This window comes from Phyllobates terribilis, unplaced genomic scaffold (genome assembly GCF_046119375.1).
Source record: "Phyllobates terribilis strain yellow unplaced genomic scaffold, ASM4611937v1 Scaffold_3__8_contigs__length_932513732, whole genome shotgun sequence".
NCBI lineage: Eukaryota > Metazoa > Chordata > Amphibia > Anura > Dendrobatidae > Phyllobates > Phyllobates terribilis.
In genome coordinates this window covers 517,924,987-517,997,075 of record NW_027362763.1, presented here as the reverse complement: position 1 = coordinate 517,997,075, position 72,089 = coordinate 517,924,987, and positions in this window count along the sequence as shown.

Genomic DNA, 72,089 nt, shown 5'->3' with positions numbered 1-72,089 from the left:
CAACGTGCGGCCTCATGCTGTATCTGGGGAGCAACGTGTGGCCTCATGCTGTATCTTGGGAGCACCGTGCTGCCTCATGCTGGACATTGGGAGCTACATGCGGCTTCATGCTCGACATGGGGAGCCACGTGCGGCCTCATGCTGGACATGGGGATTGCCGTGTGGCCTCATGCTGTATCTTGGGAGCGCCGTGCGGCCTCATGCTGTATCTGGGGAGCGCCGTGCGGCCCTATGCTGTATCTTGGGAGCGCCGTGCAGCTTCATGCTGGTCATGGGGAGCTCCGTGCGGCCTCATGCTGAACATGGGGAGCGCCGTGTAGCCTCATGATGGACATGGGGAGCGCCGTGGGTTCTCATGTTGGACATGGGGAGCTACATGCAGCCTCATGCTGGATATGTGGAGCTACGTGCGGCCTCATGCTGGATATGGGGATTGCCGTTCGGCCTCATGCTAGATATGGGGATTGCCGTGCTGCCTCTTGCTGGACATGGGGAGCTGCGTGCAGCCTCATGCTGGACATGGGAAGCTATGTACGGCCTCATGCTGGAAATGGGGAGCTATGTGCAGCCTCATGCTGGACATGGGGAGCTACGTGCGGCCTCATGCTGTATATAGATGGCTACGTGCGGCCTCATGCTGTATATAGATCGCTATGTGCTTCCTCATGCTATATATAGATGGCTACGTGCGGCCTCATACTGTATATAGGTAGCTCTGTGGGGCTTATACTGTATGTAGGGGGATATCAGCATACTTAATTGTGCTCAATATTAAGTCATACAATTAATGTGAAAAAATAATTATAATTAATATTAATATTGAGCAGAATTAATTTCAGCCTATTAGTTCGGCCTTCACAACAGACATGGTCTCTCATGTGGCCCCTTAGGAAATTTAATCCCCGCTTCCACAATATTAACCCAGTGATGCGTCATTGAGATGTTCCATCCCTAGCCACATTTACTTGTCCACGTGTCTGTGGTTAGGCGGTCCTACCCACTAACTGCGCTCGTGAGGATACAGGTAATGTTCTGGGAACCATGCTTGTATAAGGCAAGGACGACACCGGGAGAAATAGAGGTGGCTGGAGACCGAGGGCCAGCCGCCGCCATGAGGTTGTGGAAAGCTTCCGCCTCCACGAGCCTAAAAGGCAAAATTTCTAGTGCAAGAAGTCGAGAAATGTGGCAGTTTAGTAGTGTGGCCTGTGGGTGGTTGGCTGCATATTTGTGCTTGCATTCAAAGGACTGGGGTAGGAACAATTGAACAATGCGCTGGGACAAGGATGTGGACGTGATTGATGATGGTGATGGTTGCAAGTGTGCATCGACAAGTGCAGTGTGGGAGACATTTTCGCTTGCATCATGGAAGGAGGCTTGGCATGCATGTACAACAGGGGAAGACACAGTGGTGTCACCGGCAGACACTGTCTCTGGACCCTGGCGCTCGGCCCATCGACTTCATCGTCCACCACCTTGTCTTACATTTGCACACCCTGGTCCTCCTCCTGACTTTCTGTCCATTGTGTCTCATCATCATCCATCTCTTGCGACAGTAATTGCACTTTCCCATCATCACCTTTGGGTGACCATGGCTGCTGAATTATTTGGACATCGCTACATGCGGTCTTCTGTTTCCCTACTTGAAACAGTCCAGGCGAGAGGCCCGAATATATTGATTGAAAAGTGAACAGCTCTTGGGGTAACCCTGGACTCTAATCTCTCCTTCAAACCACATATCCAAGCTCTTTCCAATTCCGAGTGGACTGAGTGAGAGGCCAGAATCTATAAATGGAAAGATGAACAAAACAGCTCTTTGTAGTGTCCAAGCGTGGGATCACTTGTCGCAGGGCACTCAAAATGATGGGAGAAAGGAGGATCAGGGTGAGCAATATGCAGACTCCAAGTAAAAAATATCTCACAGATCCCACAAATCAGAAAAAACACTAGTGCATGCCTTCATCATCTCCAACCTCAACAACTGCAACCTCGTGCCCTGTGGCCTCCCAACACTCTCGCACCTTCCAACACTCTCGAACCCCTCTAATCTATCCTAAACTCTGCAGCCCGACTAATCCACCTGCCCCCCCCCCCCACACACACACACACTATTCCCCGGCCTCTCTTCTCTATCAGTCCCTTCACTGGCTTCCCAATGCCCAGAGACTCCATTTCAAAACCCTAACCATGGCATACAAAGCCATCCACAACCTGTCTGCTCCATATATCTGTGACCTAATCTCCCGGTACATACCTGCACGCAACCTCCGATCATCCCGTGCAACCCCACTACTCTGGAACTCTCTACCCCAACATTTCTAACTCTCGCCTACTGTTCAAACCTTCAAAAGGCACCTGAAGACCTACCTCTTCAGACTAGCATACAACCTGCAGTAATTCTCACTCCACCATACTGCTGCACGACCAGCTCTATCCTCAGCTACTTTATCCTCATCCATCGTTTGTCGACTGCAAGCCCTTGCAGGCAGGGTCCTCTCCTCTCCTGTACCAGTCACTGTCAAATTTTTGTTCAAGATTATTGTAATTGTTTTTGCAATGTATACCTCTTTTTCACATGTGAAGCGCCATGGAATAAATGGCGCTAATGTAATAATAATAATGTTGTCCAGACTCACGGCTACCTTATCTTGCCATGTGGTGTGTGAGACATGATCAGACACATTCTGTTTCATTTATGAAAGAGGGACTGTGAAAGTCACAAAGACTATTTTTATAGTGCCATCAGGCGCCCCTTACTATTCTAAAACGGCCAGAAGTTGGCTATGCTTTGTTGTTCCCATTATTAAAGAGTAGGTTTCCTATACTGTTATTTCGTATGCAGTGACTGCAAGGGCTGCCAAAAATTTGGATGCACTCCAATACCCTTTTGAAGAGACACAGAGGAGGGCCTCACTAAAAAAGATGTTCCCATTATAAAGGAGTGGGTCTCCTATACTGGTAATGCCCATGAAGTGACTGCAAGGGCTGCCAAAATTTGGAAAAAAAAACAATAACAATTTAAAGACACATAGAGGTGGGCCACAGTAACTACATGTTCCCATTAGAAAGGAGCTGGTCTACTATATAGTTATAGGGTATGCAGTGAGTCCAACGGCTGCCAAAATTTAGGAAAAAAAACAATAACAATTTAAAGACACAAAGAGAAGGGCCACAGTAATGACATGTTCCCATTAGAAAAGAGCGGGTCTGCTATACAGTTATAGGGTATGCATTGAGTCCAACGGCTGCCAAAATTTAGGAAAAAACACAATAACAATTTACAGACACATAGAGGTGGGCCACAGTAATGACATGTTCCCATTAGAAAGGAGCCGGTCTGCTATACAGTTAACAAAAGGAAGGAGTGCAAAGCACCAAACAACGATAATAGCCCAATGATTAGAAAAATAGAAAAAACTTTATTGAATATCAGACAACAGAAAGTTTGGGGAGAGAATAGATACATATACAAACACATATAGCAACAAAAATCGATACACAGTAGCGTAAAAAGATATTAAAAAACAAGCTAAACATAACACGGAGTGTGACTAAAACATGGAGAGTGTCCGTGGTTTAAAAACTAAAGTAAAGTGGACAAGATGCTGCGCTATATAAATCAGGTGTGCATATGAACAATGTTTGATCACAAGAAGGGCAGCATGATCACCATGGGCAAATAGTCACATGTCCTCTCCCTACAATGTATCCATAAAAATGTAAGTCAAAGATCATTTTTACCTCTATAAGGGGGAGAGAAAAGAGCAAGACACACTCCGTATGTGTATCCCCGACGCGCGTTTCGGCGCTGCGTGCCTTCCTCAAGGGGACTGCTCAGGTATCACAACTGGTCATTTAAATAGTATATTATGTGAATCACAGGGGGCGGGTACTGCCAGTCACATGACTGGTCACCATGCGAACCAAGGCGCTACCCAGAATACCTCACAGTTTAAGTCACGTGACCGGTCACCATATGAACCACATCGCTACCCAGAGATGCCTCGCGACGGACCGGAAGTGACGCGGAGAGCGTCGCCGTTACCCAGACACCGGACTCCGACGGCATCACGGCTGATAGCCCATGGATGCTGAGGGGGATGCAGCGTGTGAGGACAACGACGCCCCCGCGTACATGGTCCAGGTACATATAATGCAAAAAGTGCACATCGTCACCCATCAAAGGAAAAAGCAAGACCATCCATATGTGACCCGGGACTAAAACAATACATATAGATACACACTGCCTGTAGTTATAAACATCAATACACTCATAATACAAGACATCAAAATGATGGAGAACAAGGGGAATATGAAATAAAGACAATGCATGTACATATATCAAGACTACAACAATGCATGTATATAAATCACAGACGACATTGTCACATATATTCGCTAGACTGCATGTGTATCCATCAACATTGTCCATCAAGCATACATTAACACACCATGGCTCAAACACGAAATGTCCAAATATACATCTTCCTGAACTCAATGTGTGTATATATGTAGCACCCTGAGGATTCGGCTGCTACAGTTGTATTACACCTCAAGCCAGAGGTGTGATATTCCACTCCCGGGTAAGGATGGAGTGTGGAACTGAGCTCAGAAAGCTGCATGCACTACACACATCCCATTTCCGAGGAGCAGACCAACGGTACTCCCACTTAGAAATGTGCAGGTACGACCGAGTCTGTTCCTGGCTGGAGTGGGAGGGGGGTGGTACATCCCAGTAGTGTAGGGGCAGATAGGGGGAGCAGCCTGGGTAAAGATAGGAGCTCATTGGGTGCTGGTCACCTGAGCTCACACATAGAGGGAGTATTTAAGGTGGGCACCATCTAAGATCAGGGTCAGTCTGTGAGAGGTCAGTCAGTCTGTGAGAAGTCAGTGAGACATCAGACTTTGCAGAGGAGAGGAAGAGAGCAGAGGAGCAGAGCAGCCCCAGCCCAAGAGTGAGAGAGGAGAGAGAGAAAGACCCAGAGGGGGAGAAGAAGGAACTCTGAGAACCCAAGTACAACCCTAGGGTGAAGAGTTGGCAACAGGGTACCGGATCCCAAACTGGTGGGGGCTAAAGCATACCTCAGCCAGAGACCGGAGGCCGTGGGCAGGATCTGCCACGGCCACCCACCACATCCACCCTGAAGGCAAACCACGTGTAGGGTCAGGGAACCCAAGGCCAAGGGTCTCCCAACAGAAGGCCCGAGGGAGCTGGACCTAGGTGGATCCCTGGTGGGGACGGCCAGAAGAAAGGACAAGAAGGAGGGCTCAGGGACACGCTCTGGACTTGCTTGGGGGTTGGCTGAATCCAGGACCTGGTGGACACAGCACGGCTCGGGTGGTCACTCAAGGCCGGAGTGACCGGAATATCTGCAGTAAGTAAACACCCTGAACTGCACAACCCGACTCTGTCTTTAATTAACATCTACGCTGCACCACCACAACCCCCATCCTCTGCACCTGACCCCCTGAGGCCATACCCCTCCCGTTGGGGGTTATACTATCTAAAGCTGCACCAACACCATCAGCCTCAGCGGACCCTGCTGCAGCGGCGGCCGTAGTGACCGCAATCCAACGGGTGGCGTAGTCGACATAAAGAACTTTGTAACATCTGTAGGACTGCCACATACTCTGAGCTTGACACCCTGGGCACGGACCGGGTCACAGCCACTCGGAGACTACAATCCCCATCTGATCCGGCTCCGGGTATTCCCCTAAAGAATATGGCCCAGGGGGCGCGTCAACTTTGGCGTAGTCGGCAGGATTACGTGCCCGCAACACCCGGGTACTGCGTGCCTGAAGAAAAGAACAAGTTTACCTCACAAAGAAGTCTCCTGCCGGTTCCGGAGGGTCCCCGCCATCGGACTCCATCACAGGTCGATTCCCGCCGGTTGTCCGCCATTAACAGCTTTTTCCCGCCATCTGCAGAGTTTCCCGCCACTGGGAGACGATTCCCGCCATTTCCAAAGGTTTCCCGCCTTGTCAGAGCGGACGCCATAATGGGCGTGCCAGAGGATGGCAAGAGGCCGCCTCCCATCGTGGGCCAGGACCGAAAATGGCGCCAAAAGTGGAAACCGCCCCCACCAACAGAGACTGTGATGCTAGAGGTGTCTGTCAGCGTGAAAGAACTGCCCCTGGAGCTGACAATCACCAAGTGGCCCCGGGACCGCCCTCGAAGTGGGAGGACTGAGAAGAAGAGAGCAAAGATGGGTGTCGCCTGGAGCAGTCTGGAGAGAGCGCACCCGGAGACAAGAAGCCTAGAGCTGAGTCCAGAAGAAGCTTACCCGGAGATGGAAGAAGAGCAGAGCAGCACCGGCCCGCTGGCCAGGAGCCTGCTGGAGACAACGGAAGGAGAGCAGAGCAGCACCGACCCGTTGGTCAGGAGCCTGCTAGAAGCAACGACCCCACTAGGCTTAGTGGAGGTCCTGGCACAGCTCCCCCGAGATCGGGAGTGTGCACAGACTGCGCTGGAGGGCCTCGCACGGAGGATGGCCCGGGTGCAGCGAGAGACGTTGGCGGAGTGGAGCCGTGAGATGGCCCAGCAGACAAGAACTCGTCAGCGGAGCACGCCACCCGAGACGAGGAGACAGACCGCCTCTGAGGATGGCGCAGGAGGACGGAAGGCAGGAGACGGCGCCGAGAAGGGAGCCGAACGAAAGGAGGCAGGTAAAGGGGACGTCTCTACCCCAAACAGGGAAACCGCGTACCTGCCCCAGCTCCCCGTCGCAGAGCCCGAAGTACCCCCTGCCGTGCCCGTAACCGCAACGTCACCGCCACAGACTAGGCCTCAACCGGAAGCCGCAGCCGCGACCCCTGTGACGTCACACGCCTCGACCCCGAGCGTGACCAAGCAGGAAGTACCACCAGCCTGGTCGCAAGGCCTAGTACCCCCGGGCGCCGCAATACCAACAGCGCCCCCTACCTCCGCGGAGCCACCGGCCTGGTCGCAGGGCCAAGTAGCCCAGGGCGCCGCCGTCCTTACGGTGCCCTTCACTTTCCAGGTGCCTCAGGCCTGGCCGCAAGGCCTGGGCAACCCGGGCGCCACCACCACCGCGCCCATAAAACCAAGAGTGCCGCATCTGGGAGAAGATCTGTTCGCCCAACATACGTGCCCGGATGGGCAGCCCTTTATATGGCCACCGGAGTTTCACCATCCCCGACTCCGGAAAGAGAGACCCCTAGACGAGCCCCTGATTCCGGTTCCAAAGCCCGTAAAAAGGACCTCGCCCCCGCTAGAGGAGGCACAGTTTGAGTGGGACCCCACCGGAGAAGACCTAATGGGGTTCACTCAGGAGACTCGGGCAGCCGCAGCGGAGCGTGCAGAGTGCTGCCGCCAGCAGCTCGAGGTCTTTGAGAGGGAGCGGAGAGAGAGGCGGGTCCGGGAACAACAAGCCCAAATAAAGAGCGCGGAGCAGAAGAGCCGGGCCAGGAGGAGTCCCCGTGCAGCTCATGGTCCCCCTTCCACCGGGACTGTGATCAAGTTTAATATGCAGCACGGGTGGGGCTTCATCCGAGATCACCGCACCCCAGGCGACGTCTTCGTGACCAGGAGAGACGTTGAGTCCCACCTACCGGAGGGACACAGAGGACGTGACCTGTATATAGGGGACGAGGTCACCTTCACCCGGCACAAGTGTGCCAAAGGACCCTACGCCCTCCATGTGCATCGCCTGACGGAGGAGGAGCTGCGGTGTGAGGAGGAGCAAGAGGACCCGGACGGGTCTGAAGCTAAAGTGAATCACAAAGAAAGAGCAGGAGGACGTCGTCGTTGAGCACAGCAGAGTAGAAGCTGTATATAGTTGCCCGTCGGGGCACAGTGAACTGTTGCTAATATAGTCCCCGTTGGGACCAGAGAATTGAACTGTTACCCGTATTTCCCCTAATCCCTCTGACCGAGGACTGAGAGCGGTCATCCCTTTCCTAAATACCTGGCCGAGGACTGAGAGCGGCCATATCCCCTTGTATATAGTTGCGCTTCCTAAAGCGCCCCCTACCGGTTTTCTAGAGAAACTGTTGCACTTTTCCCGGGCACACGTTGCACAGTGTCCGGAGGAGGAACCAGAAACAAGAATGTTAATATGAAAAGTTTTATGATGCTGCTAATATATGTTTTATATGTTTTTATTATGTTGTTTATGAAAAAAATTGTATGTTTGGATGTTTTATATCTTACAGCCCGAGGACGTGCTGTGATTTACCAGGGGGGAATGTAGCACCCTGAGGATTCGGCTGCTACAGGGGTATTACACCTCAAGCCAGAGGTGTGATATTCCACTCCCGGGTAAGGATGGAGTGTGGAACTGAGCTCAGAAAGCTGCATGCACTACACACATCCCATTTCCGAGGAGCAGACCAACGGTACTCCCACTTAGAAATGTGCAGGTACGACCGAGTCTGTTCCTGGCTGGAGTGGGAGGGGGGTGGTACATCCCAGTAGTGTAGGGGCAGATAGGGGGAGCAGCCTGGGTAAAGATAGGAGCTCATTGGGTGCTGGTCACCTGAGCTCACACATAGAGGGAGTATTTAAGGTGGGCACCATCTAAGATCAGGGTCAGTCTGTGAGAGGTCAGTCAGTCTGTGAGAAGTCAGTGAGACATCAGACTTTGCAGAGGAGAGGAAGAGAGCAGAGGAGCAGAGCAGCCCCAGCCCAAGAGTGAGAGAGGAGAGAGAGAAAGACCCAGAGGGGGAGAAGAAGGAACTCTGAGAACCCAAGTACAACCCTAGGGTGAAGAGTTGGCAACAGGGTACCGGATCCCAAACTGGTGGGGGCTAAAGCATACCTCAGCCAGAGACCGGAGGCCGTGGGCAGGATCTGCCACGGCCACCCACCACATCCACCCTGAAGGCAAACCACGTGTAGGGTCAGGGAACCCAAGGCCAAGGGTCTCCCAACAGAAGGCCCGAGGGAGCTGGACCTAGGTGGATCCCTGGTGGGGACGGCCAGAAGAAAGGACAAGAAGGAGGGCTCAGGGACACGCTCCGGACTTGCTTGGGGGTTGGCTGAATCCAGGACCTGGTGGACGCAGCACGGCTCGGGTGGTCACTCAAGGCCGGAGTGACCGGAATATCTGCAGTAAGTAAACACCCTGAACTGCACAACCCGACTCTGTCTTTAATTAACATCTACGCTGCACCACCACAACCCCCATCCTCTGCACCTGACCCCCTGAGGCCATACCCCTCCCGTTGGGGGTTATACTATCTAAAGCTGCACCAACACCATCAGCCTCAGCGGACCCTGCTGCAGCGGCGGCCGTAGTGACCGCAATCCAACGGGTGGCGTAGTCGACATAAAGAACTTTGTAACATCTGTAGGACTGCCACATACTCTGAGCTTGACACCCTGGGCACGGACCGGGTCACAGCCACTCGGAGACTACAATCCCCATCTGATCCGGCTCCGGGTATTCCCCTAAAGAATATGGCCCAGGGGGCGCGTCATATACATGTATGTATGTTATGCAGAAAGGTACACATACATACGATCATATAATAGAGAAGGAAAAAAGGGGTATACATGGAACTACAGGACAACACCATCAATAATGTCACATCATAGGTGATTACGTAAGAAAATACATTTATGAAAAACGGAAGATGACGCAATGCCGTCGGAGTCCGGTGTCTGGGTAACGGCGACGCTCTCCGCGTCACTTCCGGTCCGTCGCAAAACATCTCTGGGTAGCGATGTGGTTCATATGGTGACCGGTCACGTGACTTAAACTGTGAGGTATTCTGGGTAGCGTCTTGGTTCGCATGGTGACCGGTCATGTGACTGGCAGTACCCGCCCCCTGTGATTCACATAATATACTATTTAAATGACCAGTTGTGATACCTGAGCAGTCCCCTTGAGGAAGGCACGCAGCGCCGAATCGCGCGTTGGGGATACACACACGGAGTGTGTCTTGCTCTTTTCTCAACCCCCTTATAGAGGTAAAAATGATCTTTGACTTACATTTTTATGGATACATTGTAGGGAGAGGACATGTGATTATTTGCCCATGGTGATCATGCTGCCCTTCTTGTGATCAAACATTGTTCATATGCACACCTGATTTATATAGCGCAGCATCTTGTCCACTTTACTTTAGTTTTTAAACCACGGACACTCTCCATGTTTTAGTCACACTCCGTGTTATGTTTTGCTTGTTTTTTAATATCTTTTTACGCTACTGTGTATCGATTTTTGTTGCTATATGTGTTTGTATATGTATCTATTGTCTCCCCAAACTTTCTGTTGTCTGATATTCAATAAAGTTTTTTCTATTTTTCTAATCATTGGGCTATTATCGTTGTTTGGTGCTTTGCACTCCTTCCTTTTGTTATATGTTAACGATGGCCCCTATATAATCCGACTAGTAGAATGCGATAACATTGTTATACTATATACTACTTAAGTGGCATTCCTAAGTCTCATTCTAATTTCTCTTCTTTCTACTATACAGTTATAGGGTATGCAGTGAGTTCAACGGCTGCCAAAATTTAGGAAAAACTCCACTAACAATTTAAAGACACATAGAGGTGGGCCACAGTAATGACATGTTCCCATTAGAAAGGAGAGGGTCTGCTATACAGTTATAGGGTATGGAGTGAGTCAAAAGGCTGCCAAAATTTAGGAAAAAACCCAATAACAATTTAAAGACACATAGAGGTGGGCCATAGTAATGACACGTTCCCATTAGAAAGGAGCGGGTCTGCTATACAGTTATAGGGTATGCTATGAGTCCAAAGGCTGCCAAAATTTAGGAAAAAACCCAATAACAATTTAAAGATACATAGAGGTGGGCCACAGTAACTACACGTTCCCGATAGAAATGAGCGGGTCTGCTATACAGTTATATTGTATGCAGTGAATCCAAAGACTGCCAAAATTTAGGAAAAACCCCATTAACAATTTAAAGGCACATAGAGGTGGGCCACAGTAATGACATGTTCCCATTAGAAAGGAGCGGGTCTGCTATACAGTTATAGGGTATGGAGTGAGTCCAAAGGCTGCCAAAATTTAGGAAAAAACCCAATAACAATTTAAAGACACATAGAGGTGGGCCACAGTAATGACACGTTCCCATTAGAAAGGAGCGGGTCTGCTATACAGTTATAGCGTATGGAGTGAGTCCAAAGGCTGCCAAAATTTAGGAAAAAACACAATAACAATTTAAAGACACATAGAGGTGGGCCACAGTAATGACACGTTCCCATTAGAAAGGAGCGGGTCTGCTATACAGTTATAGGGTATGGAGTGAGTTCAACGGCTGCCAAAATTTAGGAAAAAACACAATAACAATTTAAAGACACATAGAGGTGGGCCACAGTAATGACACGTTCCCATTAGAAAGGAGCGGGTCTGCTATACAGTTATAGAGTATGGAGTGAGTTCAACGGCTGCCAAAATTTAGGAAAAAACACAATAACAATTTAAAGACACATAGAGGTGGGCCACAGTAATGACACGTTCCCATTAGAAAGGAGCGGGTCTGCTATACAGTTATAGCGTATGGAGTGAGTCCAAAGGCTGCCAAAATTTAGGAAAAAACACAATAACAATTTAAAGACACATAGAGGTGGGCCACAGTAATGACACGTTCCCATTAGAAAGGAGCGGGTCTGCTATACAGTTATAGGGTATGGAGTGAGTTCAACGGCTGCCAAAATTTAGGAAAAAACACAATAACAATTTAAAGACACATAGAGGTGGGCCACAGTAATGACACGTTCCCATGAGAAAGGAGCGGGTCTGCTATACAGTTATAGAGTATGGAGTGAGTTCAACGGCTGCCAAAATTTAGGAAAAAACACAATAACAATTTAAAGACACAGAGAGGTGGGCCACAGTAATGACATGTTCCCATTAGAAAGGAGCGGGTCTGCTATACAGTTATAGGGTATGGAGTGAGTCCAAAGGCTGCCAAAATTTAGGAAAAAACACAATAACAATTTAAAGACACATAGAGGTGGGCCACAGTAATGACACGTTCCCATTAGAAAGGAGCGGGTCTGCTATACAGTTATAGGGTATGGAGTGAGTTCAACGGCTGCCAAAATTTAGGAAAAAACCCAATAACAATTTAAAGACACATAGAGGTTGGCCACAGTAACTACACGTTCCCGATAGAAATGAGCGGGTCTGCTATACAGTTATATTGTATGCAGTGAATCCAAAGGCTGCCAAAATTTAGGAAAAAACCCAATAACAATTTAAAGACACATAGAGGTTGGCCACAGTAACGACACGTTCCCGATAGAAATGAGCGGGTCTGCTATACAGTTATATTGTATGCAGTGAATCCAAAGGCTGCCAAAATTTAGGAAAAACCCCATTAACAATTTAAAGACACATAGAGGTGGGCCACAGTAATGACATGTTCCCATTAGAAAGGAGCGGGTCTGCTATACAGTTATAGGGTATGCAGTGAGTTCAACGGCTGCCAAAATTTAGGAAAAACTCCACTAACAATTTAAAGACACATAGAGGTGGGCCACAGTAATGACATGTTCCCATTAGAAAGGAGCGGGTCTGCTATACAGTTATAGGGTATGGAGTGAGTCCAAAGGCTGCCAAAATTTAGGAAAAAACACAATAACAATTTAAAGACACATAGAGGTGGGCCACAGTAACGACACGTTCCCATTAGAAAGGAGCGGGTCTGCTATACAGTTATAGAGTATGCAGTGAATCCAAAGGCTGCCAAAATTTAGGAAAAAACCCAATAACAATTTAAAGACACATAGAGGTGGGCCACAGTAACGACACTTTCCCGATAGAAATGAGCGGGTCTGCTATACAGTTATATTGTATGCAGTGAATCCAAAGGCTGCCAAAATTTAGGAAAAACGCCAATAACAATTTAAAGACACATAGAGGTGGGCCACAGTAGCGACACGTTCCCATTAGAAAGGAGCGGATCTGCTATACAGTTATAGGGTATGTAGTGAGTACAATGGCTGCCAAAATTTAGGAAAAACTTCAATAACAATTTATAGACACATAGATCTGGGCCACAGTAATGATATGTTCCCATTAGAAAGGAGCGGGTCTGCTATACAGTTATAGGGTATGGAGTGAGTCCAAAGGCTGCCAAAATTTAGGAAAAAACACAATAACAATTTAAACACATAGAGGTGGGCCACAATAATGACACGTTCCCATTAGAAAGGAGCGGGTCTGCTATACAGTTATAGAGTATGCAGTGAGTCCAAAGGCTGCCAAAATTTAGGAAAAAACACAATAACAATTCAAAGACACATAGAGGTGGGCCACAGTAATGACACGTTCCCATTAGAAAGGAGCGGGTCTGCTATACAGTTATATTGTATGCAGTGAGTTCAACGGCTGCCAAAATTTAGGAAAAAACCCAATAACAATTTAAAGATACATAGAGGTGGGCCACAGTAATGACACGTTCCCGATAGAAATGAGCGGGTCTGCTATACAGTTATATTGTATGCAGTGAATCCAAAGGCTGCCAATATTTAGGAAAAAACCCAATAACAATTTAAAGACACATAGAGGTGGGCCACAATAATGACATGTTCTTATTAGAAAGGAGCGGGTCTGCTATACAGTTATAGGGTATGCAGTGAGTACAGAAACCAAAAAGAACATGAAGTATATACCCTAAGATATAACTTTTAATAGATATTTTAAAAGATAATAGCAATAATTCAGGACAAAAATTCAGATAAAAGTATGGGGAAGTAAAGGCAATGGGGTATAAAGACTTGCCCTATAGTAATCACCCTAATATGTCGGCGTGGTGTCCCCGCTCCACGGAGGCTGTCCCTTGCCTGTCCCTAACACGTCCCTATACAGACATACAAACATAAAAACAAAGAGCAAAAAACAGGAAAAAATAAACCGGTGTCCCAAAATTGAGAGACCTAACAGTCATATCAAAAATTGATATGCTGTAAGAGTAAATAAAAACCATGCATCAGTTATGATAAGACGGGTAAGGAGTGTCAACAAGATAACTTATTTTATTGAAATGACCACAATCAATGTCAATGCCCCAAGGAAGTTAGGGCTATAGTTGTAGAAAATGGAATTGACAAACACCATGTATCCCTATCAATAAATTTCTGTAGGAGAACCATAGATCACTGTCTTTTTTTTTTTTTTTTTAAATAACCAAAGATAGGATTGGAATAGGTTTTTGCATCTTAGTTAACCCACATGATGGCCAAAAAAGGTATTATTTGTGCGTTTATGTAGCATTTTTCACCCATTGACTTCAATTGAGTCAGTCAAAATCCGCAGCAAAAAACGCAAGTACAAAAATATTTTCGGATTTTCTGCGGATGTTTGCTGCGTATTTGACTGACTCAATTCAAGTCAATGAGTCAAAAGCGCGGCAAAAACGCACAAAGAATTGCCCGCGGAAAACTACTCCTCCCATCATCCCACGCCCGCTCCAGCTGACAATAGCGAGAGCAGGCGCAGCTGAGTGGAGAAGCAATCTCCTCAGCCGCCGTCTGTGTGCTGTGTGAAGAAAAAGTTAAAATAAATTAAAAAACACCTTATATTCACCTATCCATCATACTCCGAGTGTCCCATGAGGATCCAATCACCCAACAGCACTCTATACACTGACAGGAGCGTTATCGCTCCCGGCAGTGTATTGCACTCAGCTGCCAGGAGTGAGGTCACTTGAGTTCAATCAGCTGATGATCAGCTGAGAGCTCCGGTGACCTCACTTATGGCACCGGTGCTGTGTGAGAATTTTCCCACGCAACACCGATGCAGTAAGGGAGGTCAGCGGAGCTGATCAACTCATCTTCAGCTGATGAACTCAAGTGACCTCAGTCCCAGCAGCTCAGCTATACACTGACACAAGTGATTACACTACTTGTCTGTGAATATTATGTTGTCCTCTACAACAGTCACATCAGTGATTGCTGGTGTGGCTGCTGTAGAAGTGACCCAGATCGTCGTGGGACACTGTGGATTATGACATCACGGCGGACAAGTGAGGAATATTGTTGTTTTTTATTTTTGGTTTCTTACAGGAGACAAGAGCTTTGGGGATTAGGCGTTAGGTGAGTATACTGTGTTTTTTATTTTTACATAATTTATTAAAACCATGTGGAATTTTATTTAAAACATAATAAAGAAAAATACTTTATTCTGGCCGTGTCTTTATTTCAAAAACTTTACTACGGGGTTAGTAATGGGGGCGTCTTATAGATGTTCTCCATTACTAACCTGAGCTTCATATAAGCTGCCAATACAAGGCTGACATAAACCCCAACCCTATTAGCCCACATGCCACCGCACCAGGGAAAGTGGGAAGAGCGGAGCCTAAGCGCCAGATTTGGGGCATTTTATGTATGCGCCAGTTCTGGGGCCGCTGAGAGCTGATATTATTAGCCTCGTAGAGGGCCAGAATCCATGGCTCCTTCCCTGGCTATTAACATCAGCCTGCAGATGTTGCCTAACCTTTGCTGGTTAGATTTTATAGGGGGACCCTACGTCAATTTATTCTATGGTCCTCCTGTAATCTAGCCAGTAAAGGCTAAGCAAAAAGCTGTGGGCTATTATTAACAGCCAGGGAACATTTTTGGCTAATGGCCCCTTCTCCAGACACTAATATCAGCTCCCAGCGGTCGGCTTTCCCTCTGCTGGTTATGAAAATGACGAGGGAGCCAAGCCATTTTTTTAATTTTAGGCTATTTGCCCACGATCCGGACGTAGCAGCGCTTTGGACACAGCACATTTTTGCTGCTTAAAAAAAAGCTGCTTTCTATTGAACGCAGGTAAATTCACATGTTTTCGCTGAACCATGCGGATTTACCGCATTCAAAACATTTTAGTGGTCAAATTTCTGTTGAGGAGACTAGATACTCCGCAAGTGAATTTCACATGCTGCGGTCCTGAAAGACGCACCACATGTCAGTACCCGCGGGTTATCTTCAGCCTCAATGTCACGCATAGTGGACATGGGATTTCTAGATATACCATCCACTATGCTGTAACATCTGGCCGCTGCGGGTTTAACGCTGCATAAATATGAAGCTTCAAACCCGTAGCATTTTCTGATCATGGGCACATACCTAAACTCACCCGCAGCATGTCAATTTCTGCAGATTTTGACCTATTTAAATGTCATTACGTGCGGTGGATCCGCATGTACTGACAACACAAATGCGGCATTAGAATACAATGTTTTGGATGCAGCGAAGATAGGCTGTATCCAAAGCGCTGCTAGTTGCAGATCGTGGGGACATAGAGGCTAACCAAACAGATGTGAGCTGTTATTAATAGCCAGGGAACAGTTTGGCCTACTGGCCACTTCCTAGGCTAAAAATAGCAGCTCTCAGCTGCCCCAGAAATGATATCAATGGGAATTATTGCTAATGGGATTAGGGTTTACGGGATTAAGTGTTGCTGACAACAAGCTCTTTGTTTAGTACTCATTTGTTTAGTCCTCATTACTAAACAAACCGGTAAGTAAAGAGTTAAATAAACACACACACTGAGAGTAAAACAATTTATTTGAAATACAACAGACACATTCTTTAATCATTTAAATTAACCAATATACTCACCCCAGGTCTGATGGTAATCCAAAGGTTAAAGCGATGTCCCAGGATATTTTTTTCAAATTCTTTATTTAGGTCCAAAAAGTATTTATTGCTGTACAAAAATGCATCAATAGCGCATCAAAATTGCGGCAAAATGCAATTTTGCTGACAAGAGATACTAAAACCTTGCAGAAATTGCTGCAATCAAATCAATCCTGAACGTGCGCACATACCCTTAGTGTGTGACAGCAGCCAAACATAAAAATCTGCTATAAATCTGATATCGCTATAATTGCACCAACCAGAAGAATAAAGTCGCCTAATCAATTATACTGCACCAGGAATGGCGTAAAAAATAAATAAAACCAATTCTTCACCTGCTGTTGATTTGTTCATTCTACCTCCCAAATATCGCAGTAAGGCGCAACTCACATTTATTCTGCACTCTGCGCTTACACCGGGGTTTCCGTGTAAGTCTCTGAAATACGTTATTCAGACAGAACCCCCAGTGGAAGATTCCCTATAATGAGGCAGATGGAGGCACTGTGGACGCCATCTGGCCTATGATCTGTCTGCATCCGCCTTTTTATTAGGTATGCATAAAAGTGCCGTCTCCCACCGTTTTGTGCACTTCGGAAAAGGACAATGCTGAACAGAGGCCAGACGGAGTCCAGAGTAACTGCCTCATTATAGTGAATGGATCCCTCGGGGGTTCAGGCTGAATCACATCATTCAGAGATTTGGATGGAAACCCTGATAAAAGGGCTCAGCGTAAAGCACAGGATAAATGTGATCCAAAATCTTATGTAAAATGTTCCCCAAAAAAGCTTCAACTCAAGCCACAAAAAAAAGCAAGTACCCACTCAGGTCCGTCATCTGTTATCGGAAACATAGGGGCTTCCACATTACTGGCAAAGGCTCTGGAAAAGCACCATGGCTCATCGCCACCCAAAATAAATTGAGCAAATTCTGCACTCCCAAATCCAAATGCCCCCCTCCCAGTGTGTGCCTAAACCGCAGTTAATGTCCACATGTTTGGCATTTCTGTAGTGATGAGAGCCCGCATAATTTACAGGTGCGTGTCTCCAGAAGCATGAGAAGGGCACAACTTACTGGTCACTACAACCTACTGGTCACTACAACGTCAGTTTGCTATTTGCACTCAGCAACATCCACTTCTGGTTGTTTCTGGAAAAGACCCATGGAGTCGAAATCATCATTACACCTGTAGATAAATTCCCAAAGGGGTATAATTTCCAAAATGGGGTCACTTGATGGGGGATTCTGCTATTCTAGCATTTATGGGCTCTGTATATGGAGTCTGCATACTATTCTAGAAAACTCTGCTCTCCAGGAGGCAAATAGCACTCCATCCCTCCCGAGTTTCACTGTATGGCTAAGCAGTACTGCAAAGCCACATATGGGGTATTTCTAGATTCAGCAGAAATTGTGGGACATTTTTACCCATTTTCCAGTGTGAAAATGTAAAATCTGGGGTTAAAACAAAATTTTGGTGGTAAAAATGTAATTATTATTCTTTTCACTGCCCAATGGTATAAAATTCTGTGATCAACCTGTGGTGTCAATATGCTAGATTAATTCATTGAGAGGTGTAGTTTGTAAAATGGGGCCTCTTATGGAGGGGTCTGCTGTTCTGGCACCTCAGCTGCTAATGTGAGATTGCACCCTCATACCAGTCCAGCAAAATCTGAACTCCAATATGCTTCTTCTTCCCTTCTGAGCTTGCACTGTGCATCAAAAGTAGTTTTCGACCACATATGGAGTATTGGCGTACATAAGGAAAATTGCACAACAAATTTTGGGGTCCATTTTCTCCTGCTATCCTTTTGAAAATGAAAACATTTAGGGGTAAAACAACATTTTTGTGGGAAAAATATATATTTTTCATTTTTACAGATCCACAATGTAAAATTCTGTGAAGCACCTCTAAATAAATTCCTTGAGGAGTCTAGTTTTCAAAATAGTGCCACTTGTGGAGGGTTTATACTTTTTAGGCACATCAGGGGCTCCCCAAACACAACATGGCGTCCGGTAATTATTCAACAAATTTTACATTCAAAAAGCTCCTTCCCTTTCAAGCCATGCCGTGCACCCAAACAGTGATTTTCCCCCACATATTGGCATGCTCAGGAGAAATTGCACAACAAATTTTGGTGTCCATTTTTTCCTGTTACACTTGCAAAAATAAAGTTTTTGTGAAAAAAAGTTAAATGTTCATTGTTTTCTTCCACATTCCAAAAATTCCTATGAGGCACCTAAATGGGTTAATAAACTTCTTGAATGTGGTTTTGAACACCTGCAGGGGTGCAGTTTTTAGAAAGGTGTCACTTTTGGGTATTTTCAGTCATAAAGGCCCCTCAAAGTCACTTTAAATGTAATGTGGTCCCAAAAAAATGGTTTTGTAAATTTTGTTGGAAAAAATAGAAATCAACTTTTCAACCTTATAACTTCCTAACAAAAAAAATGTTGGTTCCAAAATTGTGCTGATGTAAAGTATACATGTGGGAAATGTCATTTATTAACTATTTTGTGTGATATATGTCTCTGATTTAAGGGCATTAAAATTCAAAGTTTTAAAATGGCAAAATTTTCAAAATGTTACCACTATCATGAAGTAAAATATGTCACTAAAAACAGTCACAGAATCAGTGGGATCTATTGAAGCATTCCAGAGTTATTACCTCATAAGGTGATACTGGTCAGAATTGTAAAATTGGTCTGTTCATTAACGTGCAAACAGCCTTTGGGGGTAAAGGGGTCAAACAGTGCAGATTTTATCCTTGCTAGCAGTGCAAGGGTTAATCTTTTCAGTTAAAGCTCTTGGAGCTTTCCTATCTGAATTATCTCATCTGTTCAGTGTTTGCCACTCCCGGTCTTCTATATATGCTCACCTCTGGCACTTATGATTTGCCAGTGTTAGTTCTCACTGCCTGGTATGGAGTTGGAGGTGTTGTCTGTGATTGGAGTTGGCCCTTGGAGATTGTTCAAAAGATTGTTGCTTGCAGTTTTGTTTCAGTGCACATCCCCTACATGCTCTACAACTTGGTCCATTTTATCCCTGTCCATGTACCCTTGTTTGTCTAGTTATTTTATTCCTATACACTTTAGTTTCCCACCTCCCTAGTAGGGGGGGTGAGGACATATAGTTGTTAATTTAGGAGCTTAGTAAGGCACATTAACATCTTCAGGAGTTGCCCAGGGGACAGGGATAGACCAGGGTGTCCCTGGGGGTGAGTGGGGGGACAGATAAGGATTAATTTAGGAGCTTATTAAGGCTCGTGAAATCGGTGTGTCCACCTTCAGGAGTAGCCCGGGGGACAGGGATATATCAGGGCGTCCCTAGTTCCACTGTAAGGTGGAAGACCGGGGTGTAAGTACTTTCAGAGCAAGGAATCCGGGAACTGCCGGGGCCATACCTCTTGTTGCAGGGGGAAGACAGACTTCTAGCACAGGAGTCAGGTGACTGGGAAGCTGGGGGCATGTCGAGAGGGAGAGCTGGGAGGTCAGGTGACCGGGGAACTTCTGGCGTGGCTAGAGAGAGGAAGAGACGAGGACGTTTGCGCGGGAAAGCGGAGCTGGGTCCTGCTCAGCAGAGCAGTGTGAGAGGGTTCAGGCTCCTGGCTCCAGTACTTGGAGCAAGAGCCGAGTGCAGTGGACCGGAGGAATCAAGCCGACTAGAGGGAGAAGAGACGCAGGGTCGGTGGAGCCGTGCAAGTGAGGTGCACTGTTATGGACTAGGGGCTCAGCGGGTAAAACTGTGCACCGCCCGCTGCTGCCAGAAGACGGAGCATTGTTTGGGCGGGGACGCCTGAAGACATCAACAACCGGCCTCAGCTGGCAACTGCCTTGTGAGGAGCAAGAGTCAGCTAAGTGAAAAAACTGTCGAATACAACCGGTTCGACTCTGCTACATCTAGCTAATATGTGAACTGTCAGTAAGAGACTTTTATCTGCTACTTCCCTTGTTTTTCCCCCATATTTTCCCCTGTTACTCCCTGCGTGGAGGTTGACCCTGTTATCATAAACCTCCCCTGTTTATTAACCCTGTATTGGCTGCTCTGTGTTTCTGTGTCACTGCATCTAAAGTACCCATGTTACATTTGGCGTAGTCGGCAGGATGCAGTCGTTAGACACAGACACTGCAGAGCAGCCCATCCTGGGAGCTCCTAAATCTAGCTATCCGCTGGGGGCCATGCTCAGCAATCTCCCAAAGTTCATCAGGGACAATATGATACTTTGGGACTGGATTGAGAGAGTTAGGAGTATGTTACATATGCACCCGATGACCTCAGCTATGCAAGCCGAAATAGCCTTACTGGCCCTGGACGGCGAGGCCCGACAATCCGTGATGTCCCGCCCTCCCCATGACCGGGATACTGCAGAAAAAGTGGTGCGGATACTGGAGGAGATGCATGGGGATCCCACCAATGTAAGAGAGCTGAGGATACGGCTGTTTCACCAAGTGCAGCAGGAGTGAGAGACTGTGATGCAGTATGTTAATGCCTTACAGAGGTTGCATGCCTATATCACTAGGAAAGACGACATTGGGAATTTGGGAATGGGCCCCCCTGACGTGATATTAAGGGATCAGTTTGTGGCGGGCCTCAGGGATGTGCAGCTGAAGCAGGCCTTGCGGGAGCGCCTGCGTGCCTACCCACAAATTACTTTTCTAGAAGTGGGGGCAGAGGCACGTGTGAGAGAGCAGGAGATGGGGGTGACGGCCCTGGCAGGGATGGTCCGGAGTAACCAGGTACCCACCCAGTCTACAGCTGAACCAGAATGGGCTTGAGAGATGCGAAAGGAGATACAGGAGATGCGGGATGAATGGTCCAGTCTCAAGAAGACCCTTGCCCCGATACCAGAGATACCCAGATCGATTGCCCCAGTTATGGAAAGAATTGAATTCAGGCCCCGCCCTACAGAAAAATTCTGTAGAGAAGTGAAGCAGCCCTACACAGACAGAGACACGACCTGCTGGAAGTGTGGAGGCGCAGGACATTATGCCAGGGGCTCTGCTAGCCGAGGGCGGCCCCTGTCGCGGCAGCCGTTAAACTAGCGGGCTCTGTGCTTGGGGGACACAGCCCGGAGCCTGAGGAAGGGGAAAGAAAAAGAGGAACTCCCAAGGACCTTGTTTCCACCAGCCCGACTGTCTGGGCCGAAATGAGCGGTCGGGCTGTTCACTGCCTAACTGAAACGGGATCCCAGGTGACTACGATGACAGAAGCCTACTTTCAACAGCAATTTCCAGAGATAGCGTGGCCTGAATGGGGACCAGTAATTAGACTCACGGCGGTTAATCAATTACCCATCCCGGGCGGAGGGGTGGTGTGGATGAAGATCTGAGTGTGTGGAAAAGATGTGGGAAAAAAAGGAGTCGTCCTGGTCGAAGGGGGAACCAGAAGTGGACCCCCCCATGACCCTCGGAATGAATGTGTTGAAAGAGATCGGGCAAATCCTGCTTAGTGAGCCGAAGAAGATTCCTCTAGACCAGTGGGACCCGCAAACTCCCCAAAGGAGGGTCTTTCAACAACTAATCCGAGCTGCCCAGGCTCAGGAGACATCGAGTGAAAGGAAGATCCTGGGGAAAATAATAGTGCCAGCAGCTACGGCGCTCACCTTACCGCCCGGACAAACTGTACTCACGTTACCCGCACGGGCCTGCACACCTCTTGAGGGGTTGAAGTTCAGATAGAACCAGCATCGATGGACAAAGTACCCCCCGGACTCTTGGTGGCTCAGACACTGACCACTGTCCAGGGTGGCAATGTTATAGTGCGGTGTGTTAATCTGGGCGAAGATGATCTCATACTCCCTCCCAGGGCGGAAAAAGCCCAGATTCTGGGAATGCCAGAGAAGTTGGTGCGACCTGATGTGGTACAGCTGTCCGCTGTACGAGGAGACCCCTGGACTCTGGTGGTCACCGTGCCGCCGGAATCCCACCGGGCTAGTGTGAAGGGGGGGCGAAGAATCCTAGAACGAATGTGGGCTGAATTGACGGGACTTACACCTCGACAGGTGCAGCAGGTTGAGGAGGTACTGGAGCGGTACCAGGAAGTCTTTGCTCGCCATGAGGATGATTTTGGTTGCACCGAAGCCATTACCCATGAGATTCCCACGGGGAGGTTAAGGAGGTTAAGGAGATGCTAGCCCATATGTTACAGAATGGTGTGATACGGGAGAGTCAGAGTCCGTGGGCAGCCCCGATTGTCCTGGTCCGGAAGAAAGATGGGACCCTGCGGTTCTGTGTGGACTATAGACGGCTGAATGCCTGTACAGTACGGGACTCTTACCCACTACCCCGAATCCAAGATTTCCTGTCGGCCTTAGGGAAGGCAAGATACTTCTCCTCCTTGGATCTGACCAGTGGGTACTGGCAGGTGCCCGTGGCCAAACATGACCGTGCGAAGACGGCGTTCATATTACCTATGGGACTGTTCGAGTTCAATCAGATGCCCTTCGGCCTGACTAACGCCCCCGAGACGTTACAGCGTCTGATGGAGTGGTGTCTGGGAAATTTAAGCTTCGAGGCGACACTGATTTACCTTGACGACATAATTGTCTATGCCGCCACCTTCGAGGAGCACCTCCAGCGACTGGAGCAAGAACTGAGTCGCCTGCATGGCCTAAAAGTGAAGCCCCAGAAGTGCCACCTGTTCCGCAAACAGATCGAATATCTCGGTCATACTGTGTCCGGTGAAGGAGTCAGGCCCACCCAGGAAAAGGTGGCCGCCGTACAGGAGTGGCCTACCCCGAAAACAGTGAAGGACGTTCTGGACTTCCTGGGACTTGCCGGGTACTACTGAAGATTCCTGAAGAACTTCACCCACATAGCCTACCCATTGCTGGAGCTACTTAAGGGAGTGCCGGCGGGCTCCAAGAATCAGCCGATTCGGTGGGGAAGCAGCCAGGAAGAGGCCTTCCGTGCCCTAAAAATGGCCCTGACCGAGGCCCCAATACTTGCCTATGCGGATTTCTCCCAACCCTTCATACTCCACACTGATGGGAGCCTACATGGTCTGGGAGCCGTGTTATCCCAAGTGCAGGAGGGGAAAGAGTGCGTGATTGCGTATGCCTGCCGCTCCCTTCACGACTCTGAGAGGAACCCGGATAATTATAACTCTTTCAAATTAGAGTTGCTGGCTCTGGTTTGGGCAATGACCGAGAAGTTTGCAGAGTATTTGTCCGGGTCTGAAGTACTGGTGAGAACAGATAACAACCCGCTGGCCCACCTGGAGAATGCAAAATTGGGGGCCCTGGAGCAGCGGTGGGTGGCCCGCATGGCCAGGTACCGGTATAAGATCGCCTACCAACCTAAGGTAGAGAGTACTCACGCCGATGCCCTCTCCAGAGTGACATATGAACGGCCTGATCATGACCGCGATGAAGATTTGGAGGCGGATGAGACCCCTAGCTTCCGAACTTTCGTGGGACCGCTGGTCGTGGCGCAGGGACAGATCGGAGAGACGTCGGAAGAACAAGTGCTAGGGCGGCCAAGAGATGACTGGATCCGACTTCAACAGACTGACAGAGAAGTTGCTCAATTGCGTCAATGGGTGGCTTTGCGGCAAGTCCCCATTCGAGAAGAGAGGAGTACCCTGTCCCAGGGAGCACTGAAAATGCTGGGACAATGGGAGAGACTGTGTTTGCGAGACGGGCTGCTGTACCGACGGGTGCAGCTACTGCGAGAGTTCGGGACCACCTGGCAAGTGGTGATCCCAGAGAAGTTGGTCGGAGTAGTGGCTAAGGAGGCTCATGAACGAGGGGCTTACAGTCATGGCCAAAAGTATTGAGAATGAGACAAATAGTAATTTTTCCAAAGTTTACTGCTTCATTTTTTGTAATGGCAATTTGCATATACCTTGAATGTCAAAGAGTGATCAGCTTAACAGCAATTACTGTACTTGCAAAGTCAATATTTGCCCAGAAAATGAACTTTAACCCCCAAAACACATTTCAACATCATTGCAGTCCTGCCTTAAAAGGAGCAGCTAACATCGTTTTAGTGATTGATCCATTAACACAGGTGTGGGTGTTGATGAGGACAGGGCTGGCGATCAATCAGTCATGATTAAGTAAGAATGACATCACTGGACACTTTAAAAGGAGGCTGGTTCTTGGTATCATTGTTTCACTTCAGTTAACCATGGTTATCTCTAAAGAAACACGTGCAGCCATCATTGCACTGCACAAAAATGGCCTAACAGGGAAGAGTATCGCAGCTACAAAGATTGCACCTCAGTCAACAATCTATCGCATCATCAAGAACTTCAAGGAGAGTGCTTCCATTGTTGTCAAAAAGGCCGAGGGCGCCCAAGAAAGACCAGCAAGCGCCAGGACCGTATCTTAAAACAGTTTCAGCTGCGGGATCTGATTACCAGCAGTGCCGAGCTTGCTCAGGAATGGCAGCAGGCTGGTGTGAGTGCTTCTGCACGCACTGTGAGGCGGAGACTCTTTGAGCAAGGGCTGGTTTCAAGGAGGGCAGCAAAGAAGCCACTTCTCTCCAGAAAAAACATCAGGGACCGACTGATATTCTGCAAAAGGTACAGGGAGTGGACTGCTGAGGACTGGGGCAAAGTCATTTTCTCTGATGAATCCCCTTTTCGATTGTTTGGGACATCTGGAAAACAGCTTATTCGGAGAAGAAGAGGTGAGCGCTACCACCAGTCTTGTCTCATGCCAACTGTAAAGCATCCTGAAACCATTCATGTGTGGGGTTGCTTCTCAGCCAAGGGAATCGGCTCACTCACAGTCTTGCCTAAAAACACAGCCATGAATAAAGAATGGTACCAGAATGTCCTCCAAGAGCAACTTCTCCCAACCGTTCAAGAGCAGTTTGGCACCCAACAATGCCTTTTCCAGCATGATGGAGCACCTTGCCATAAAGCAAAGGTGATAACTAAATGGCTCATGGAACAAAACATAGAGATTTTGGGTCAATGGCCTGGAAACTCCCCAGATCTTAATCCCATTGAGAACTTGTGGTCAATCATCAAGAGACGGGTGGACAAACAAAAACCAACAAATTCTGGCAAAATGCGAGCATTGATTATGCAAGAATGGACTGCTATCAGTCAGGATTTGGTCCAAAAGTTGATTGAGAGCATGCCAGGGAGAATTACAGAGGTCTTGAAGAAGAAGGGGCAACACTGCAAATATTGACTTGCTGCATTAACTCATTCTAACTGTCAATATAACTTATTGGTACTCATAATATGATTGCAATTATATTTCTGTATGTGATATAAACATCAGACAAACACTAATAAAAACCAGAGGCCAGCAGATCATGTGAAAATATAATTTTGGTGTCATTCTCAAAACTTTTGGCCATGACTGTACTTCGGACCAGAGAAGACATTTCAGTGGTTGCAGAGACTGGTGTATCATCCCCGACTGAGAGCAACATTAGAAGACATTTGTCGAAGATGTCGGAGCTGTGAGCTGGTTAAGCCCCGGAGCAGCGGGTCCCCATACAAACTATTGTGACTTCTACCCCCTTTGAGGTGCTAATGATCGACTATTTGACTGTTGGACCGGCGCATCTTGGGTATGAACATTGCCTGGTAATGACAGACCACTTCACAAAGTTTGCAGTAGTGACCCTGACCAGAGACCAGACCGCCGAGTCAGCTGCGCAGGCCATCTGCTGAGACTTCATTCGGGTGTACGGCTGCCCAAAGAGGATTCATTCCGATCAAGGCGCCTGCTTCCAAGGCCAGGTGATGGAATAGCTGCAACGGTTGTACAAGATTGAGAAGTCATGGACTACTCCTTACCACCCTCAAGGAAATGGGGCCTGGGAACGCTTTAATCAGACACTGATCCAAATGCTCCGCACGTTGGAGGAAGATTCAAAGGTACGGTGGCCTGAGTTTGTGGCTGAGCTGGTGTGGGTCTACAACAACCGAGTGAATAGTATGACCGGGTTCACTCCTTATACCTTGCTGTTCTGGCGAAAGGGGCGAGAGATTACTGAGTTAGAGCTGGACCCCGAGGAGGACTACCCACGTATGGGGGTGTCTTCCTGGATCTGGGAACATCAGCATCGACTGCAGACCGTCCGACGGTTGGTACAACAAAAGTTTCAGGAGCTCAAACATCTTGAGACATTGCCTCTTCGAGGGACAGCTGTGAGGCTCGAGGAGCAGGTGTTGGTTTGGGACAGGCGGCCCCGGGGCAAATTGAGTAGGCGGTGGGAACGGACTCCTCACTGAGTGAAGCACAGGATTGGTGCTGAAGGACCTGTGTATGAAGTTCAACCCGAGGGGGCTGAAGGAGCTCCTACCAGAGTTGTTCATCATAGTATGATGTGACCCTGTCTGTCTAAAGATGACGAGGATGGAGAAGAATCATCTGCTTTTAGAGAGGGTCCTGTCACAGTTGTCCCAAGCCATGATGTGGATGAAGAGTTGTTGATTCTACGTCCGAGCCCCAACACTCGATTACCTGCAGTCCCCAGTGCAGGTGGCGAGGGAACAACATCGGTTGAAGCCACCAGGCAGGCGGAGATTGGAAATCCGAGTGACCCTGCACCCCCCATCGGTCAAACTGAGTTACGCCGGTCAGAACGGACAACAGCAGGAGTGCCTCCTCACTGTTACGAACAAGATCAATTCATATGGTACCGTATCATCCAGGAAGTCCAAGAATGTGAACTTTTGATGAAGGAACTCTCGCCCGTGGAATGGCGAGTTAAAGGAGAGCGGGAGTGTAAGGGGGAAGACCGGGGTGTAAGTACTTTCAGAGCAAGGGATCCGGAACTGCTGGGGCCGTGACTCTGGTTGCAGGGAGAAGACGGACTGCGAGCACAGGAGTCAGGTGACTGGGAAGATGGGGGCATGTCCAGAGTGTGAACTGGGAGGTCAGGTGACCGGGGAACTGGTGGCGTGGCTAGAGAGAGGAAGAGACGAGGACGTTTGTGCGAGAAAGCGGAGCCGGGTCCTGCTCAGCAGAGCACTGTGAGAGGGTCCAGACTCCTGACTCCAGTTGTTATGATCTGCAACAAAAACTAAGGAAAGATAGGGAAATCTGTCCCTACAGTAAGACTAAGCTGTATCCCTACGATGTAGCGGGCTGCCTGTTCCTTGTGAACAGACCCGCCTTCATCCTCGGCTAGTCTGAACGGAGACCTATAGAATAAAGGGAGGGGTCCCTAAAAGAACTAAGGACTGGGACAAAATGGGACACCTCCTAACAGAAGTTGTTGCAGAGCAAAAAGGCAAACTGACAAAAAGTACTAGAGGTCCCAGAGGACCAAGAGAACTAGACAGAGATAGGCACCGAAGCACCTCGCTAGAGAGACAGGCAAAAAACACTGAAGTCCAGCAAAGCCAGAAGGGCGGAGATGGAATATATAGGCAGCTGGTCACGTGACCGCAAAACACAAGATAGCAAAAATTAACAGGAGGGTTCTAATAGTACCCCCTCGTCTATGAGGATAGTCCGGATCCTCCAGGCCCAGGCCTGTCAGGAAACCTCCTGTGGAAAGCTTTAACAAGCCTAGGAGCAGAGACATCATCCGTCCTTACCCAGGAGTTGTCTTCGGAACCGAAACCCTTCCAGGAGACAAGATACTGTAATTTCCCTCTATGCCATCTTGAATTCAAGATACGAGAAATTTCATATTCGCCGTCTTCCACCACAGGAGGAACTGTGACAGTGGCATCACTATCTGATAAATCAGCCTTTTTCAACAAGGAAACATGAAACACAGGATTAATCTTCCAGGAAGTAGGGATGTCCAACCTAACCGCAGACAGGTTAACAACCTGAAGCACTTTAAATGGACCCACAAACTTAGGACCAAGTTTCTTAGAGGGAATCCTCAACCGCAGGTTCTTCGAGGACAACCAAACCAAGTCACCCACAGTAAACCAAACCTCTTTACGTTTTCTGTCAAAATACTTCTTGGACTTCTTGTTAGCCTCTTGAAGGTTACAATGTACATTAGTCCAAACTCTCTCCAAATCACCGGAAAATTTCTCCTCCTCCAGCACCGCCGACCCCAATTTGGAGAACGAACCAAAAGACAGATGTCTCCCAGTGCAACAAAAAAAAGGAGAACACCCAGCAGAGGAGGATGTATGATTGTTAAGAGCAAATTCTGTGAGAGGCAGAAACTCAGACCACACCTCTTGATTGTCTGCCACAAAACAACGCAAAAACTGTTCAACATCTTGGTTCTTTCTTTCAGTCTGTCCATTAGACTCAGGATGATAACCAGACGAAAATGACAAATGAACTCCCAACCTGTCACAAAAAGCATGCCAAAAGCGAGCCACAAACTGAGGTCCTCTATCAGAAACAATATCCGTGGGGACGCCATGGAGCTTGACAATCTCCTTAACAAACGCCTTAGCGAGTGTCTTGGCGCAGGGCAACTTAATGACACATCTTACTAAAACGGTCTACGACCACCCAGATGACAGTAAAACCCTCAGACACAGGAAGATCAGTAATAAAATCCATAGTGAGATGCGTCCAAGGCGCACTAGGAACCTCCAGAGGGCAAAGCACCCCGCAGCAGGAGTATGTGAAGCCTTTGACCTAGCACACACAGTACACTGACGCACCCACTTGATGACTGGCTTCTGCCATCCAGGCCACCGAAAACTGCGACTGATAAGTCTCTTAGTCTCCGAAACTACCGGATGACCTGCCAACCGAGACTCATGACACTCCACAAACAAATCTCTCCAAAAGGCTCTAGGCACAAACAACCTCCCATGGGGAGTGTTGGATGGAGCATTATCTTGAGCATTCAGAATCCCCTTCTTCAAATCGGAGTCCAATGCCGCCACCACAACTTCTTTCTGCAAAATGCTCTCCTCCTCCTCGGCACCAACCGTAGGAGAGAATCTGCGAAATAAAGCATCGGCTTTAACATTCTTAGTACCAGGGATATAGGTAACAGAAAAATGAAACCGAGAAAAAAAAAGTGCCCACCTAGCTTGACGGGCATTCAAGCGCTTGGCAGCATCCAGATAGATCAAATTCTTATGATCTGTGAAAACCTGAATAGGAAATCTAGCGCCTTCCAAAAAATGATGCCAGTGTTCAAACGCAAGTTTAATAGCCAGCAACTCCCGATTTCCAACATCATGATTCAGTTCGGTTTCCGAATCTTTTTTCGAAAAGAAGGCACAAGGATGTACTCCACCCTTGTTCTCCTGAGACAAAACTGCTCCGACCCCCACCGATGAAGCATCGACCTCGACCAAAAAAGGTTTGGTCTCATCAGACTATATAAGGATAGGGGCAGAACTGAACCTCTCTTTGAGATACTCAAACGCTTCAATGGCTTCAGTAGTCCACTGGGTCGTATTCGCACCTTTCCTAGTGAGATCGGTTAGAGGTTTAACAATTACAGAAAAATTCTTAATGAATTTCCTGTAATAATTGGCAAAACCCAAAAACCTCTGTATAGATTTCAAACCAATAGGCCTAGGCCATTTCTGCACTGCCTGAACCTTCACCGGGTCCATCTCAAAGCCCTCGCTGGAGACAATGTAGCCCAAAAAACTAATTTTCTGCACAGCGAACTCACATTTCTCCAGCTTAGCAAAGAGTGAATTATCACTCAATAACTGCAAAACTTCACGTACACTCTGCCAATGGGACTCTAAATCTGGTGAATACATCAAAATGTCATCCAAATACACAACCACATTCTTACCAATCAAAGGTCTCAGGATGTCATTAATAAGGTTCTGAAAAAATGCAGGTGCACTGGTAAGACCGAAAGGCATCACCAGATTCTCAAAATGACCTACCGGAGTGTTAAAAGCAGTTTTCCATTCATCACCCTCCTTCACACGTAACAAATTGTATGCCCCTCGGAGATCAATTTTTGAGAACCACTTGGCTCCCACTAACTGGTTAAACAAGTCAGGAATTAACGACAATGGGTAGGAATTGTGTATGGTAATCTTATTAATTTCACGAAAATCCAGACATGGACGTAAACCGCCGTACTTTTTTTTAACAAAGAAGAATCCGACTGCCACAGGTGACTTTGAAGGTCTAATGTGACCAGCAGCCAGGCTAGTCTCTATGTAATCCTCCAAGGCCTTTCTTTCAGGGATAGTCAGATTAAACAAGCGACTATTGGGAAGAGTAGCACCCGGATCAAACTCAATGGCGCAATCATAATCCCTATGAGGAGGTAAAACTTGCGACTCCTCCTCCGAAAAAAAACCTCCAAAAATCTTGATAGGTACTGGTAATTCCCCTTTTTCCACAGCCGCAATGCGACCATTACAACATTTATCATAGCACTTCGGACTCCAAGACTTAATCACATTAGTAGACCAGTCCAACAAAGGATTGTGCAGTTTTAACCAAGGCAATCCTAGAACAACTGGAGAGGGCAAATTATCCAAAACAACCAAGTCCAAAATTTCTTGGTGAACACCATTGATAGTGAGAGGAAATGCAGCAGTCTTGTGAGTAATACATTTCAAAGGAGTGTTATCAATTGCAACCACAGGAATAGGAGATGACAAAGGTTTGGATTTCAATTTAAGTTTTTCAAAAAACCCTTTATCAATCATATTAAGTGTTGAACCACAATCCACAAATACCTGAAATTCAATCAAATCTCCCTGCAGAGTAGTACACCCAGAAAGAAACACTCCTGCAGAGCATAAACAAGCTATACGGGCGTAACTAACCTTTTTTTTTCCTTTACTTAAACGACGCTCACAATACTTAATCAAATGATCAGCTTTACCACAATAAAGACACAAACCTTCGGCGAATCTCCAATCTCTTTCTTGAGAGCGGAGTGACATTGCCCCAACCTCCATTGGTTCTCCGCTGTCAGAGCAGATTTTCTGGAAACTAGGACCTGAAGTTACAGGAGTTTTTGCATCATTGATCCTGGACCTTATTCTCCTGTCCACACGAACAGCTAACTGCGTAGCTTCCTGCAGAGTCTCAGGTGCAGGGAATGTAATTAGCAAATACTTAACCCTTTCACTCAGACCAGCAAGAAATAAACTTTTCAGCGCCGAATCATTCCACTTAACTTCTGAAGCCCATCTCCTGAAGTGTGTGCAATAAATTTCAACATCATCTGACCCCTGATTCAAACGTCTAAGTTCTGATTCAGCAGATGAGATTCGATCAGGATCGTCATATAATAGCCCCATAGCAGAAAAAAATTCTTCAACAGAACTTAAACATGGATCATTAGGTTGGAGAGAAAAGGCCCACTCCTGTGGTTCTTTGCGCAAAAGTGACATAATAAAACCAATGTGCTGTGATTAATTCCCAGAGGACCTCGGTCTCAGACGAAAATATAACAAACAAGCATTTTTAAAGGAAAAAAAATCTTGCTGTTTACCATAAAAAATATCAGGCAGTCCTACCTTGGGTTCGACAAAATGCGCTCCAGGACAGCTACTCACGTGTTGCTGAAGCTCGGCCACCTCCAGAGACAATCCCTGCAGGCGTTGAGCTAACTCCAGGATGGAAACCATACTGATCCCCGAATTTCTATCCTTTTAGTTTGTTTTTTTTTTGGGCTGGACTTACTGTTATGATCTGCAACAAAAACTAAGGAAAGATACGGAAAGCTGTCCCTACAGTAAGACTAAGCTGAATCCCTACGATGTAGCGGGCTGCCTGTTCCTTGTGAACAGACCTGCCTTCGTCCTCGGCTAGTCTGAAAGGAGACCTATAGAATAAAGGGAGGACCAAGCGAACTAGACAGAGATAGGCACCGAAGCACCTGGCTAGAGAGACAGGCAAAAAACACTGAAGTCCAGCAAAGCCAGAAGGGCGGAGCTGGAATATATAGGCAGCTGGTCACGTGACCGCAAAACACAAGATAGCAAAAACTAGCAGGAGGGTTCTAACACCAGTACTTGGAGCAAGAGCCGAGTGCAGTGGACCGGAAGAGTCAAGCCGACTAGAGGGAGAAGAGAGGCAGGGTCGGTGGAGCCGAGCACGTGAGGTGCACTGTTATGGACTAGGGGCTCAGCGGGTAAAACCGGAGACCGCCCGCTGCCGCCAGAAGACAGAGCATTGTTTGGGCAGGGAAGCCTGAAGAAATCAACACCGGCCTCAGCTGGCAACTGTCTTGTGAGGAGCAAGAGTCAGGTAAGTGAAAAAACTGTCGATTACAACCGGTTCGACTCTGCTACATCTAGTTAAACTGTGAACTGTCAGTAATAGACTTTTATCTGCTACTTCCCTTGTTTTTCCCCCATATTTTTCCCTGTTACTCCCTGCGTGGAGGTTGATCCTGTTATCATAAACCTCCTGTTACACTACGAACCTGGTTAGCAGCCACAGTCCATTAAAACTGCAGGACATTAACTCTGGCCAATGCCTTTTTTTATCTCTCATGGATCTGGTATCGGCTCTGGCAGGACAACTGCAGTAACTCAGCCTGGAGGTGGCAGACTTGTGCACAGTTGTTTTTCCATGCCCAAACACTTCAGGCTTAGGGCCTGCTGCTCTCGGGCAACCCCTGGTGGAACCCAAAATCGCTCTTTCGGATAGGTTCTCTGTGGGTTGGGATAAGTTTGTTGTTTTCAGGGAGGCCTGTAAACTCTATTTCAAATTATAAAGAGTCCCCACCAATTTTCAGGGGGGTCCAGGTTCAAGGGAACCTAGGGCTGAGTCAACTGAGGAACCCATGCAGTTCAGGACGGATGACTCGTTTTATAGGTCCTCTTGTAGTTTGGTGTAAAAGGGGAGTATGTTTTTTTCTGTGGTGGGAAGGTTCATTTTGTGGGTACTTTTCCTTCCATGCCTAACCGCAAAGTGCCACCGCAAAATTAAGGAACCCAGGTTGCAGGGAGGTAAGCAACATAGCGATGTACATATATCCTCTTTGGGTAGGTCTTTCTGGACAGTGGGGTGAGGTTTAATCTAATTGACACCCAGTTCGTCCAGGACCAGGGTCTCAAGCCACATAAACTGTCTAGACCGATACACATAAATCGCCATTGATTCTGCACCGTTGAGCCAGGGGTATTTTACTCAGGTCATTGGAGTGATACACCTGCAGGTAGGGGGCCATGCACTCAGAATTAATTGATTGTTTTGTGCTAGAGGGCTTGCCCTCTCCTGTGGTTCTTGGACTACCTTGGCTTACTTTGCACAATAGCATAGTGCAGTGTTCCCCAACTCCAGTCCTCAAAGCCAACCAACAGATCATGTTTTCAGGATTTCCTAAACTATTACACTGGTGATGAAATTATTTCATGAGTAGGTGATGCACTTATCATCTAAGCAATATTAAGGAAATCCTGAAAACATGGCCTGTTGTTGGGTCTTGAGGACTGGGGTTGGAGAACCTGCCGTATTGGACAAGAACACTGCTTGGGCACCCGGTTAGCCAGGGTGGTTACCCGGTCTCTGCCGGAATGCCTATCTGACTTCGGGGATGTGTTTTTGGAACAGGGGTGACAAGAACTTGTCATCGTCCCTATGATTGAGCCGTTAATCTCATTGTTGGGGCCAAGCTGCCTAAGAGCAGGTTATATAATATTTCTGGTATGGAAAGGCAGGCCATGAAGGACTATATTGCAGAAAGTCTGGCAAAGGGTCATATTAGACCTTCCTTATCTCCCCCAGCCACAAGATTTTTTCTTTGCTAAAAATTAAAGATGGGGGGGTGGGATGGTTACGCCCCTGCCTAGATTTCCGCAAACCTAATCGGATCACGATCCGGGATCCATATCCTCTCCCTCTCATTCCAGACCTCTTTAACCAGATCGTCAGGACAAAAGGATTTTCTAAACTGGACCTCATGGGGGCATATAATCTCCTTCGATTTAAGAAGGGGGATGAGTGAAAGACAGCCTTTAATACACCTGAAGAACACTATGAAAACCTTGTGATGTCATTTAGGTTGACTAACGTCTTTCAGCACTTTGTAAATGACATTTTTAGTCACCTGGCAGGTAGATTAATGGTGGTCTATCTTGATGACGTAATGATTTTTTTTCCTGACCTCGAATCACATCAGGTACATGTTAGAAAGGTCTTACAGATACTCAGAGACAATAAATTTGTCAAACAAGAGAAATATATGTTCTCGGTCCAGGAGATCCCTTTGCTGGGCTATTACTTATCATCCACAGGTTTTCACATGAATCCGGCAAAAATTTGGGCGGTATTGGTACTGAATTGGGAACATCCTGAAGACTTAAAAGCTTTACAAAGGTTTATATGTTTCACCAATTACTACCATTCATCAAGAACTTCATCAAGAACTTTTCGGTAGTAGCCAAACCGCTGACGGACCCCACATACTCATCCGTCTGGGGCTCTTTAACTTTTGGCAATTCTCTGTAGACCTTGGGCTCATTTGTAGGTAGATTTCATCACTGATCTACCTGTGTTGGCAGGTAATACTGTTATATTGGTAGTGATGGACAGATTCAGCAAGATGTCACATTTCATTGTGCTAACCGCTTTTCCTAATGCCAAGACATTGGCACTAATTTTTATCAAAGAAATTGTGAAGTTACATGGGATTCCTGCTGATATTGTTTCTGATCAGAGAGTGCAATTTATTTCCAAACTTTGGAAAGCATTTTGTGCTTGTTTGGGGGTCCATCTTTCATTTTCTTCCTCCTTTCATCCACAGTCTAATGGGCATATCTTAGGTGCTTTGTGTCTGAGAATCAGGAGGATTGGGTTTCTTACTTACCTCTAGCTGAATTCGCTGTGAATAACCGTTGTCTTGAGTCTACTAGAAAGTCCCCGTTCTTCGGGCAAATGGATTTCATCCTCAATTCTGATATTTCAATAGGAATATTTCTTCAGGGGTTTTCTTCATTTATTACATCAGTGTGGCAAGGTGTTCTTGATAATTTGAAGAAGACGGGGTCCAAACATAAGAGTGTGGCTGATCGGAGACATTTGGTGGGTCCGGACCTGTGTGTTGGTGATTTGGTGTGGTTGTCCTTGATGAAATTAAGTTGAAGGCTGCTTCTTGGAAATTGGGACCCAGGTTCATCAGTCCCAATAAGATTGTGAATCCAGTATTGGTTCCCCTTGATTTGCCACCCACTTTTAGGATTCATAATGTGTTTCACCGATCTCTACTCAAAAAATACATTACTTACTCCGAACCATACCCACCCCCACCTTCCCCAGTCAATGTTGATGGGAATCTGGAATTTCAGATGGCTAAGATTATCAATTGTCGCTAGGTTCATTGGTCTCTTCAGTATCTGGTACACTGGAAGGGTTTCGGTATTGAAGAGAGAATGTGAGTAGCAACATCTGACATTCAAGCAATGAGGTCGGTCCAGTCTTTTCACGTGGCTCACCCACAAAAACATGGCTCTGAGGTTCCGGAGATTCCTCTTAAAAGGGGGGGTTACTGTCATGGGTATACCTTGACAAAAAGGGGCCAGACGATTGTGGTGTCCTGTTACATGAACTTCTGCACTGGCTAGGAGTACTTCACCATCTTATTAAACAGTGCAGGTTTTTTTTCCTTAATAGCACTGCAAAAGTTAATCTGTTCAGTTGAAGCTCCTGGAGCTTTCCAATCTGGATTGTCTCAGCTGTTCAGTGTCTGCCACTCCCCTCTTCTATATATGCTGGCCTCTGGCACTTATGAGGTGCTAATGTTAGTTTTTACTGACTGGTGTGGAGTTGGAGGTTGTATTGTTAAGGAGATTGTTGCTTGAAGTTTTGTTTCAGTGCACATCCCCTTCCTCTCCAATTTGATGTCTCCTATCTTTAACTTTCCTGTGTTCCACTCTGTTGTTTGGTGCATGTATTTTGTATGATTGTTATTTTAATTTATCTCTGTCCGTCTACTCTTGTTTGTCTGGTTAGTGTATTCCTATACACTTCAGCTTCCCACCTCCCTAGTAGGGATGATGGGGACATATAGTGGTTAATTTAGGAGCTTAGTAAGGCACATTAACACCTTCAGGAGTAGCCCGGGGGACAGGGATAGACCAGGGTGTCCCTAGTTCTAGGGACTTGGTTAGCTACCACAGTCCCTTAATACTGTGTAACACATAGTATAATAAAAGAAAGGGACTATATCTGAATTGGCGGATAATATAACTTGGTAACGTGACCAGAATATCACAGACCAGAGCATTCAATAGATAGGACACAATAGTATCTAAATACATAGATAATAAATGATACTGGCTGAAATGAATAATAATACTAAATGAATAATGGCTGATGAAAAAGATCACCCTGTGGTAGTGGGTGTATTTATTAGACTACAGTCATAAGAATCAATGTGGATATGCCAAAGCACATGGTTATAGAAATGTATATATACTGGGTACCAAGGATTAAGAAAGGAATGGTAATGGTGGAAATATACAGGTCACTAAGGTAAGTGTATTGGTGCATCTCCTAGGAAGCATCTGCTGTCAGCCATACAGGTATATTCTTACCTATTTTATTATATATTCTGCAATATAGTTACCTTAGTGATCGAAATGACACCATACTGTATATATTTCCACCATTACCATTCTTTTCTTAATCCCTGGTACCCAGTATATATACTTACCTACAGTCAAATTATATACTTACCTACAGTTGAAATTGTTCCAGAAAATGAACTATTTCTACAAGAAAATTATTGCAATTACACATGATTTGTTATACACATGTTTATTTCCTTTGTGTGTATTGAAAAACACAAAAAAATGAGAAAAAAGGCAAATTGGACATAATTTCACAAAAAAAAACAAAATGAGCCAGACAAAATTGTTGGCACCTTTCCAAAATTGTAGGTAAACAACTTTGCTTCAAACATGTGATGCTCGTTCAAGGTCACCTTTGGCAAGTAACAGGTGTGGGCAATATGAAAATCACACCTGAAACCAGATAAAAAGGGGAGAAGTTGACATGAAAAAGCTAGACTGAAGTTTGCCAAAATGTGAATAAACCCAAATGGGAAAGCGTCTTGTGGACAGATGAGACCATGATACAGCTTTTAGGTAAAGCACATCATTCTACTGTTTACAGAAAACAGAATGAGGCCTACAAACAAAAAAACACAGTACCTACAATCAAATATGGTGGAAGTTCAAAGATGTTTTGGGGTTGTTTTGCTGCCTCTGGCATTGTGTGCCTTGACTGTGTGCAAGGCATCAATAAAACTGAAAATTACCAAAGGATTTGGGGTCGCAATGTAGTGCCTAGTGTCAGAAAGCTGATTTTGAGTCGCAAGAAGCACCCAGAAATGGATGGAAACAAAGCGCCAGAGAGTTCTGAAGTGGCCAACAATGAGTCCGGATCTGAATCCCATTGAACATCTGTGGAGAGATTTTAAAACTGCTGTTGGGAGAAGGCATCCTTTAAATATGAGTGACCTGGAGCAGTTTGCAAAAGAAGAGCGGTCCAAAATTCCAATTGAGAGGTGTAAGAAGCATGTTGATGGTTATAGGAAGCAATTGATTGCAGTTACTTATTCCAATAAATGTGCAACCAAATATTAAGTTGAGAGTGCCAACAATTTTGTCCTGCCCATTTTTGGGGTTTTGTGTGATATTATATCCAATGTGCCTTTATTTCTCGTTTTTTTGTGTGTCGGAAAAGGAAACAAACATGTGTATAACAAAACACGTGTAATTGCAATAATTTTCTGGTTTAAATACTTCATTTTCTGGAACAATTTCAAGGGTGCCAACACTTTTGGCCATGACTGTATAGCCATGTTCTTTGGCATATCCACATTGATTCTTATCATTGCAGTCTTAAACATACACAAACTACAACAAGGTGATCTTTCTCATCAGTTATTATTTATTTTTATATAATTTATTATCTATTTATTTATTTATATACTATTTTGTATTCTAGCTGATTATTGACTTTTTCTGGTCTGTGATATTGTATTCACATTACTTACCATGTTATCTTATCTGTCAATATAGATGTTGATTCTAATTACACAACATGCAGTCCCTTTCTTTTATTATGCAATGTTTTAAATTTATCCACAGCATTCTTTTATCTGGATGTGCGCCTGCTTTTCATCTTGTTGCATGATTACCGCACACCAACTGCTTGATCAATAAAGTTTATATTATCATAACCATATCCTATATTGACCCGTTTTTTCGGTTTTCCTTTTTTGTTGGTTCAAGTTTATTGCCGATAGGTCTTTTCTGCCTTATAGTCCTGGGAAATAAATGCACATGCAAAGTATACCTCCATTATAAGACATCTGAATAACATAATATTAGTGATGAGCCAAATGTCCATTTTTGACTCATCTGTCCATAGGACATTCTCCCAGAAGTTTTGTGGCTTGTCAACATGTAGTTTGACAAATTCCAGTCTGGCTTTTTTATGATTTTTTTTCAACAATGGTGTTCTCCTTGGTCGTCTCCTATGAAGTCCACTTTGGATCAAACAATGATGGATGGTGCGATCTGACACTGATGTTCCTTGAGCTTGAAGTTCACCTTTAATCTCTTTAGAAGTTTTCCTGGGCTCTTTTGTTACCATTCGTATTATCCATCTCTTTGATTTGTCATCAATTTTCCTCCTGCGGCCACATTCAGGGAAGTTGGCTACAGTCCCATGGATCTTAAATTTCTGAATAATAAGTGCAACTGTAGTCATAGGAACATCAAGCTGCTTGGAGATGGTCTTATAACCTTTACCTTTAATATGTTTGTTTATAATTTTCTTTCTTATCTCCTGAGACAACTCTTTCCTTTGCTTCCTCTGGTCCATGTTGAGTGTGGTACACACCATGTCACCAAACAGCACCTTGAGTATCTGTAGCCCTACATACAGGCCCACAGACTGATTACAAGATTGTAGACACCTGTGATGCTAATTAGTGGACACAACTTGATTTAACATGTCCCTTTTGTCACATTATTTTCAGGGGTACCATCATTTCTGTTCAGGCGTATATCATGAGTTTATATATTTTTTTAATTCTGTGGAAGCAGAATTGAAAAGCAATGTCTGACTTTCATTTGTTCATTTTCATAGATTTTTAATTTATTATTACTTTTGTCAGATTCAAGTTATTTCTGTGACCATTGTGGGTTTTTCTTTCATTAACCATGGGGTACCAACAATTTTGACCACATGTTATATATATATACAGTACAGACCAAAAGTTTGGACACACCTTCTCATTTAAAGATTTTTCTGTATTTTCATGACTATGAAAACTGTACATTCACACTGAAGGCATCAAAACTATGAAAACACATGTGGAATTATGTACTTAACAAAAAAGTGTGAAACAACTGAAAATATGTCTTATATTCTAGGTTCTTCAAAGTAGCCACCTTTTGCTCTGATGACTACTTTGCACACTCTTGGCATTCTCTTGATGAGCTTCAAGAGGTAGTCACCGGAAATGGTCTTCCAACAATCTTGAAGGAGTTCCCAGAGATGCTTAGCACTTGTTGGCCCTTTTGCCTTCACTCTGCGGTCCAGCTCACCCCAAACCATCTCGATTGGGTTCAGGTCTGGTGACTGTGGAGGCCAGGTCATATGGCGTAGAACCCCATCACTCTCCTACTTAGTCAAATAGCCCTTACACAGCCTGGAGGTGTGTTTGGGTTTATTGTCCTGTTGAAAAATAAATTATGGTCCAACTAAACGCAAACCGGATGGAATAGCATGCCGCTGCAAGATGCTGTGGTAGCCATGCTAGTTCAGTATGCCTTCAATTTTGAATAAATCCCCAACAGTGTCACCAGCAAAGCACCCCTACACCATCACACCTCCTCCTCCTCCATGCTTCTGACGCGCCCCTGGGCCTGTGTCGCGCTGCGTTGCGCACGCGGGAGCTTACCCGGAGCCGGATCTCTTGAGGGTTGTAGTCTCGTGGCGGCGACCCGGTCCGTGCCCAGGGAGTCAAACTGAGCGGCGATGTACTAGCAGTAGATGGTTGGTGACTACGCCACCCGTTGAATGCAGCTATGGAGCTGCCGCTGCAGGGCAGACCGCTGAGGCCGGTGGAAGGATGGTGCAGCGTGGATGGTATAACCCCCAACGGGAGGGGTATGGCCTCAGGGCAGCCGACGTGGATGATGGGGATAGCAGGAACCACTCAGAGACGGTGCGGTGTAGTTCAGGGTCTTTACTGGTGACAAAGATAGACCCTCCCGGAGTACTTGCTAGTGATAGGGGCCTGGTCAGTCCTTGAGCAGATGGGATCTCCCCTGGCCAGGCGGAGTTGTAGGCCTTCCCAACTAACTGTACTCTTCTGGCTACCTTGCTAGAGGCGGGAATAAGTAGCCCACGTCCCTGAGTGTACCGTGTGGTGCTCACCCGTATGGCCGGTGACTCGGGGCCTTCTAATGGCTTCCGCTCCACGATGGCGGTGCTGGTCCCACGCGTGTGACCGTGCCTTCGGGCTTCTGGGCCAGAGGACCTGAAATCCTCTGCCGGACGGTTTCTGCTGCTGGGTAGGAGTTAGTCCCCACAGCCTCGGACTCCGGGTCCGGTAAGAAATCTTCTCAGTCAGGGCGAGCTCTGTAGCTGCCAGCCCCTGACTCGTTGTAACACTGCTCCCCACAGAGCTCCTGATGTTTCTTGCTATGCTGCTTCTCTTCTCTACTCTTGTTCTGTCTTCTTTCTCTCTCACTCTGCCTCAGCCCCGGGTTTATATAGGGGAAGTCCTTCCCCTCCCAAGACTGGGCAGGAGGTGTGGCATGCACAAGATCCCTGACCAAAGGACCTCCCACCTGCTCTCAGACGTAATATCTCTATCACTGTGGCAACCAGACCCCTGGGGTGTCACACTTCACGGTGGGAACCAGGGATGTAGAGTCCATCCGTTCACCTTTTCTGCGTCGCACAAAAGACACGGTGGTTGGAACCAAAGATCTCAAATTTGGACTCATCAGACCAAAGCACAGATTTCCACTGGTCTAATGTCCATTCCTTGTGTTCTTTAGCCCAAACAAGTCTCTTCTGCTTGTTGCCTGTCCTTAGCAGTGGTTTCCTAGCAGCTATTTTACCATGAAGGCCTGCTGCACAAAGTCTCCTCTTAACAGTTGTTGAAGAGATGTGTCTGCTGCTAGAACTCTGTGTGGCATTGACCTGGTCTCTAATCTGAGCTGTGGTTAACCTACATTTTCTGAGGCTGGTTACTCGGATAAACATCCTCAGAAGCAGAGGTGACTCTTGGTCTTCGTTCCTGGGGCGGTCCTCATGTGAGACAGTTTCTTTGTAGCGCTTGATGGTTTTTGCAACTGCACTTGGGGACACTTTCAAAGTTTTCCCAGTTTTTCGGACTGACTGACCTTCATTTCTTAAAGTAATTGTTACGGGTCCGCGTGGTGGAACCTCTGTGCCAAGGTGCAAGGAGGGACCCAGAGGGGCGTGACTAAGTATCCACCTGAACCGACCCTGGTCGTACGGCTGCTAACGACACCGTGACCAGGGAGGATCCGGGCTGAGGGACCAGGTGCTAGTCTGGGCACGACCTTGTAAGAGAGCAGGTGGCTCCCACGGGTCAGATGGCTGGGACTGACCAGTATGGCGGATGGACACGGCAAGCAGGCGGAAGTCTCTGGTAGCTGACAGGTGGTCACAGTTTGAGAAAGCAGGGCAAGTAGCAGTCTTTAGGTTTACCAGGAAGGTGGTCACAGTAAGTGACAGCAGGGTCTCCAGGCAGGCTGGCAGGAAACAGGCAGGTGCTCCCAGGTGAGCGGGCAGACAGACGAGGCGGGTAACTGGCAGGTAACTGGTGGGCACTCCCAGGTGAGCGGGCTGACAGACACAGCAGGTAACAGGCGGGTGCTCCCAGGTGAGCGGGCAGACAGACGAGGCAGGTAACAGGCAGGTAACTGGTGGACGCTCCCAGGTGAGCGGTCTGACAGACAGGGCAGGCGGATGCTCCTAGCTGAGCGGACAGATAGCCAAGGCAGGTAACAGGCAGGTAACTGGTGGACGCTCCCAGGTGAGCGGTCTGACAGACAGGGCAGGCGGATGCTCCCAGGTGAGCGGACAGTGAGCCAAGGCAGGTAACAGGTGAGCGCTCCAGGTGAGCAGGCTGGCAGGCTTGGCAGGTAACGGGCAGATAACAGGCTGGCAGGCAGGACGAGAAGTCAGGCTAGCAGCGGGACCTGAGGGCTGAAGTACAGATCAGACACAGTGCAAACAACTTAGCTCGGGCACCTCAATATTGGAGGAGGTGCCTTATATATGGGAAGTCCTCCGGCAATTGGCCGGGGACTCCTTAGGATGACACGCGCGGCCCCTTTAAGAGAGGGGGAGCGCGCGCGCGCCCTAAGCACAGTGCCCGGGAAGGAGCGCGCGCCGGCAGGAGCAAGGGAAGGAGCGCTGGAGGACGCCGCGCGCTGAACAGGAAGGTGAGAGGGACGGCGTCTCTGCCTAGCAGGAGGCAGAGACGCCGATGCAACAGTCCCCCTCCTTTAGGCCCCCCCTTTTTTAGGCCAGAGAGAAATTTCTCAAGGAGAAGCGGAGCGTTGATGCTCTCCCTGGGTTCCCAAGTTCTTTCCTCTGGACCAAACCCCTTCCAATCCACCAGAAAAAAGGTTCTCCCTCTTACCCTCTTGGTGGCCAGGATACTCTCCACTTCAAAGACGTCCTCAGTAGTGTTGAGCCACCCCCGTAGTGTTCGAGTTCGGTTCGGTTCGTCGAACACCCGTGTGTTCGCCGAACTGTTCGTCGAACTGTTCGTCGAACACCTTCGAACACCGTTAAAACCAATGGCAGGCAAACAAAAACACATAGAAACACATAGAAAACACCTTCAAAGGTGTCCAAAAGCTGACAAACTGCTTAGAAGACATAACTAACACATGGAAAAGTGACAAGTACATATAGTCATGCGAAAATAAAAGAGGTGGAGGAGTAAAAGGAGGGGGAGACACAGATATAGGCATGTCATGCCCTTCTAAAATCCAAAAAGTGAGAAGCCGACACGGCCAGTCCGTTCCTGCCCGTGCCACCTCCGTGTCGCCGGGTTTGTGCCAGAGCCGCGGTGGACCCTGACGGCCAGCCCCCCTCTCCTAATACTGGTGCCTGTCCGCTGGTGGGTCGAGCCCCCCGTGGTGGGGGGGGAGTAACATCTGCAGAAGAAAGACCATCTTCCAGCCAAACTAACATGTCGACTTCTTTTTGTGGACAATGTGATACGATCCCTTTGTTACGGACACGCCCATCGCTACAAATTCCAGATGAGGCACAAAAACAGCAGGTGCTTCAGCGGATATCAAGTGCTCCTTCAAGTGGGCTCTCCTCCACCTCAACTTCAACATCACAAATACTCCAGTCCTCAGAGGTGTCACCCCAATCGCACTTGCTTCCTCACAGCTCCCAAGTCTCCAGCTGCCCGTCTGAGTATGGGGTAACACAGATGGTTGAGTCTGCACAGCTGTTTACTCATACTATAGCCTGGGAAACGGAGGTCTGCTCCAGAGCTTCTGTTAATCCAGACGAGGAAATGATCTGCACTGATGCCCAGAATCTTTATAAGTCGGATCCAGGACCAGATGAAGAAGGTTCTGAGCATAATGTAGACCCTCATTCCCAAACTGTAACTCCTGTTGGTGGAGACAATGATGAAGACGATGATGAGACTCAAATACCTGATTGGAGCGACAACTTGACTTTTCGGTCAGGGCAGGAAGAGGTTGGCTTTGAGGACGACGGGTGTGATAACACACAGGGTGATGATGACAAGGTTGGAGATCCCACTTACTGTCAACCCACAGTCAGCCAGTCGATGAGGTCACCCGGGCCTTTGCCTGGCCTTTGGGATGTCGCGGTGGTCGGCTCCCTGGCCCGTACCCTGGGGTCACTCTTTAAAAGGGTGGATAATTGTTAATTTTATAAGAGTTTGTGACACCACCTGTGGTATCTTGTGAGAAGCACCAGCGCTGCAGCAGTCCACTGAGGCCCGTGATAAGGCAGCTCGATGGTATAGCTCCCCACAGGTGGAGCTAGGTCTCAGGGCAGCGTATGCAGGGGGAATGCAGGACAGGCGAGACCCAGCTGGGTCAGAGCAAGAACGGAAACGGACACGGTAGTCACTTCAGTACCTTTTACTGGAGGAAATTCAGGCACATCCTGGAGCACTGTAGGGTGAAGGGTGCATATCAGGATCCTCCCCAATGAGCGGGTGTAGGGCCTCCTGTTTCTTGCCTCTGCGCAGTAAGTTTCTGACCTGCCTGGAGCTAGGCCTAACTTTGTCTCTGTCCTGCGCTGGCTGACCTTGTGGTAGGGCCTTCTCTTGAAGTTCACGCTCCCAGTATGCGGGGCCTAAGCGTCTCCTGGCTCTGTTACGTATCAGCACCTTAGCGATCCTGGGACTTGTAGTTCTCCAGGGATTCCGGTTATGCCTTACTGGGTCATAGAGATCCCGGTAAGCTCGGATCCGGTGTCCGGTAAATGCTTCGGGGTGAGCTGGTTAAGCTCCTCTGCCCCTTATGTACTAACTCGCCACTCGCCTTCGGCCTACTCGGGCCCTCAATAGGCTATACACACTAACGGCAGCTTGCCGCGCTTCACCGATCTTATGACGCCGGCACACCTTAAGCTCTATCTGGGCTCCCTGAATCTAGGTAGCAGGAGCCTCGTGCTCCACTGCTGAACTATTAACTGAGTTCTCTAGACTAGACTGAGCTCCACTGCAGACTGACCTCTCTTAGGCTTCTCTACTGCAGGAACTCTTCAGAGGAACTGAACTGCCTAGCTCCACCTTCCCTATTTATATCCCTAACGGGCTCCCTCTGCTGGTCTGAGGTGGAAGGTGGAGATGTGTGAATGTTTATGGGGGCCTCTTGTGGAGGATTCCATCAATTCACTCTTCTAGGATCTGTGATACCAAGCGCAGCGGGGCGTCACAGATGCTATTGACGACGAGGTTAGGTTGCGCCTTCCTGGACAGAGACGGAGTACTGGAAGCACGTCAACAACTGCATCCTCAACCACAACTCCGCCTCTGACCACAAGTCGTAGTGGCTCTTCAGGTCGCATGGGCTCTAAGCCTTGCATAGCCTGGGCATTTATTCAGATCGATAAGGATGACCCAACTCGTGTTATCTGTAATATTTGTCACCAAAAGCTAAGTAGAGGCCAAAAAATCCATAGTTTGAGTACTTCATGCATGTACCGTCACATGGATATGAAGCATAAGTTGCAGTGGGAAGCTCACTGTGCTACAATGCGGCCTAGCAGGCTGGGCCAACCACCGTCTGCCCCATCTTGTGCATCCGCGGCCTCTTCATCCTCTGTGACTGGGGGGACAGCAGTCACACATGTTTTTGGACGCAGACCTGCCACCTCTTTACCTGCAACAGCCAGTGTGATTGGCAGGTCGTCAGTTCATTGGGAAGTGGAAACACCTGCTGGTGTTGAGAGCTCTCTGACATCGAGAGCACCACCTTTGGATCAAGGCAACCTAACATGTCCGCCTGCATCTTCCTCACAGACCGGCAGTTTGCCAGGGACACCCTACTCAACCCCGTCAAAGCACAACAGCCAGCCCTCGGTCCCTCAGATGTGGACAAGTAAAAGACCATTTCCTCCTAGCCATGAGAAAGCTAAGAGGTTGAATTTCACCATCTGCAAGCTGTTGGCTACAGAAATGCTGCCTTTCCGCCTGGAGGACACAGTGGATTTTTGAGACCTTATGTCCGTCGCAGTGCCCCAGTACCAGATGCCCAGTCGGCACTACTTCTCAAAGAAAGGTGTGCCTGCGCTCCACCAGCATGTCGCACACAACATCACCGCTTCTTTGAGAAACTCTGTGTGTGATAGGGTGCATTTCACCACAGACACTTGGACGAGTAGGCATGGACAGGGGCGTTACATGTCGCTGACAGGGCACTGGGTAACTATGGTGACAGCAGGACAAGGGGCTGCTGTCCAAGTCTTGCCGTCCCCGCGAGTTGTACGTCAATCCTCTTTATCTAGAAGTTCCTCCACTGCTTCTGCCTCCTCAACCTCCTCTCGGTACTCCACCTGCACCCAAAGCCTGTCTGGTAATGCCACCTGCTTTCTAACTGCTCACCTCCTTACTATGCTGGCAGCAGGGCTCAACGGCATCAGTGTTTACTTTGAAATGTCTGGGAAATGTGAGTCACGCAGCTGAGGACTTGTGGTCAGCTCTGGAGACCCAGTTTCATGAATGGTTGTCTCCACTGGACCTGCAACCAGGGAAGGCCGTGTGCGACAATGCTGCAAACCTGGGTGCGGCCCTTCGCCGGGGCAATGTTACACACGTGCCTTGTATGGCTCACGTGTTGAACCTGGTTGTCCATAAATTTTTAGCCCACTATCCCGGACTAGATGGCCTTCTGTAGAGGGCACGGTCGCTGTGTGCTCACTTCCGCCGTTCACATCCCGCAGCTCAATGACTTATATCTCTACAGAAGTCGTTGGGCCTGCCAGTTCACCGGCTGAAATGCGATGTGCCGACACGGTGGAATTCAACTCTGCACATGTTGCAGCGACTGTGGCAGCACCGACAAGCCCTGGTGCAATAGTTTCTGACGTATAGCCTGGGCCAATGAGATCCAGAGGTGGGGCAAATCACACAGCAGGAGTGGTCTCAGATCAGGGACCTATGAAGTTGACGCGCCCCCTGGGCCGTGGGGTACCCGGAGCCGGGCCGGTAGACGCTGGGGGTTGTAGTCACTGTGGCGGTGACCCGGTCCGTGACCCAGGGCGGTCAATCCAACGGTAATTTGTATATATGGATTTTATAATGTCCGACTACGCCACCTGTGGAGTGCGGCCAAAGGGGCCGCCGCTGCGGAACAGTCCTCTGAAGCTGGTGGTTTTGCTGCAATGGTATTATTACTCACCACAGGAAGAGTGTAGCTTCAGGGCAGTGTGGGTGGATGATGGTGGTTGTAGTGCAGGGAGTCAGTAATGAACACAGAGTCCGTGTGATGCAGTCCCAAGATCTTTACTCACAGTTGTTGCAGTCCAGATTACAGGTACCAGAGCTATCTCACCCGTCGTGCTGTGCGTACTCAGTGAGGGGCTCAGTCCACCCCCAGATAGCTCCGGAGTACTTAGCAGGACCCCCTTCTGTGTGTCCTTTCTCTGGCCTTCTCCCTGCACCTCACACCCAGTGACACTTCTATCCGGTATCCTCGGGCCTTGGCGGACGACTTGTGTTCCGTCCCCTGGGTCCTATGTGGCTACCTTCTTAGTGAGACTGGTGTGGACTTTTGCCTGCAGTACATGAAATGCTGCAGCCTCCGGTTTCTAGTTGAGCCTTGCTGTTTCTCCTCTAGTTGAGGGACCGGTTCCCCTTATCTGGCCTGACCCCTCTACCTCCTGGTAGCAGCGGGAGTACAGGTGGCCTTCTGCACGGCCCGTAGCCCTAGGGTCCCTTCGGTTCCTGGAGCCTTCCTGCTCCCACTCCTCTCTTCTCTCCTTCAGTCCTGGGCCTCCCAGGCTAGGCCTGCCTCCGGAGCAGAGCTCATGCCGAGCCTCTGCTCCTGTCACTTTTCCTCCTCTGACTGGCTTGCTCTTTCTAAGATGGCTTCCTATTTATACTCTCCCTGTCATGTGCTCCCCTAAGCTGCTCCCCTAAGCACCCACTACATAGGATCCTCCCACCAGCTAGGGACCTGGAACTGTGCTCTCCCTTAGGAGCAATCTCGCCCTAACCCCACTGCGGGTATGTGTTGGATGCAGGTGTTAGGGTCCCGAGCCATACGCCTTCCTTACCTGAGGGTGAGATACCACACCTCTGGGTGAGATGCAGTAACTCTGTGGTGACTGCACCCTCAGGGGCGCCACACACCTTTCTGCACAGTTTTGAAATGGCGACGAAGATGTTTAGTGCTGACGACGATGCCATTATCAGCATAACTATTCCGGTGATTTACATGCTGGAGCACACATTAAACAGAATTCAGAGTCAGGTGGTCGGACAAGAGGAGGTGGAGGAAGTAGAGGAGGAGTCGTATGCGGAAGGGATAACATCTCCAAGGTCCAGACGGTTGGCAGCACCAAGGAGGCAGGCATGGGAGGGTGGGGGAGAGGGATTAAACAGGGCGCATGGTAGCAGCCAAACTGTTGAGGAAGGTGCAGGAGCCGAGGAAGAAGTGGAGGATGAACTGGCGATGGGCATGGAAGACTCATCAGATGAGGGAGACCTTGATCACATTTCTGTTGTGCGAGGTTGGGGGGAGAGGGCAGAGGAAAGAAGCATGATTCTTACCTCGCTACCAACACAACAAGGACTTGGTCCTCCTGGATGCGCAAGACACATGAGTGCCTTCTTGCTGCACTACCTGCAACATGACCCTCAGATTGCAGAATTCGAAGTAATCTCGACTACTGGGTTGCCACACTCTTAGATCCCCGGTACAAAAGTAAATTTGCCGAAATAATTCCTGCCATAAAAAGGGATTGACGCATGCAGGAGTATCTGCAGACGCTGTTGCAGAATCTTACATGTGCTTTTCCACAAAACACCAGTGGTGCACGAAGTGAATCTCATAGTTCTAACTTGCCAACCACGGGTCTGTCGAGTCTTCATCACTCAAACCGTAACAGTAACACAGTATCTGCTAGTAACAGCAATTTTGTGAAATCGTTTCACCACTTTTTTAGACCATCCTTTGCAAGGCCACAGGAGACAAGAAGTCTGACACATAGTCAATGCCTAGAGAGGATGGTGCAGGAGTATCTCCAAGTGAACATCGAAGCCATGACTGTGTCACTGGACCCTTGCTCATTTTGGTATTCCAATCTGGAAAAATGGCCGGAGCTCGCCACTCACGCCTTGGAGATCTTGTCATGCCCTGCAGCCAGTGTTCTCTCTGAACGTGTGTTCAGCGCTGCTGATGGTGTGCTGACAGATAAGCGCACGCGGCTGTCCACTGAGAATGTAGACAGACTCACGTTCATAAAGATGAACAAATCATGGATTCGCAAGGACTTTTCTAATCCTGTGTTATCCTTGGGAGGCTAAAAGCTTGAGGATTTGGTAATATCACCTCACCAACCGTTTTAAGCAACTGTGGGGCAATTGATGCCACTTAACCCTAGAACGCATGACCATAAAAATCTACACTTTCATATACCTGGGGCCTTTTAGGCCCGTGTGCAAATAACATTGAATAACTCAAACTCAAATGACAAACAACTATATACATGAAGAATACCTAGAGTTTCAAAATTCTAACTAAAGTAATCTTGCAGAAAATGGAAAACAATTAACAGGGCGGGACTGCGAGGCCCCAGGTATGCGTTCTAGGGTTAAGTGGTGTCTGTGCCACAATTTTGGGAAAAAATGGAAACTCTTTTTGGAGTCCCCTTGCTGTGTCTTACGTGACGTTGGCATCGTCAATTCCAGGTGGGTTGGGTCGCTCCCCCCCCCCTTTTAACTGTAAGAAACTACATACACTATGGCTTGGGGTAACACAGATGATTGAGTCTGAAGAGCTGTTTACTCAGAGGTCTGCTCCAAATCTTCAGTGTCTGCTAGTCAGCGTAGAATTTTTAACTGCATCTAGCCTAGGCAATACTTTGGGCGTAGTAGCCCAACTGCGAAGCAAGCTGCACCGCCTGTGTATCTAATAAGAATTTTTAAATGCATCTAGCCTAGGCAGACTGTGGGGACCCCCAACCAAATCCAGACGCTCAGCCCCCCTACCGCCCCCCTTTCCTTGACAATACAATAATGTAACTCTTACAACTGGATGGGTGAGGATCGGTCACAGCTTTATTAACTCTTTATACTCATTCCATTAGAAAGACATTTTATTTCTAAAATAATTCAGCTTGTTGCAGCATGCCCTGGGTCTCCACTCCGGCAACTTGGCCAACAAGTGTAACTCTCCAACATGTCCTTTCTATTTCCAGGTCACGGAGGATCCTGCGTACTCGTATGCAGGACTCTGACCCCCACCCATCACTCTTAACGCTTGTTCCACTCCGTCCTGTAGTCCTGACAGGAATATGTCCAGTCCAATATCCATTAAGTGAACACCGTCGGGCCGTATGAGGCCTGTTTTATCTCCTTCCAGTTGTCGGTGTCGTACCACTACACCGCCTCTGTCTCTTCTAAATTTTGCCATCCGAATATTTATTACCCGCCTTGTCCGTTCGATGGCCGTGATGTCTCGCGCACCTTGCCATACCGCTATCGGCACAATCTCTGACCATACTATAGCTAGTTTTGTGAAAAATTCTCTGAAGCGCTCAGTGTCTAGTTTCATTATTGCCATTAGTTATGCGCTCTTGTGATGACCTAGGTTGTTTCCCCCGGCCTGTATAACTAAGATGACCAGACATCTTGCCTCTCTCCCTACCTTGATTACCTCCATTAGTACCTGTGGCCATAGCAGGCCTCTAATACCTCTCCAGTTGAAATATGTGTTATGAAACTCTAATTTCCTCCCGCCTGGGCGGACTTTCGCCCTTTAATCTGCCCAATATATATACGAGTGGCCTATCACCCACACTGTTGGCTTAGCGTCACCTGTAAAAGAAACAAACCACGTTAGGATAACAAGTCCGGTCTTATGTATCTTGCCAAACACGTGGATCACCATCTCTCTATCCTCTGAACTTCCGTTTCTGACAGTCCTGCTCTTGCTGCTTCTGTGGCCGCGCCTATGCGGAATGAGTGTGTCCCGTAATCTTTGGGGTGGTTCCCTGCCGATGTTATGCATTTATTAAATATAGCTTGGAACTGGTATCTTGATAATGGCGTCCCATCAATGTGTGATAGGAACAAATTACTTTGTGATCTGATGGTTAGATATGGTTTTACTATTGTTACCCGACTCAGTGTACCGTTTGTGGGTTGTAGAAGTACCCAAGTGCCCCTGCCCGCTGGAACCATTTTCGATTTGTGTATGCGTAGACGTATTGCATTATTGCCTATGACTACGTCCTGGTGTAATAAGCCTCCACTGGTGCTAATTTTGGATTGAGGGACTAATTCGCTTATGCATAGCGCCCCGAAGAAGGCGATCACAAATGCAGTAGACAGTAGTGTTGCTTCAAATTGTGAGTGTCATGTTAATGGTGTTAGGGATATGATGTGAGAAATCAGTTTTAGTGACACGGGACGGGACGTCTACACTCCTGACTTGGCTGACCCCTTTTCCACCCTTTTATGGATTGTCTGATGATGAATCTTTGTCACATCTCCCCAATTCAGTAGTTGGAAGTGAAATGCTACTCCGGTCAGACACCGCTGCGCTGACGCCCCTGATATGCCCCTCATCATTAGCTGGTGGAGAAATTCTATGGTGACTTGTGATCTGGCTTGTTCACATTGGTCAACCCGTCTGCCTGCTACTAGTCGTGTCCACTCTTCCCATGCCTTACCGTATGCTTGCCACGTCGACGGGGCAACTGACGCTCTGATTAATGGCATCAACTATTCGCCACTAGATCCCATAGGGAAGGTGGGCAACTGTTGTCCCGATGGGTGGGCATTGTGGAAGAGCTCTGTGAAAATCTGCCAATTGAATTGTTATAAAGCGTTAGCAGCAGCTTTAGACCCCTCAGCATAGTGGCTAACGCGGACCCATACATTGTGTTTTAGGCACAGGAATGCTAGCCTGGGTAGTAGGCCTAGCACTGGGAGAGACGATGATGCCATCTTATTAATGCAGTGTGCTAAGCTGGTGTTTTTTGTTATGAAGCGTATATTTTTGTAAGCCAGGAGCGCGCCCCATATTTCTATTGCTACCACTATTGGGAAGAAAAATTATTTTCAGGGCTAGATGCAGCGAAAAATTATTATTAATTGAAAAGCTGGTGGAGCTTGGTATAGACGGCCTAATACAATGAGACCCACAAACTGCTAGAAGGCCAAATATTTTTTCAGAGTTAGATGCAGAAAAAAATTATATTCAGTTTGCAACCTGACGGAGGTCAGTATAGATGGACTAATAGAACAAGTCCCACACACTGCTAGAAGGCCAAATATTTTTTCAGAGGTAGATGCAGACAAAAAATTATTTTGAATTTGCAACCTGATGGAGGTCAGTATAGATGACTAATAGAACAAGTCCCACACACTGCTAGAAGGCCAAATATTTTTTCAGTGCTAGATGCAGAAAAAAATTATATTCAGTTTGCAACCTTATGGAGGTCAGTATAGATGGACTAATAGAACAAGTCCCACACACAGCTAGAAGCCCAAATATTTTTTCAGAGGTAGATGCAGAAAAAAATTATATTCAGTTTGCAACCTGATGGAGGTCTGTATAGATGGATTAATAGAACAAGTCCCACACACAGCTAGAAGCCCAATATTTTTTCAGAGGTAGATGCAGAAAAAAATATATTCAGTTTGCAACCTGATGGAGGTCTGTATAGATGGATTAATAGAACAAGTCCCACACACAGCTTGAAGCCCAATATTTTTTCAGAGGTAGATGCAGAAAAAAATATATTCAGTTTGCAACCTGATGGAGGTCTGTATAGATGGATTAATAGAACAAGTCCCACACACAGCTAGAAGCCCAATATTTTTTCAGAGGTAGATGCAGAAAAAAATATATTCAGTTTGCAACCTGATGGAGGTCAGTATAGATGGACTAATAGAACAAGTCCCACACACTGCTAGAAGGCCAAACATTTTTTCAGAGCTAGATGCAGAAAAATATTATATTCAATTTGCAACCTGATGGAGGTCAGTATAGATGGACTAATAGAACAAGTCCCACACACAGCTAGAAGGCCAAATATTTTTTCAGAGGTAGATGCAGAAAAAAATTATATTCAGTTTGCAACCTTATGGAGGTCAGTATAGATGGACTAATAGAACAAGTCCCACACACAGCTAGAAGCCCAAATATTTTTTCAGAGGTAGATGCAGAAAAAAATTATATTCAGTTTGCAACCTGATGGAGGTCTGTATAGATGGATTAATAGAACAAGTCCCACACACAGCTAGAAGCCCAATATTTTTTCAGAGGTAGATGCAGAAAAAATATATACAGTTTGCAACCTGATGGAGGTCTGTATAGATGGATTAATAGAACAAGTCCCACACACAGCTAGAAGCCCAATGTTTTTTCAGAGGTAGATGCAGAAAAAAATATATTCAGTTTGCAACCTGATGGAGGTCAGTATAGATGGACTAATAGAACAAGTCCCACACACTGCTAGAAGGCCAAACATTTTTTCAGAGCTAGATGCAGAAAAATATTATATTCAATTTGCAACCTGATGGAGGTCAGTATAGATGGACTAATAGAACAAGTCCCACACACAGCTAGAAGGCCAAATATTTTTTCAGAGGTAGATGCAGAAAAAAATTATATTCAGTTTGCAACCTTATGGAGGTCAGTATAGATGGACTAATAGAACAAATCCCACACACAGCTAGAAGCCCAAATATTTTTTCAGAGGTAGATGCAGAAAAAAATTATATTCAGTTTGCAACCTGATGGAGGTCAGTATAGATGGACTAATAGAACAAGTCCCACACACTGCTAGAAGGCCAAACATTTTTTCAGAGCTAGATGCTGAAAAATATTATATTCAATTTGCAACCTGATGGAGGTCAGTATAGATGGACTAATAGAACAAGTCCCACACACAGCTAGAAGGCCAAATATTTTTTCAGAGGTAGATGCAGAAAAAAATTATATTCAGTTTGCAACCTTATGGAGGTCAGTATAGATGGACTAATAGAACAAGTCCCACACACAGCTAGAAGCCCAAATATTTTTTCAGAGGTAGATGCAGAAAAAAATTATATTCAGTTTGCAACCTGATGGAGGTCTGTATAGATGGATTAATAGAACAAGTCCCACACACAGCTAGAAGCCCAATATTTTTTCAGAGGTAGATGCAGAAAAAAATATATTCAGTTTGCAACCTGATGGAGGTCTGTATAGATGGATTAATAGAACAAGTCCCACACACAGCTAGAAGCCCAATATTTTTTCAGAGGTAGATGCAGAAAAAAATATATTCAGTTTGCAACCTGATGGAGGTCTGTATAGATGGATTAATAGAACAAGTCCCACACACAGCTAGAAGCCCAATATTTTTTCAGAGGTAGATGCAGAAAAAAATATATTCAGTTTGCAACCTGATGGAGGTCAGTATAGATGGACTAATACAACAAGTCCCACACACAGCTAGAAGCCCAATATTTTTTCAGAGGTAGATGCAGAAAAAAATATATTCAGTTTGCAACCTGATGGAGGTCTGTATAGATGGATTAATAGAACAAGTCCCACACACAGCTAGAAGCCCAATATTTTTTCAGAGGTAGATGCAGAAAAAAATATATTCAGTTTGCAACCTGATGGAGGTCTGTATAGATGGATTAATAGAACAAGTCCCACACACAGCTAGAAGCCCAATATTTTTTCAGAGGTAGATGCAGAAAAAAATATATTCAGTTTGCAACCTGATGGAGGTCTGTATAGATGGATTAATAGAACAAGTCCCACACACAGCTAGAAGCCCAATATTTTTTCAGAGGTAGATGCAGAAAAAAATATATTCAGTTTGCAACCTGATGGAGGTCTGTATAGATGGATTAATAGAATAAGTCCCACACGCAGCTAGAAGCCCAATATTTTTTCAGAGGTAGATGCAGAAAAAAATATATTCAGTTTGCAACCTGATGGAGGTCTGTATAGATGGATTAATAGAACAAGTCCCACACACAGCTAGAAGCCCAATATTTTTTCAGAGCTAGATGCAGAAAAAAATTATATTCAATTTGCAACCTGATGGAGGTCAGTATAGATGGACTAATAGAATGATGCTATGCCCAAAAGATTTTACTTCACTAGGTGCAGTAAAAAAATTGGTATTCTATACACAGGTGGTATATCTTGCAACACAGATAGGCTACTCCACTGACTAACACACTCTGCAATACGCCAAAAAGGATTAGCTTTGCTAGATTCAGCCAAATGCTGTGAAAAAAACTTGCACAGCACTGGCACAGACCTGCCTGGCAAAAACTGATAGGAACTGATGTAACCTAGTCCTGAAAAGGACTCCAATTACAATTAGTCTTTACTCCCACAATCTATCTATTTAAGAGCACAGACCTGCCTGATAAAAGTCGTAGGAAATGCTGTAACCTAGTCCTTAAAAGGACTGCAATCACAACTATTCCCTACTCCCAAGCTATCTGTAGATTTGTGCGAAAATTGGCTTGAAATTAACAAGGTATAGCGCACACAGCAACAGCGGTGCCGTCTACCACGCAGCTGCAGCAGTGAGAAAATGGTGGCGACGGGGAAAATGGCTTGGTCTTATAGGGCAAGGACATGTGACATACACTGCCAATGACACATGCCCTTGCTTGTGTGAAAAAAAGCACTTCGCTCCATGTGTGCGCTGCTGATAGGCTGACAGATTGCACCTCCCCACTGCAAATGCGGGAAAGAGAAAAAAAAATGGAGATCTTCATTGTTCCTGCAGAGATCCATCCCCTGCCCCTCCCCCCACCCCGCTGTACACTCAAACTGCGTATTAACATTAATTTTCATCATTACTGAGAAAAAATCCAGTTATGATTTTGGTGCACGAACAGTTATCGAACATAACCTCGAACAGCCGAATTTTTCTCAAATTGTTCGTGTTCGCCGAACGGCTCGAACACCGCCCAAAACAGCTCGAATTTGAGATTGGCGAACAGTTCGAGTAGAACAATGCTCATCTCTAGTCCTCAGCAGAAACCGGAGTAGGAGGAGTACCTGGATTGTCAGAAAAAGTGTTAAGGACAACGGGTTTGAGGAGGGATACGTGGAAGGAGTTGGGAATGCGTAGGGTGGCCGGGAGTTTTAATTTGTAGGCCACTGGTTTAATTTGCCTGAGGACTTCGAAGGGTCCGATGAACCGAGGGCCCAACTTGTAGGAGGGTACTTTGAGCCTCACATATTTGGAAGAGAGCCAAACCTTCATCCGCTCGGAGGACATAAGAAGAGCGGACCTGGTACTCTCCCAAATAGTAGAAAATTCGCTGACAAGAGACCCTGCGGCAGGGTTGTCCACAGAAGCGGAGACAGGAACTGGAATCCGGGGGTGCTGGCCATAGACAATAAAGAACGGGGATTGGGAAGAGAATTCACTCTCATCGTTATTATAAGAGAACTCGGCCCATGGTAGGAGATCCACCCAATCCGAATGGTGGGCATTAACGAGATGCCGGAGGTAGCTGGTCAGGATCTGATTGATCCGCTCCACTTGACCATTGGACTGTGGGTGGTAAGCGGAGGAGAAATCCAGGGTGACTTCTAGCAGCTTACATGTGGATTTCCAGAAGCGTGAGGTGAACTGAACCCCACGATCCGACACGATGTGGAGGGGTAGGCCATGGAGACGGAAGATGTGGCGGATAAAGTCTTTAGCCAGCTCGGGTGCAGATGGGAGACCAGGAAGGGGAATGAAGTGGGCCATTTTAGAAAAGCGGTCAACGACCACCCAAATGACTGTACAACCGGCAGAAACAGGAAGATCGGTGATAAAGTCCATAGCAATGTCCTGCCATGGAGCAGCAGGTACGGACAGGGGCAAGAGATGGCCAGCTGGTAGATGTCTGGGAACTTTGTTACGGGCACAGGATGAACAGACCGCGACGAAGTCTACAACATCCTTACGCAGGGTAGGCCACCAGTAATGCCGGGTAATGAGCTGGAAGGTCTTCTTTTGGCCAGCATGGCCAGCTAGTTTAGAAGAATGTCCCCAGCGAAGAACCCTCTCCCGATCTGGTACTGCTACAAACGTCTTACCGGGTGGAAGACGAGTCAGATCCAAGGGGGCCACATTCATCACCTTGGAGGAGTCAATGATGTGCGTAGGCTCCTCCTCTTGATCGGAAGACAGGAAGGACTGGGACAAGGCATCAGCTTTGACATTCTTATCTGCCGGGCGGAAATGAAGAATGAAGTCGAAGCGGGCAAAAAACAACGACCAGCGGGCCTGGCGAGGATTGAGTCTCTGGGCATTTTGGAGATATGCCAGGTTTTTGTGATCCGTGTAGATGATTACCGGGTAAAGAGCCCCTTCTAGCAGATAGCGCCACTCCCCCAGTGCCAATTTGACGGCTAGCAATTCACGGTCTTCTATGGAGTAGTTGCACTCAGACGAGGAGATGATTTTGGAGAAGAATCCGCAGGTTACCATTCTCCCGGTAGAAGATTTTTGGGTGAGTACCGCTCCGGCTCCGGAGGAGGAGGCATCAACCTCCAGGTAGAATTGTTTATTACAGTCCGGACGATGCAGGACGGGGGCAGAGGCGAAGGCTCTCTTTAAGGAAAGGAAGGCCTCCTCGGCTTCAGGCGACCATACCTTGGGATTTGCCCCCTTACAGGTAAGCGCAGATATGGGAGCAGTCCGGGACGAGAAGTGTGGGATGAAAAGACGATAGTAATTGGCGAAGCCCAGGAATCGCTGTATCGCCTTCAAACCTTCTGGACGGGGCCATTTTAGAACAGAAGAGAGCTTCTCTGGATCCATTTGTAGACCTGTCTGGGAGATAACATAGCCCAAGAATGGAAGGGAGGTCTGGTCGAAGAGGCAATCTCATATTTGGCATAGAGGTGGTTCTGCCGAAGTCTAAGCAGGACCTGACGAACATCCCTCCGGTGTGTGGGGAGATCCGGAGAGAAGACCAAGATATCGTCCAGGTAAACCACTACGCAGGAGTACAGGAGGTCACGGAAGATGTCGTTGACCAGCTCTTGAAAGACAGCGGAACCAGGCAGGGCTTATGGCAGTCTGGACCCCACCGGGGTACTTCGCCGGATCGCCAGTTCAATATGGGTTCATGTGTCTGGAGCCAAGGTAGACCTAGCAACAGGGAGTGAGAGAGTCCAGATAGCACATGGAAGGAGATCTTCTCAGAGTGCAGCATTCCCACCTGCAGAGTTAAGAGTTCAGTGACGAGCAGGATGGGTACGGAAGGAGTTTACCATCCACAGAGGTAACTGACAAAGCTTCAGTGAGAGGCTTGGTGGGAATACGGTATCTCTCTACTAAGGACTGGGAGATGAGGTTCCCAGCCGCTCCAGAGTCCAGGTGAGCGTTTTCAAAGTGCTGATCCTCTCCCCAGGAGAGAGAGACAGACAAAGTCAGAGAGGGAGAGGACTTACTTTTGTCTAGGACGACCTCTCCGAGCGATCCTAGACACCGGCGTTTCCTGGCCTCTCCCGGACAGGAACGGATCAGGTGCTCCTTGCTGCCACAATAGAAACAGCTCCCCTCGGCCCGGCGTGACTCCTGGCGGGATTTGACCAACTTGGTCTGGTAGACCAGCATGGGCTCGGGTGAGTGCGCCCGGGGAGTGACTGAAGAAGAGACAGGTCTCTGGAAGTTAGGAGCAAGGCTGGTGGTTTCCTTGGTACGTTCCTGGAACCGGATGTCAATCCGGGTAGCAAGTGACACCAGGTCATCCAGGGTGGTAGGGATGTCCCGACCGGCAAGTTCATCTTTAATCCGACCGGAAAGACCCTCCCAGAAGACGGACAGCAGGGCCTCGTTATCCCAGGCAAGTTCAGAAGCGAGGATATGGAACCGTATGGCATATTGGCCTAAGGTGAGACTCCCTTGGCGGAGACGTAGCAGAGAGGAGGCTGATGAGGTCTTTCATCCCGGTTCATCGAAGACTTTCCGGAAAGCAGTGAGGAAAGCTGACAAGTTGGATACTATCCTATCCATATTTAATACAACTCCCCAGGCCATCTTTAGTGATCCCCCAGTCCATATTTAAGTGATCATCCCCCGTCCATATTTAAATTGATCCCCTGATCACCCCCCGTCCATATTTAACTGATCCCCCTGACCACATTTAAATTGACCCCCCATCCTCATTTAATTGATCCCCCCGACCACATTTAACTGATTGACCCCCCCCAGACCATAATCAATTGATCCTCCTTGTCCATATTTAATAGATTCCCCCTGTCCACTTTTACTGATCCCCCAGACACTATGTATTTGCCTTTTTCCTATCCATATTTAATTAACCCCCTGTCCATAATTAATTGATTGATTCCCCAGTCCACAATTAATTATTTCCCCAGCCCATATTTATTGATCCCCAGTCCATAGTTAATTGACACACCATCCATACTTAATTAATCCACCTGACCTACTCAGCTGAGTCCCCCGTCCATTCTTAATTGATACTTAATTGATCCCCCGTCCATACTTAACCGATCCCCCGCCGATATCTAATTGATACACTTGCACATCCCTAATTGATCCCCGTCCATACACCTATATATAAATAATTGTGTTTTGTACTTGTATATATATACTGACTGTATCCCCATATTTAGAATGACGTCCATGTTGGCCAGAGCCGTGCAGTGTACATCTTGCGCAATGTATGCATTCCATGAGCTACCGCTCGAGGATCCATACTGCTGCGAGAGATGTGAGCATATCGTGCACTTGGAAGCCCAAATTCTGGATCTAAGTGCTCAGATAGCGATACTGAGGAGCATTGACAACATGGAACGGAGTTTGCTGCTCACCGAGCAAACACTCAATGGGTCAATACTGGGGGTGGAGAATAGAGGGGAAGTGCAGGCTGAACAGTCAGGGAGCTGGATAACAGTTAGGAGGAATAGAGGGAAGAAGTATAGGAAGGCTGGTTCAGAACCGGCATTATTGGAGCACGACAGATCCTCTGACTGCCGGGGGAGTGTATGCTCCAGTAATGAGGGGGAGGGGGGAAGTGTAGGGCAGGCAAGACAGGTCCTGGTAGTGGGTGATTCTATTATTAGGGGGACAGACAGGGCAATCTGTCACAAAGACCGGGATCGCCGAACGGTGTGCTGCCTCCCTGGCGCTCGAGTCCGGAACATCGCGGATCGGGTTGACAGGTTACTGGGTGGGGCTGGCGAAGACCCAGCGGTCATGGTCCACATCGGCACCAGTGACAAAGTGAGTAGTAGATGGAGGGTCCTTAAAAATTATTTCAGGGACCTAGGTAGGAAGCTTAGGGCAAGGACCTCCAAGGTAGTTTTCTCAGAAATACTACCAATCCCGCGAGCCACACAGGAGCGCCAACGGGAAGTTAGGGAGGTGAATAAGTGGCTAAAGAGTTGGTGCAAGGCAGAAGGGTTTGGGTTCATGGAGAACTGGGCCGACTTCGCGGTCGGCTACAGGCTCTACCGTAGGGACGGGCTGCACCTCAATGGGGAGGGTGCAGCGGTGCTGGGGAAGAAGATGGCTAATAGGTTGGAGGAGTATTTAAACTAGAGACGGGGGGGGAAACCAAGGAAATACGTGGGATGTGAGGCAAGCAAGGGGGAAAGGGAGAAGTGAATATAATGAGGGTGGAGAGGGGGGTGGGGATAGTACAGTTAGATCGTTAGAGAAGAATGGGATGCTAAATAACCCCAAAATTTTATCTTGCATGCTGACCAACGCAAGAAGCCTGACCAATAAGGCGGATGAGCTGCGGGCACTTATATCGGAGGAGAGGTATGACATCGTAGGTATAACAGAGACTTGGCTAGACGATAGCTACGACTGGGCAGTAAATTTATTAGATTATAGTTTATTTAGAAGGGACCGGAAACAGGGGAAAGGCGGAGGAGTCTGCTTATATGTAAAGTCATGTCTAAAGCCCAGACTAAGGGAAGATATAGGAGAGGGAGAAGAGGGGGTTGAGTCCATGTGGGTAGAGATAGAGGGGGCAAAAAATAATAATAAAATATTACTGGGGGTCTGCTATAAGCCACCAAATATAACAGAGGAGAATGAGAATTTGCTATTAGGACAAATAGACAAAGTAGCAAAACATAATGAAGTGATTGTAATGGGGGATTTTAACTACCCGGATATTGACTGGGAAACAGAAACCTGTAGATCCCAGAAAGGAAAAAGGTTCTTGACAAATATTAAGGATAATTATCTCTCCCAACTAGTGCAGGAACCAACGAGAGGGAAGGCCGTGTTGGACTTCATATTGACTAATAGGCCTGATAGAATAACTGAGGTACAGATAGGGGGGCACCTAGGTAATAGCGATCATAATATTATCGATTTCAAAATGCCCTTCAGTAGGGTTATCAATAAAGGAACAACAAAAACATTAAACTTTAAGAGGGCGAAGTTTGATCAGCTGATAGAAAACCTTCAACTTATTGACTGGGACAAAGTTCTTAATCAAAGGAATACGAATAGTAAATGGGAAACCTTCAAAAGAATTCTGAATACTCAGTGCGAGAGATATATACCGTATGGGAATAAAAGGGCCAGAAATAAGAGGAAACCAATATGGTTGAACAAGAACGTAAAAGGGGAGTTAAATAGCAAAAAAGAGGCATTCAAGAGATTAAAACAGGAAAACAGTAAGGAGGCACTAAAGTGTTACAAGGAAAAAACGAGAAACTGCAAAATACAAATAAAAATAGCGAAGGAGGAAACAGAGAGACTTATTGCTAGGGAAAGTAGATCAAATCCCAAACTGTTCTTTACGTATATAAATAGTAAAAGGATTAAATCGGATAATATTGGACCGATAAAAAGTGATGAAGGCAAAATCATAGAGAAAGATGAGGATAAAGCTAACCTATTAAATAATTTTTTTTCGACAACTTTCACAAAGGAAATAGAACTAACAGGCGAAATGAGAAGTGACAAGCTTAATCCTCCACTAAGTATGACAAATCTAACCCAAGCTGGGGTACAGAAACGCCTCAGTAACATTAAAATAAACAAATCACCTGGACCTGATGGCATACACCCACGGGTACTAAGGGAACTAAGTAATGTGATAGACAGACTGTTATATCTTATATTTAAGGACTCTGTTGAGACTGGGTCTGTGCCACTTGATTGGCGACAGGCGAATGCAGTGCCAATATTCAAAAAGGGAGCAAAAAGTGACGCCGGAAAATATCGGCCGGTGAGTCTGACGTCCGTTGTGGGCAAAATTTTTGAAAGCTTCATTAAAGAGGCAATTACGGAGCATCTTGATGCTAATAATCTTTTAACCCTGAACCAACCTGGATTCATGAGGAATCGCTCCTGCCAAACAAACCTGATTGACTTCTACGAGGAGGTTAGCTCTCGATTAGATCAGGGGGAACCAGTGGATGTCGTGTATCTCGACTTCTCAAAAGCGTTCGATAGCGTGCCACATAATAGGTTGGTATACAAAATGAGAATGATGGGGCTGGGGGAAAATGTCTGCAAGTGGGTAGCTAACTGGCTAAGGGATAGAAGGCAGAGGGTGGTTATAAATGGAATATACTCAGATTGGGTAAGCGTCACTAGTGGGGTACCACAGGGGTCTGTGCTAGGCCCAATGTTATTTAATATCTTTATTAACGACATAGTCAACGGGATAAATAGTAAAATGTCAATATTTGCAGATGACACAAAGTTATTTAAAACAATTAATACAAAAGAGGACAGTGCAGACCTACAGAGGGATTTGGATAAGCTGGGTAGGTGGAGCATTAAATGGCAAATGAGGTTTAATGAGGAGAAATGTAAGGTCATACATATGGGAAGGAAAAATGGACGTCACCAGTACTCACTGAATGGGAAATCATTGGGGAATTCAGAGATGGAGAAGGACTTGGGCATCTTGATTGATAGCAAACTAAATTGGAGTGCCCAAAGTCAGGCCGCTGCTGTAAGGGCAAACAGGGTAATGGGATGTATCAGAAGAAGTATAGCTGCAAAGGATGAGAACATTGTTCTTCCACTGTACAAAGCACTGGTCAGACCACACTTGGAATACTGTGCTCAGTTATGGGCCCCAATATATAGAAAGGATATAAATGAGCTTGAAAAGGTACAAAGGAGGGCAACAAAATTAATAAAGGGAATGGAGGGACTGCAATACCCAGAGAGGTTGGCAAAACTAGGACTATTCAGCCTGGAAAAGAGAAGGTTGAGGGGGGACATAATAAATGTGTACAAATATGTTAGGGGACAGTATAGAGACCTTGCCCGGGATTTATTCAAAAGGAGGGATATTACGGTAACAAGAGGGCATTCACTAAGACTGGAAGAGAAAAGGTTTCAGCACCAGCATAGGAAGGGGTTCTTTACGGTAAGAGCAGTGAGAATATGGAATTCACTGAGTGAAGAGACGGTAATGTCGGATTCACTAAACCAGTTCAAGCGGGGACTGGATGCATTTCTAGATACCAGGCAGATTTCAGCGTATACTTAAAAATAAAATAAAATAGTAGGTTGATACAGGGATTTATTCCGACTGCTGGTTTCAGAGTCGGGAGGGAATTTTTCCTCAGGTGAAGATTGGCTAAATCATTTGGGGTTTTTGCCCTCCTCTGGATCAACTTTAACAATTACAGAACTAACAGGTCGAACTTGATGGACGCAAGTCTTTATTCGGCTTTATAAACTATGTTACTATGTAGGGGATCCCCTCTCTCCCACAGGGGATTTAGCCAAGCCAGTGCTTCCCCAGTGAGATGGGACATGATGAAAGCCACTTTGGCCCGGTCGGTGGTAAAGTGATGTGCCAAGAGTTCAAACTGCAGGGTGCATTGATTTATGAAGCCCCGAGCTTGAGCGGGGTCGCCTGCGAAACGAGGAGGTGCAGAAAGCCGGGGTCCGGAGCAGGATGCCATGGTATTGATGGGCAGCGGCGCTGCCGGGTTGCGAGTCGTGCAACTAGTGGTGGTTGCTGGTGGAGCAGTCAGTGTGTCCAGGCGGGAGTTGACATTCCGCAGGTGGTTCAGGATGGACTCCTGCTGGGATCTCTGATGGGAGACTTCCTGGTATAGGTCAGAGAGCGAGGGAGCTTGGGTGCCACCGGGTTCCATGGCCCGAGCAAACTGTTACGGGTCCGGGTGGTGGAACCTCTGTGCCGAGGTGCAAGGAGGGACCCAGAGGGGCGTGACTAAGTATCCACCCGAACCGACCCTGTTCGTACGGCAGCTAACGACACCGTGACCAGGGAGGATCCGGGCTGAGGGACCAGGTGCTACTCTGGGGACGACCTTGTAAGAGAGCAGGTGGCTCCCACGGGTCAGATGGCTGGGACTGACCGGTATGGCGGATGGACACGGCAAGCAGGCGGAAGTCTATGGTAGCTGACAGGTGGTCACAGTTCGAGAAAGCAGGGCAAGTAGCAGTCTTTAGGTTTACCAGGAAGGTGGTCACAGTAAGTGACGGCAGGGTCTCCAGGCAGGCTGGCAGGAAACAGGCAGGTGCTCCAAGGTGAGCGGGCAGACAGACGAGGCGGGTAACTGGCAGGTAACTGGTGGGTACTCTCAGGTGAGCGGGCTGACGGACACAGCAGGTAACAGGCGGGTGCTCCCAGGTGAGCGGGCAGACAGACGAGGCAGGTAACAGGCAGGGTAACTGGTGGACACTCCCAGGTGAGCGGTCTGACAGACAGGGCAGGCGGATGCTCCCAGGTGAGCGGGCAGATAGCCAAGGCAGGTAAGAGACAGGTAACTGGTGGACGCTCCCAGGTGAGCGGTCTGACAGACAGGGCAGGCGGATGCTCCCAGGTGAGCGGACAGATAGCCAAGGCAGGTAACAGGCAGGTAACTGGTGGACGCTCCCAGGTGAGCGGTCTGACAGACAGGGCAGGCGGATGCTCCCAGGTGAGCGGACAGTTAGCCAAGGCAGGTAACAGGCAGGTAACAGGTGAGCGCTCCAGGTGAGCAGTAGTGTTGAGCCACCCCCATAGTTTTCGAGTTCGGTTCGGTTCGTCGAACACCCGTGTGTTCGCCGAACTGTTCGTCGAACTGTTCGTTGAACACCTTCGAACACCGTTAAAATCAATGGCAGGCAAACAAAAACACATAGAAACACATAGAAAACACCTTCAAAGGTGTCCAAAAGCTGACAAACTGCTCAGAAGACACAACTAACACATGGAAAAGTGACAAGTACATATAGTCATGCGAAAAGAAAAGAGGTGGAGGAGTAAAAGGAGGGGGAGACACAGATATAGGCATGTCATGCCCTTCTAAAATCCAAAAAGTGAGAAGCCGACACGTTCAGTCCGCTCCTGCCCGTGCCACCTCCGTGTCGCTGGGTTTGTGCCAGAGCCGCGGTGAACCCTGACGGCCAGCCCCCCTCTCCCAATACTGGTGCCTGTCCGCTGGTGGGTCGAGCGAGCCCCCCTGTGGTGGAGGCAGCTCTAAGCTTTTTAATTTAAATTGTCTCTCTAATTTGAATGAATACACTTTAAATCCATTTACAAGGATCTATTGGAGGGCAAGTCTCATGCCAGCAGCCGTGGTAATTCCAGCTCCAGTAGCGTCCACTAAAGCTGCTGCAGTTAAAAAGCTTTTATAAGGATCGAGCTCGGCTGTCCACCGCAAGGCATCCTACTGCCAGTCCCAGCCCCTATGCCTTGGGGTGCCTCCTGATGCTCTTCACTGAGTATCCCGTGGTCCCGAAGCATTTCCTTTGAAAAAATTAAGTGTCCAAACTACAGGTGGTGTAGCTTGCTTAACAGCCGGGATAATCCGATGACTAGCAGACACTGCTACTAGGCACAAAGTATTTCCTGGGCTAGATGCAGTTAAAAATTTGTAATTAGATACTCTCGTTGGATGCTGAGAAAGCATTCCATAGAGTCTCCTGGCACGCCATATGTGATTCTCTTAAAAAGCTTGGGGTAGGGGTCTAGGGGACCCTTTTATAGCCAAAATCACGGCCCTGTATCACAATACGTCACCTAGGCTGAAGATAAATGGAACTGTAGCACCCTGAGGGCTCGGTTGCTACAGAGGTATTGCACCTCACCCAGAGGTGTGATATCTCACTCTCAGGTAAGGATGGAGTGTGGATCAGGACCCGACACCTGCATGCATTACACCACATTGCCGTGGGGCAGGGCGACCAATATGCCTCTGAGATGGGCACGACAGTCCCTGTCCCTGGCTGGAGTGGGGGGAGGGAACACTGAGGAAGGGGAACCCTGTAGTGCAGGAGCAGGGAGGAAGCAGTTCCTGGGTGCATTGAGAAGGGAGTATAAAAGGTGGGCACCATCTTAGTTCAGTGCAGAGAAGTCTGAGCAGAAGTGGCAGGGAGCAGGGGCTCTGCATGAGCTCTGCTCCGGAGGCGGGCCTAGTAACAGAGGCCCAGGCCTGGAAGAGGGAGAAGGAAGGAAGAGGAGCGGAGAAGGCTCCAGGAACGAGGAATGAAGGGATCCCAGGGGTGCAGACGGGCGAGTCGCCACCGCACGCCCGAATCCACCTGCGTGGAGGGGTCAGGACAAAGGGGGAGACCGGTCCCCGAAACTAGTGGAGGCAGGAAACGACCCTCAGCTAGAAACCGGAGGCTCTGACATTTTATGTGGCGCAGCCCCTCGCTACACCCGCTAGGAAGGCACCACATAGGGTCAGGGAAACTGGCGCCAAGTTTACCAAGAGGAGGCCCGAGGCAGCCGGACAGAAGGGTTGGTAAGAAAGGCCAGACAAAGGACACACAAAGGGGGTCCTGTGAAGTGCTCCAAAGTTATCTGGGAGTTGTCTGAGCCCCTCACCTGGTGAGCACAGTACGACGTGGGCAGCCGTTACCTGCAGACGTGGTCTGGATAATAAGAACTGTGAGTAAAGGCCCTGGACTGCATCACTGACTCCGTGTCGTTACTGCTGCTGCCCTGCACCATCACCCCCATCCTCCGCATACACTGCCCTGAGGCTATACTCCTCCCGTGGGGAGTTATGCTACGCTCTGCTGCACCCACAACACCAGCCTCAGCGGTCTGCCCTGCAGCGGCGGTTCACTCTGACCGCAATCCACGGGTGGCGTAGTCGGACATTTAAACATCAAAACCACATAAATAGTTCCGCCACTGGTTTGACCACCCTGAGCCACGGAACCGGGTCGCCGCCACGAAGACTACAACCACCAGCATCCACCAAAAAGGGTCCGGCTCCGGGTGTCCCAAGGCCCAGGGGGTGCATCAGAACATTTTCATCACCTTTCACAATCACCAATGGGACAAGGCAGGGATGTCCTCTGTCCCATCTCTTATACATCCTAGTGACGGAGCACCTGCTCTCATCAATTCGCCATAACCCGAATATTAGGTGGATTGAGGTGGGAGGCACCGAGTACAAGTGCTCTCTATTTGCTGATGATGTCCTAGTATATATCACTCAATCACATATATCCATCCATGCTGTTATGGCTGAAATAGATCACTTTGTTACATGGTCAAATTTTAAAATCAATGCAGCGAAGTCTGAGGCCCTCGATGTCTCCCTCCCCAAATCCATATAGGATTCCATCCAGTCCAACTTTCCCTTTGCCTGGCCCTCACAGGGTATCAAATACTTAGGAATTCCTATTCATAGAGACCTCTCCCATCTATGTTATCTTAATTTTGGGCCCTTTATTGAACAACTCCATACAGACCACGGTTGGCAAGTTAGAACTGTAAGATTCACTACGTGAACCACTGGTGTTTTGTGGAAAAGCACATGTACACTGTGTTCCAAATTATTATGCAAAAAGTGTTTAGGAGTGATAAGGGAAGAATTTGTTTGTTTGTCAGTTAAACTCATTGATGGTGATGTGTGTCAGGGCTCTTTATATCACTGTAAGCAATTGCAGACACCTGTGCTAATTAGTTTGGCAGGTGTGTCCAATGAAAGGCAAGACTACTTAAGAAGGCTGTCTCACATTATTAAGCAGCCTACATTTTCTGCCAAAATGGGAAAGAAAAAGGATGTGTCGGCTGCTGAGAAGCAACAAATTGTGGAGTGTTTAGGTCAAGGCATGACTACAATCAACATTGTGCGACGATCAGGATGAAGTGTCTTGGCAATCAAGAAGTATGTAGCTGATTCACAGTACACACGTGTGCGTGCTAATAAGGGCAAATTGAGGACTCTTTCCTACAGGCAATTACGTCAGGTTAAAAGAGCAGCGGCAAAAAAGCCTTGTCATAGCAGCAGACAAGTTTTTGAAGCTGCTGGTGCCTCCAACGTCCCCCGAACAACAAGATGCAGGGTCCTTCAGAGGTTTGCAGCTGTGCATACGCCATCCTGTCGACCTCCTCTATCCACTTCACACAAGCAGAAACGGCTCCAGTGGGCTAAACATTACATGAAGACTGATTTCAAAACTGTTTTGTTCACGGATGAGTGCCGTGCAGCGCTCGATGGTCCAGATGGATGGAGTGGAGGATGGCTGGTTGATGGACACCCCACGCAAACACGGCTACAGCGCCAACAAGGAGGAGGTGGAGTAATGTTTTGGGCTGGAATCATGGGGAGAGAGATTGTCGGCCCCTTTAGGATCCCTGAAGGCGCTAAAGATGAACTCCATAATGTATGTGGATTTTCTCAAACAGCACTTCCTGCCATGGTTCAAGAAGAAGAACCGTGTATTTCACAGCAAGATCATTTTTCTGCATGATAATGCACCATCTCATGCTGCACATAAAACATCTGCATCTCTGGCTGATATGGGCATAAAAGGGGACAAACTTATGGTGTGACCCCCATGCTCCCCTGACCTCTACCCCATTCAGAACCTTTGGAGCATCATTAAAAGGAGTGTCTATGATGGCGGGAGGCAGTTCACATCTAAGCAACAGCTCTGGGAGGGTATTCTGTCCTCATGCAAAACAATTGAAGCAGAAACCATCCAAAACCTGACAAATTCAATGGACGAGAGAGTTCAGAAGCTCCTTTCGAACAAGGGGTCCTATGTGAAAATGTAACATCACCTAGAATAAAGTTTTGAGTTGAAAACTGTTTGATTTCAGTTTCTAATAACCTGCTAATGCTTATAATTTCAAAAATGACAATTTTTTTGGTCTTTATTAAAATGAAAAGGTTGATCGAAAAGTTTGGGGGATCTAAGAGTGTGGCAACCCAGTAGTCATGATTACTTCGAATTCTGACAATATGAGGGTCATGTTGCAGGTAGTGCAGCAAGAAGGCACTTATGTGTCTTGCGCATCTCGGAGCCCCAAAATTATTTTCCGGGCTAGATGCAGATAAACATGATTAGAAATTTGAAAGCTTAAAACGGTTGGTAGGGTGATTTTAACCAATCATCAAGCTTTTACTCTCCCCAGGATGACACAGGGGTAGAAAAGTCGTTTCGGATTCATGATTTGTTCATCTTTATAAACGTGAGTCTGTCTACATTATCAGCGGAGAGCCGCGTGCGCTTATCTGTCAGCACACCACCAGCAGCGCTGAACAAACGTTCAGACAGAACGCTGGCTGCGGGGCATGACAAGATCTCCAAGGCGTAAGTGGCTAGCTCTGGCCATTTATCCAGATTGGAAGCCCAAAAAGAGCAAGGGTCCAGTGACAAAGTCATGGCTTCAATGTTTACTTGGAGATACTCCTGTACCATCGTCTCTAGGCGTTGACTATGTGTCAGACTTCTTGTCTCCTGTGGCCTTGCAAAGGATGGGCTAAAAAAGTGGTGAAATGATTCCGCAAAATTGATGTTACCAGCAGATACTGTGGTTCTGTTACGGTTTGAGTGCTGAACACTTGACGGTCCCACGGTTGGCAAGTTGGAACTGTGAGATTCACTACGTGCACCACTGGTGTTTTGTGGAAAAGCACATGTAAGATTCTGCAACAGTCTCTGCTGATACTCCTGCATGCGTGCATCCCTTTCTATGGCAGGAATAATTTCGGCAAATTTACTTTTGTACCGGGGATCTAACAGTGTGGCAACCCAGTAGTCAGGATTATTTCTAATTCTCACAATTCGAGGGTCATGTTGCAGGTAGTGCAGCAAGAAGGCACTCATGTGTGTTGCGCATCCAGGAGCACCAAGTCCCTGTTGTGTTGGTGGCGAGGTAACAATCATGCTTCCTTCCTCTGTCCTCTCCCCCCAACCTCGCACAACAGAAATGTGATCAAGGTCTCCCTCATCTGATGAGTCTTCCATCAGTTCGTCCTCCACTTCTTCCTGGGCTCCTGCACCTTCCTCACTAGTTTGGCTGCTACCATGCGCCCTGGTAAAACCATCTCCCCCACCCTCACATGCCTGCCGCCTTGGTGCTGCCGACCGTCTGTACCTTGCAGATGTTAGCCCTTCCGCATACAACTCCTCCTCCTCTACTTCCTCCACCTCCTCTTGTGCCACCACCTGACTCCGAATTCTGTTTAACATGTGCTCCAGCATGTAAATCACCGGAATAGTCATGCTGATAATGGCATAGTCAGCACTAAACATCTTCGTCGCCATTTCAAAACTGTGCAGAAGGGTGCATAGGTCCCTGTTCTGAGACCACTCCTCCATTTGCCCCACCTCTGGCTCTCGTTGGCCCAGGCTATACGTCAGAACGTATTGCACCAGGGCTTGTCGGTGCTGCCACAGTCGCTGCAACATGTGCAGAGTTGAATTCCACCGGGTAGGCACATCGCATTTTAGCCGGTGAAGTGGCAGGCCCAACGACTTCTGTAGAGATGTAAGTCGCTGAGCTGCGGGATGCGAACGGCAGAAGTGAGCACACAGCGACCGTGCCCTCTGCAGAAGGCCATCTAGTCTGGGATAGTGGGCTAAAAATTGCTGGACAACCAGGTTCAACACGTAAGCCATACAAGGCACGTGTGTGACATTGCCCCGGCGAAGGGCCGCACCCAGGTTTGCAGCATTGTCGCACACGGCCTTCCCTGGTTTCAGGTCCAGTGGAGACAACCATTCATGAAATTGGTTCTCCAGAGCTGACCACAACTCCTCAGCTGTGTGACTCACATTTCCCAGACATTTCAAAGTAAAAACCGCCTGATGACGTTGAGCCCTACTGCCAGCATAGTAAGAAGGTGTGCAGGATCCCTTCTGCGCAGTTAGAAAGCTTGTGGCATGACCAGACAGGCTTTGGGTGCAGGTGGAAGACCGAGAGGAGGTTGAGGAGGCAGAAGCAGTGGAGGAATTTTGACATAAAGAGGATTGACGCACAACTCGTGGGGATGGCAAGACTTGGACAGCAGCACCTTGTCCTGCTGTCACCATAGTTACCCAGTGCCCAGTCAGCGACATGTAACGCCCCTGTCCATGCCTACTCGTCCAAGTGTCTGTGGTGAAATGCACCCTGTCACACACAGAGTTTCTCAAAGAAGCGGTGATGTTGTGTGCGACATGCTGGTGGAGCGCAGGCACACCTTTCTTTGAGAAGTAGTGCCGACTGGGCATCTGGTACTGGGGCACTGCGACGGACATAAGGTCTCGAAAATCCTCTGTGTCCACCAGGCGGAAAGGCAGCATTTCTGTAGCCAAGAGCTTGCAGATGGTGAAATTCAACCTCTTAGCTTTCTCATGGCTAGGAGGAAATGGTCTTTTACTTGTCCACATCTGAGGGACCGAGGGCTGGCTATTGTGCTTAGACAGGGTTGATAAGGGTGTCCCCGGCAAACTGCCGGTCTGTGAGGAAGATGCAGGCGGACATGTTAGGTTGCCTTGATCCAAAGGTGGTGCTATCGATGTCGGACAGCGCTCAACACCAGCTGGTGTTACCACCTCCAAAGAAAATGATGACCTGCCAATCACGCTGGCTGTTGCGGGTAAAGAGGTGGCAGGTCTGCGCCCCAAAACAGGTGTGACTGCTGTCCCCCCAGTCACAGAGGATGAAGAGGCCGCGGATGCACAAGATATGGCAGACGGTGGTTGGCCCGGCCGGCTAGGCCGCATTGTAGCACACTGAGCTTCCCACTGCAACTTATGCTTCATGTCCATGTGCC